Here is a 72,089-nt window from a genome sequence, read left to right as displayed (position 1 = left end):
GGGCAGTCCAACTCGATTACCAAGATCTAAAATCTCTACTTCAGTATAGGAAATGTATTGTACGTTATAACTCTTGTTTATGTGTGTGATTAAGTATAGGTAATTTCCGTCTTTGTCTGAGATCTACTTAACGGTGTCAGCCACAGAGTTACAGTAAGTACCGTGGCTCTCAGAAGCTATATGTCAAAGTGTCTTTCTGTAAAACAAAGTGAAAATCGATAATGGCCTAAGAATATAGGAATTGTGAGTTCTTCTTGGATATCAGCAATTTAAAAAAATCTTCCCCTTCGCTTCATAGACTACGAGGATAGTGAAAAAGTAAAACCCCTTATGATTTACAGAGTTTTCTTATATTGGCTGTGATTGCTATATGCATTACATGGATACAGATGATAATACTCTGCATACAATAGATAAAGTTTTTTTTACTATCTTCTCATTTGTAATTGAGAATCTCAAGGGAACCATATGTATCTGGACCTTTTATAACTAAAGGTAACTTGTGCAATACATTTCTTTTAATTATTTCAGCAATGTCACATATAGGACCCAGTAGGATCCTGAAACAAAACAATTCAGAGCCAGAACCATCTTAGTATCTTGAGAAAGTACACTGTGGATTGAGGAGAGCAGTACTATGTCCTCATTAATTAGATTTGCCAATTCCTCAATGGTATTTTAATGCATACGCAAACCATCTCTCAAGCTTTGTTCCTCTGATGGATCATCTGATTCTGAACACGCATAGCCTTGGATAAATCTTTTCCATCTGAGGTTAGCCTCCTGTGGAGCCTCCTTTCCATGCCTGCCTCATATCCTCCTCAAAGAAAGAAAATCCAGCAATAACAGTTAATTCCATTATGGTGATAGCTCAGAGGATTAATACTGAGGATCGATGAGACAGGAAATCACGAAATGATGCTTCCTTGAAGGACTAAAAATCTAAAAACAGGCAAAAAAATAGGCAAAGTTTATAAATTATTATCTCCAAATGGCAGTAGAAGCTGTGAAAACAAGAAGCAAACCACTCTCACATGATGCTGCCAGACAGGATTTGTATAATATCACCTACATATGCTTCAGCATTAATGGGATTTCACATAAAGTCAAGAATAGTTAATTGATATTGCAATGGAGTAATTAAGGCAAATATTCACAATGGCATTAAATGTACTACAGCTTATACAAATAATTAAGATACTGGAAGCCTATCGTATGTGGACTCCTGATTTACAGTGTAGCTTGTGTGAGTCACACAGTTACAATAAACTCAGCAGGCACATACAGTATGCCACAGGAGGTTTACATTAAGTTGGCCCATCATGAACAAAACACATGAGAGCGTTTGGTTCCTTTAAGTCTCCTCATCAACAAAAACACAGGCAGATTTTACAATTCACTTCTCAATGTGAAAGAAGTTTTGAAATGCTGAGATGCTCTGCGGGCCTAATTCAAGATTGTTTTTTGGCAAGGTGTTTGTTGAAATATTTGTATGAAAAGCTGTACCATGACCTTCAACTCAAGCTGTGCAAATAGATAAATGGGTAAAGGATGGAGGTGGTAGAATTGTAAAAAAAAACATTTTTCTAGCATTCCTATATTGTTACTCAAAGCAAGTAACTTGAGGAAAAGTTGCCTTACCCCAAACTCACTACTGTCAAGGTTGATAGGTTACTGTGATAGTGGAACTACACGTTTTGAGAAATGCCTTGAAAGAGTGAAGGGAGGATGCTGGAGGGATTCTGGGATGGCGTTCCAGAGAGTGGGGGCAGATTGTTTCAACGCCTATATGCCAATGGTGGGGGTGGTTAGAGCAGGAGACATGAAACAGGATGTTGCTCGTGAGGAAATGGAGCGGCTGGAAGGGAGCGGATCTGATCCCTCAGATTTCTGTTAAAATATCCTCATTTTGTTCCTAAACAGTAAAGTAAACAATTCCAATCTATTTACACATATATTTCAAAGTTTACCACTTCCTTATTAAGGTGCAAGGCAACAATGAACTTTTAAAACTGGGAAGTGCAACTAATTGATGAGGCTATGTTGGTATGATGCATCAATGCTTCACATCTGCCACAACAAACATTTTAATACATTTTAAACAAAACATAGCATATGGAATAAATAGTATTTCAGGAGAGATATTATCTTCATCAGTATGAACATTCCCTAATAATACACAGAAAACTAAACATAACACAGCTCTAATGGCCCAAATGGGGTCCTTTTTGCTTAAAACTTCTATGACTGTAATACATATACCACCGAAACATTACCAGAGAAGAATAACAACAACTTGCAGTTATATAGCACCGTTCATGCCAGACAAAGCCCAGAAGTGTAAAATTAAACTAATAAGCAAACACACTCATTTAATGTTATGCGTTGGTACCTTTGTTGATGCACAACAATAATGGGAGATCCGATTAGTATATGACATTGGTAAAAGCAATGCACGAAATTCTGAACAGAAATGTACCCAATAAGGTGAAACTACATAAACTGCATAAATATACAAACTCATTTTAAGGAGCAAAGTTATTTGGAAAACAATGGGTTTGGTAGAAGTCAGGTGTAAAGCAAAGGCATTATTCTATTTCATGAAAATATGTTTAACCTTCCAATGAGCTATTATTGGAAAGGCTGAAATAGTGCCAAATGTGAAGAGAATTTCGTTCTATGATTGATGTCAACTGGAAGTAAATTTAGATTACCCAAACTAATTTTTCTTTGGAATTTTATCAGATCATTGAAGCCTTTATTGCATCTCATGAGGACCAGACTGAAATCAAGTCTCAAAGGTCAAAATGAGCCTGTTATGACTAACTGTCTCAAATATGCTCTGGCCAACACAACTATAAGTATTTCCTGGACGTAATGATGATACTCAGGAAAGTGGGAGAAATTCATTTCCTAGAAGACAGAAAAATCTGAGTTATAAACTTTTAATGTTTTTAGGAAAAATATTATATTAACATAGAAAATAAACAGAAACATTTCTAGCAAGATGCTAACAAGCAAAATCTTGGTTCGACTGTGAAAGAAATTTTTTTCTGAGATTTTCTCTGCGATTTTCATATTAATTTAATTTTATGTGCCTCAGGTTGAATCTGGCAATGGAATGGGTATTTAAAGTTATATCCTGATAGTGCAAACATACTTCTAGAATTAACTTACTGTGAGAAAATGTAATTGAAATCAGGCCAAAATAACCACATTTATAACATGCCCTAAAGCATCGCCACAGGGTCACAACCATAAATACAAAGGTTGTGGATTCAAACCGCACATTGGAATTTAACTTTATAACCTAGGTTAACACTTCAGTGCACAATTCAGGAATCCCTGTATTGTCAGAGCTGCAATCTTTTAAACAAGATACTAAACACAAGAGCCGGACGGTCAACCTTTTCTTCAGGTGGACATTAACGATCCCATGATGCTGTTGAAAAGTAGGGTGGTTTTTTTTAGTCACCCAAGTGTCTGACACATGCAGCAACCCATCACCGTGCTTAAGAATATCGAAACCATAGATTTCTATGCATCCCACCTGTATATTCAACTGAGATATTGATTGGAATGGAATATGCACTCTCTCCCTGGAGGACACATCCTGCTTACCTAATTCCAGCGAGTATTAGGCGCAGATTAGCAAGAACCATGTGTTGGAGATCCCAGAATGTGCGTTGGGATACTCCTGGAGTCTAACCAGCTAAAACCACATAATTTGCCATTGAAAGCAATGTCTGGCAAACGTTCCCACTGCTTACCCAGCTAGAAACAACCTTACCCATTAGGGCTTTCACTTGGAGGTTAATGAGTCTCTGCCCTCAGTGACTGGTCTGTTCTTCCAAGTCTTGCTGATGAGCCAGGCTGACTGTGCTGTCATCGGCAGTCTCCTGGAGTATTGTGGACTCACCTGGCTCAATAACTGGACTACCCAGACCACCTCAGAGGGTTGACTCAATTCTGAAATTTCTTTGCCAAACATGTCACCTTGGAGCTAGTTCAGCTTCAGGGAGACCTTGTTTACCTTCCTCCCTCCCCGGGAGGATAAGGGAGTTTCTCCCATTATCCAAGTCAATAATCCTGCAGAATAATGTAATTTACCATATGGTTGTTTGGGAATCTTGCTGGCATATATAGTTACTACATCTTCCCTTCCCCAGCTGAGATCAGCAAACTAAGTACAGAACAGGATTCAAACCAGCAAGCTCTGGGTCTGTAAACTGAAATTCTATCATCCTACATCATCGGGGTTGCCCCTAATATCACAAAATTCAGCAGAAAGTTTGATCTCCCGTCCTACTGAGTTCACAATTTGAGCCATAGTATTGTGGAGAGACAATAAGAAGAGAACAGGTTCCTCCCAACAGTGGAAGGGAAAATCCAAGTGCCATTTCTGACCATGACACATTTTATTGGTAGAGGATTCGAGCCATTCACCCACAGCCATCTCAGTTGCAACACTGGGACATCCTCCCGGCGTAAAGGCGCTTTACAAACGTAATTTGTATTGTATATGGTTACAAGAACTGCTTGGTCTAGAGAAACAAATAATTCCAGATATATTACAAAAGTTAGTGTAGCATAATGTCAAACAAAACACAATCTTTCCATTTTAAAAAATTCTTCCCCAGGTTAAAATTCAAGTTATCAGCTTTGTTGAAGAACAGTTAATGTAGTATTCTAATGGAGTGGAGTAATGCAGATTTATTCTTTCATTTTCTTGAGTTCCTGATCTTACAAAGTTTTGACTGAAGACCGTGGATACTTTCCCAGGCTCGTGTGATAAAATCACTGTGCAATCATCATTGGCAGCTCTTATATGTCTCCCAGTGCTTTGAGATATTTTGATAAGTGTATACCAAATACAATGATTATTTATATTTTAAAGCTAATCGTTAATAAGTTTTTGTCAAGTTCTATTGTGCACAAATACAGCAATCTGTAACATAATGTTAATCTGCTACCAGGTAAATATTTTGTTTATTAGAGGAAAACAGCTCGGTAAGACATCAGTTGTGGTAAAGGAGCACTTTATTAAATATGAACTAGAGTATGGTGACAATTTGATTAAAAACAGCATGCGTTGTTTAATGGGACTGGATGAAGTATTTTATTCTAACATTAAACTGGCAATGCCAGGGAGCATGCAGCTATATTTTTCAATTGAATGTGATGCAGGGTATAGTCGCACGGTTCCAACATATGTATTCAACCAAAACATAATTTACTTTCCTCCTATACTGTTGTTGAATTTACTATCAATTGAACAAAGTTCATTGAACAGTCAAAGGTACTGGCAAAGTTTTTTTTAACAAAAAATTAAAGGTAAACATTATACCATTGCTGATGCAGAGCATAAAAATATGATATCCTCCTGAAAATACTGTAATCTACCTAGGTTAATACTTTAAAGATCAAGCTAACATTGACAGTGTAATATTGTACTTGTGTTGCTGGTATAATGAAATTGTCAATGTGGTATCATCACCAATGTTCAGTACAATGACAACATAACAACATGATCTTCAATAAAGTTGGAACAACTCGTTTTAAAAATGAGCAAAATAACTGATCACAATGGGAAAACAAATCCATCAAGCTATTGCTTTCTTTGCAGATTTTCCTTTCTTTTCCAACCAAAATCTATTTTCTAAAACTGGATTTGTCAACCCTTTAATTATCTGATCTATTAGGATTAAATTAGCAATTGCTATATTATAACCGAGCTAATACTATGCTATATCTGTGAATCAGGGACTTGGGTGTCCTTGTACACCAATCACAGAAAGTTAGTCTGCAGGTGCAGCAGCAATTAGGAAGGCGAATGGTATGTTAGCGTTCATTATGAAAGGATTAGAGTATAAGAGTAGGGAAGTCTTGCTGCAATTGTATAAGGCCCTGGTGAGACTGACTACACCTGGAATACTGTGTCCAGTTTTGGTCTCCTCATTTAAGGAAGGACGTACTTGCCTTGGAGGGGGTGCAGCGTAGATTTACTAGGTTAGTACCAGGGATGAAGGGGTTGAGTTACGAGGATAGACTGATCAATTTGGGCCTATATTCTCTAGAATATAGAAGAATTAGAGGGGATCTTATAGAAACCTATAAGATTATCAAAGGGCATGAGAGAGTAGATAGTGGGAGATTGTTTCCCCTGGTTGGAGAAACTAAAACCAGGGGTCACAACCTTAAAATCAGAGGCCAGTCCTTTCGCACTGAGTTGAGGAAGAACTTCTTCACTCAAAGGGTGGTGAGTGTATGGAACTCGCTACCCCAAAGGGCTGTTGACGCTCAGTCCTTGAACATATTCAAGACTGAGATAGATAGATTTCTTATTGCAAAAGGGATTAAGGGACATGTGGATAAGGCAGGGTCAGGTTATTAGCTAGTGTCAGATTAGAAGATCAGCCATGATTGAATGGCGGGGCAGGCTCGTAGGGCCAAATGGCCTACTCCTGCTCCTACATGTTATGTTATGTGAAAGGGAAACAACAGGTTGCTTTTGTGAAATATGAGCCTGAGAAGGATGTAGAAAGGACATGCAGTGCAGGTAAATCAAGACAGTAGACATTATTTATGTTGTCCAAACCCTCATTATTTAGAGCAGGGATAACATAAAGATTGTCTACTGCCCTTGCAACTCTACTCCTCTTTGGGGAAGGAGGGGAGAAGAGGAGAGAAAATTAGGAAATAAATTCAGATGCATATTAACAGTCAAAATTACATCATGTGTTTATTTAGGTAAAGAGTTCAAGTTAATATGAACAAAATAAACCTACATACTAGTTTAATATTGTCAGTGTTGGCAATCAGTGCTATGCAAAGCTTGATAAAATTTTGTGGATATATCAGGAAATTTGGAAGCAATAACTTGTCTCTTACTACTGATTTAAAGTTATATGGCCCAGTGAACTGACTGATGGCTTTCTCTATGCCCAAGTCCTTCCTCTACATCCAAAAGGTATGGCTGCCATGCCAGTCATCTGCAAAATCACAAGAGATACTGCAGCTGCACCTTAACACTCTGTCTCAAAGAGCCTGTGCAGAATACCAGCAGTGAAGTCTCACACTATCCGGCTTAACTCTGGTAACTCTGTTGTATAAATACTAATCCTTGCATTTTTCTTTCACATCGGGACACCTCAAAGGGCTTCACAGGATTCACTGTAATGTGTAGTAAATGTGTATTTTTTAGGTGAACAACTCTATATTTTATAGACTATTAATCAGAAATTTGTCTCTTGCATGTTTATGTTCAAAAGCAAGTTTAACTATCATTTGCAGAACCTGGGTTCTTAGTACACACTTTGGAGATTCCAATGAAGGATCAAACGATAGGAATGCAAGAATGTACATAACCAGTGGTGTCCTGTACCTTAGTGGTTAGAGCACTCGCCTCGCAAGCGACAGGATGGGCAGGGCAAAACGTTGGGCAAGTTTCCTTATTCCACACTCCTCTGTTCATCTAGCAGTAATTAGGAACCTGGTTGTTAGACGATTTGCTTTTCTGGGAGTAATAATCCCTTCAAAAATTAAAAAAAAATTAAAAATCCACAATTGTTTGTGGGACACTGCTGCGTTCAATTGGCTGTCGCGTTTCACCCACAAAATATACAGTCAATTCACTTTACAGTATATTCTGATGCTTTGAGATGTCTCAAAGACGTGATAAGGTGCTATATCAAATGCAAAGATTATCATTACATAAAATGACAGAGAATCTGCAGCACTTATATAAGGCATCCAGCCCAACTAGTTCATGCTGGTGTTTATACTGCGCATCACTTTCCACCCATCGTAATCCCCTCTCCCTGTTCCTATCTTTTCTCCATGCTATTCCCTTCACTCTTGTGTATGTATCAAATTTCCGCTTATATGCATTAAGGCTTTCTGCTTCAACTACAGTCTTTAGCATGGAGTTCCACATTCTCTGAGTAATAAACTTCCAAATTTCCTTTTAGATCTGTTAGTGGCTATTATATTTGTGGCCTTTGTTATGGACTTGCCAACAAATGGAAACAGTCTATAACCTTCATAATATGAGATTGTAGAAAAATCCTTTATACCTAGGAATAATTTTATACCTTTTAACCTCCTGTTAGATGAACAAAAAGCAAGTCCTGGGAAACACAGACTCAGCAATGCCAGCTGCATCCTTATCTGGGCATTCCACAGAAGCAGGGAAGCAGTAACTTCTGCAAACTTTGAAATGAATAAGACATTGTCTGACACAAACACCATCTGGAGATAAGCTTATGCCTCAAATGTCCCTGAATCCTCCCCTAACCTGAGACCCCTTCCCTCATTATTTCTTACTCTCTGTTATAAATTTAAAGGTTGCATTCTTGTTAGATAGCTTTAGATTATATCTTGTATACTTTAAACAACGGTATTAATCAGGTACATACTCTATGCCAATTATATTTTCTTGACTCTTAAAAGAATAATAATCAGCATGAATAGAGACAAATTAAGTAGACAACACTTAACCTTGTTAAGAGATATGGATTGATTGACGTCACCATTCAAATAGTTGTTGGAGCCACATGATTGATAATATTTTTTTAATTGCCTTTGTATGTGTTACGACCTTGAGCACTTTTTGGGGATAAAAAGGCTGCTTTAACTGACCATCGGCAGCTCATTCTTTTGACTGTCAGGTGCTCCACTTGGAGACTGTTGACTGCTGTTGAATCAGCTCTTACAATTGTAAAAAAAAACTTACTTTGGATATATCCACGGTGTATGGTCTGTTTGTAAGACGACGGCTGGGACGAACGGGGAAAAAATTACAACTCAACATTTGGCGCTGCGAGCAGGGTCTCAAGACGTTACATCAAGGAACGAGGAGTCGAATAAGAGGTTGAATAGTTGTCGAGAACAGCATCCGAGAAACAGGCCAACAAGGTGAGATATATTATCTATAAAACCTTGGTTTCTCGCATGTTTTTAACAAATGTAACCCACGACCATCGAACCTAAGTAACTGTTGACGAGACCCAGTAAAAGAACCGTTAAGATTACAGGGATACACCGGTGTGTGTAAAAAAATAAGAAAATGGGTACCATACTTGACAAAGCAAATAGCCCAAAGGATCCGGTCCAAATTATGTGCACATTATATCCTGAATACGAGACCAAATTCAGACTACTATCTGGGCAGGCTAACAGGCAATTGGAAGGTTGGCCTCAAGGCGGTACTTGGGATTTGGAAAAACTAATAAAAATACAAAAAGCGATATGGAAAAAACGAGGCTGCGGAAAAGGGTTAAAAACTAAGATAGCCATTAAAAAATGGATAGAAGAAAGTGAAAAAAGAAAGAACAAATCAGTAATAGCCAGTTGGCAAGATAATGCGCGAAAGAGGGGCATTAGTATCATAAATAGTGAAGGGAATAATAAAGAAGTAGAAGAACTAATGGGAGAGTGTAGGTTTAAAGATGAAAAAGAAAGGAAAGAAATAAGCAAGCAAAAAGCAGAAAGAGCTATACAAAAGGCAGTCTAAAGTTGCCGATGATGAAGATTCGGAAATAGAAGACGATATAATATGTTGTTGGCTGATCATCCACCACCAACTTTACAAATTGTAGAACCGTCAATTCCAGCTGCTCAGCAGGCCGTCAGTACCGTGCAGAGACCAGTGTGGAGAGGTCCCTTTAAGAATCACAAGGAAGGTAGATTCAATCACACACACATAGCTTTAGTCAGCACCACACCTCCATCACTGTCTTCTCTCAGAAGAATAGCACGAGTTTTCTTTAGTTACAAAACATTGTTTTGCTGGTAGTTGCGATCACTGAATTCCGAATAACCCACCTAAGAGAAACCGTTCAGGGAACTAGGCTCCACGGATCCGGCGTGATCTGTGTACAGGCAGGGACAGGGATTAGTGAGGATCGGTAGACTCGCAGACAAGAAGTGTAACTAAGAGATTAAAACTCTGGATAATTTTCTTTGTTGTTTGCCATTATTGTTGGTTCTGGTTTTACTATCACTGGTAGTACCACTCCCGGGCAGCCTTAGAAGGACTCACCGCAGAGACGATTCGGGGAATCGGTCTCCATAAGCTTGGTATAGCTTGTGTCAGGGCAGAGGCTAGGGTGCGGTTAAAGAGAAAGTACTCGTGGTGGGGATCAGGATTATCCTTGGAGATGGAGGCAGTCAAAGAACAATATAAGAAGGTTCATGTTTAGAGAACAAGAACAGGTAAAAGTCCTGTGATTTCTGCTAAAAAAAATACCAGGAGAGCAAGAACAGGGAAGAATCCTGTGAGTTCTGCTAAAAAAAAACGAAACGAATCCCTCAAAAGAGGCCACGGTTAGGGAAACTTTCAAGAAATGGGTAAAGAATTATGAGGATAAAATATGCGCCAAAATCGGACAAACGACAGCAGAGTGGAAAGAGCGGACTTTTGAATTAAACGTATCTTATATCGAGAAACAAGTGGTTGAAGGCAAGTTGAAACTAGGAAGGAAATGTAAATATTTAATGAGGCAAGGATGTCTAGAAACACAGAAGGAAAATAAAGACCTAAAGAAAGCGTTAGAAGAAAAGGAAAATGGTTTAAAATGTGAAAGAGAGATTTTAAATTTATACGGCACAGCAACTTTAAAAATCACCGACTGTGAGCAGTTTAAATTCACTGACTGCTCGCACTCTGGTTTGTGTAAACAAACAAACACTCACTGCTTCACACTGACCAGCACAGGTTGCTCAGAGAGTGTTAACCCTTTGGTTTCCACATAAAGTGTGACTGTTTTTACAGCTAATGATCGTGTCCAAGCTACAATTCAATCCCGGTGAAGCTAGTAGCGCAAGTAATTTGAGGCAGTGGTACAAATAGATCAGATTTCTATTCCCACTTCACATGATGGTCACCAACTTTACTGCAATCATATTAACTAACTAAAGCGTTTAAAGAAACGGGAGATTTCACTTTGTGATTTAGTTCCTCTATTGATGAGTTTGGGAAACGAAAATCTGGATATGCTACTGTGACAGGGGAAATGGAGGTAGAAGCAGCAGCATTTGAAGAGCCAACATCTGCCCAACAAGCAGAGGTGTTTGCCCTTATCAGAGCATGCATACTGGCACAGGGAAAAGATGTTAACATTTATACAGATTCCCGATACGCCTTTGGGGTAGCCCATGATTTCGGGACATTATGGAAACAGCGAAGTTTCCTAACCAGTTCAGGCCGGGACATACAAAATAAGAGTTTAATAGTTAATTTACTGAAAGCCATACTTCTACCTAATAGGCTAGCTATCATTAAATGCGTAGCACATACAACAGGGACTTCAGCAGTTGACAATGGGAATAGACGAGCTGATGCAGCAGCTAAATTGGCTTCTCGAGAGGAAAAATTAATTGTTCCTAAAATGACGAATATGGCTCAAAGATCCGCAAGGATAAAATCAGATTCTGATCTAAAAAAGATGCCAACTTTAGACAACGTTGTCTCATTACAAAAAGAGGCTTCCACAGATGAAATAATAGAATGGGAAAGAAATGGATGTACATATAATGACAAATTAAAATTATGGTTAACTCCGGCCAGACAGTGTTGTGTTCCACTTAGCTTACTACCATGGTTAGTTGATATTGTTCAACAACAAACGCATGCTGGCAAGGAGGGAATGGTGGGGTTATTATTGCAGTCATGGTGGAGACCTTTATTCGACCAAAGCGCCCAAAAAGTAATAGAAAGATGTTTAATTTGCCAAAACTTTAACATTGGAAAAGGAACACCATCCCCCAAGGCCATACTCCTCTTCCAGCAGGGCCATTTGATACTATTCAACTAGATTTCATTGAATTGCCAAAAACTCAGTGTTACAAATATTGTCCAATAATTATAGATGTATTCAGTAAGTGGATAGAAGCCTATCCAACTACCTGCAACACTGCAGAAACAGTTGTAAAAATATTATTAAGAGAAATAATACCACGATCTGGAAATCCCAATTGTATAAGTTCAGACAACGGACCACACTTTACAGCCTGGATAAACAAAGAATTTTGTGACCAATTAAACATCAAACAGCAGTTTCACTGCCCATACAATCTGCAGGATTGGTGGAGAGGGCTAATCAAACATTGAAACTCAAACTTTCAAAACTGACTGAAGAAACGGGACTGAGCTGGTTTAAAATTCTACCTGTAGCTCTATTCCAAATGAGAGTCACACCACAACGGCAAACCAAGTTGTCTCCGGCTGAAATACTATACGGAAAAACATTGCAAACTCCCTGGGCCTTTTCCCAGACACATAGTCCCTCTGACAATTATGAGATGACAAGCGAAGTACATGATTATGTGATTGCTCTAACAAAAAGCTTGCAGCAGTATCATTCACAGGTCCAGAACCAACACAAGGAGGGAGGCGGTCAGACGGAAGACTCGAAGGACGTTGGTCCTAGGATACAGGCTGGAGACTACGTCTTGATTCGCAACTAGACCCACAAAAAGTTGGAACCCCGGTGGAGCGGACCGTTTCAAGTGCTGCTGACGTCACCGACTGCTGCCAAGTTACAAGGAAGAGAGAAATGGGTTCATTTGAACAACTGCAAAAGACTTGCGAATACATAATGATATTATGTTGTGCAAATATAACACATGGAAAGGATGTGGACATGACGTTTACTAACCTAACTAACCAAACTCTAGCGTTAGAACCAGGGGACGCCTTCCAACAAGTGTTAGAGATAGTGTCGATACGTAAGGGGAATGAAGAAAAATTGGTTTATTTGGAAAGTCAGGATGGTAACACTAACTGTAGCCGCAGAAATAAAACTGCCTGTAGGATAACAACAGGAGCTGGTATTACTTTACAAACGGGATGCTGTAACATGCAATATAACAGATTGGGAGATTTGACATACAAAAAGGATACAGGAATTAAGAGTTAAAAGGGACATTTTAGATGGGAATGCCAACACCAATAATAATCTGATCATGACTAAACCATTAAGGTTTGATTATGAAAAACACTCAGAAAAGGAGAATTCGTTCCTTCAGTATTTGAGCTTAGTGAGACAAAATGCCAACAACGATAAGAGAAGGGTGGTGTGCATGCCACAGCCTCGTTCTGTACGTTCCGGTATAACAATGATGGCTATCGCCACTACCGACTGTGATTTATGTTACCTGACAGCCAACGAAAGAAATAATTGTAGTGCAAATATGAAAGCGAGTCACTATACACCCATCACCTGTTCTCAAGGGAAGGAAGATAAAACAAACCACTGCGAAGAATGCATTAGATGCGATGATATGCCACCAAGCAGGGAGGTAAAGATAGTACCAGTTTTTGAATGGTGTCTGGAAAGCTGGGGCAGAAAGGGTTTTGCTCCCAATAACAACGATTATATGTTAATGGCTGGAAAGAAATTAGGACCACTGCCTCCTTCTAAATGTAACTTGATAGTACAGGGGGACTCAACGATGACTGATGCGAAGCCCTTAGTGTCTTGTGACAATGGAACAGTTAAACCAGTATCACAGTGCCTTTAGAGTATTACACCAGCACTGGCCACGGTGATATCAGTGTCACATTCCTGTTCTATTCAAACTCCAGATGAACTCCATTGGATATGTGGAGAAACTGCCTATAAATGGTTGCCTACTGGGTGGCTCGGAAGATGTGGGCTAGCTTATGTAGTGCCATCTTTCAGGTTCACCAACGATACCCCAAAAGAGGATGCTCGGTTAACACGGATGAACAGGTTAAACCAAAAAGGACTACATCGAGATAAGAGGAGTATGCAATGGTATGACAACCAATGGTATACAGGACATTTATCCGCCTTTGTTCCACTATATGGGACAGAGGTGTCACTAGCAGAAATAAGAGCCCTTGCAGGCAACCTTCAAGAAATGTCAAGAGCTACATCATTGAGTATTGATCTTTTAAATAAAGAACAACAAGCCATCAGAAAAATGACAATGCAAAACAGGATGGCGTTAGACATGATTTTCGCCACTCAAGGAGGAGCATGCGCTATAATTGGTCCAGAATGTTGCTCCTGGATTAATGATTACTCATCAAATATAACCGAAGAAAGTGAAAAAATCAAGAAAGCAGGTGATGAAGCAGGGGACATTGATAAAAATAAAGGAAGTTGCAGCTGGTCAGCATTCTGTTAGATTGGCACCTTATGGAATGGACGGGGAGCTACAATACTGGAGTGGCTATTATGGATTTTGGCATTGCTATTAGTAGTCAAATTAGTATATGGTTGTGCAACGACTTGTACTAAGGAGGCAATAAAAAGAGAGTTAGTGGAACGAAAAGTAAGCAAGGACAGGAAATATTGGGAAGAGGAAAATGATACGCAGGGGGTATAAGCAACAATTTGTTAAAAATGGATAATTGGTATTATCATATGGGATATGATAAAAGGAGGGAATGCGAGATTATAGAAAAACTCTTTTATACCTAGGAATAATTTTATACCTTTTAACCAACTGTTAGATGAACAAAAAGCAAGTCCTGGGAAACACAGACTCGGCAATGCCAGCTGCATCCTTATCTGGGCATTCCACAGAAGCAGGGAAGCAGTAACTTCTGCAAACTTTGAAATGAATAAGACATTGTCTGACACAAACACCATCTGGAGATAAGCTTATGCCTCAAATGTCCCTGAATCCTCCCCTAACCTGAGTCCCCTTCCCTCATTATTTCTTACTCTGAGTTATAAATTTAAAGGTTGTATTCTTGTTAGATAGCTTTAGATTATATCTTGTATACTTAGGCAACGGTATTAATCAGGTACATACTCTATGCCAAATATATTTTCTTGACTCTTAAAAGAATAATAATCAGCATGAATAGAGACAAATTAAGTAGACAACACTTAACCTTGTTAAGAGATATGGATTGATTGACGTCACCATTCGAATAGTTGTTGGAGCCACATGATTGATAATTTTTTTTAATTGCCTTTGTATATGTTACAACCTTGAGCACTTTTTGGGGATAAAAAGGCTGCTTTAACTGACCATCGGCAGCTCATTCTTTTGACTGTCAGGTGCTCCACTTGGGAGCCTGTTGACTGCTGTTGAATCAGCTCTTACAATTGTAATAAAATCTTACTTTGGATATATCCACGGTGTATGGTCTGTTTGTAAGACAACGGTTGGAACGAACAGGGAAAAAATTACAACTCAACAATAATCTTAAACGCATCTATCAAGTTCCCTCTCAATTGTTTCATCTCCAGGAAAAATGCCCTGACCTATCCTGTCCTTGATAACTGTATCCTTTCATCCCTGGTAACATCGTAGTAAAGCTACACTCCACTTTCTCTATTGCCACAGTACCTTTCTTGTAGTATAAATCCCAGAAGTGTACACAGTTTTTCATATATGGTCTAACCAAAGGTTTTATACAAATTTAACTTTAATTCCTTGCTTTGTATATGTTCTGTTCCTGTCATATAGCCCAGAACTCTATTTGCATTCTTTGTTGCCTGTAGGGCTACTTTAAGAGACTTATTAATTTGAATCTCCAGATGTCTTTGGAAAAGACAATAAAGAACAAAGGCAACTTGTACCTCTGCCTGTTTCCATGAAAATGAGATTGGCTTACATGAAGCCTCTATTTTGACTTATCCCCAGCCCTTGGGTTGTGATTTTCAGTGATACAAATAGATTTATTACTGCATAAACCAGGTCAAGCTACATAGATGCTGATCTTTCACTCCCGAGGATGAATGCCCAGCCAGCTGAGAGCACTTCATTTTGAGGTGCTTTTCAAACTGTTGTGCTTTTCATGGGTTTAGGCACCAATGAGCAAGGACTGTCATATTCTGCAAGGAAGAGCAGAGTAGATCTTGCTCCAATTGTTCACATTCCAAAGTTGTAGTGTTTGCCAAGAGACGTACTGACGAGTCCTGCGTGCAAACATGAACGTGTCTGAAAGTCAAATATAATGGAATTCGCAACAATTGTCAACCATGTGCCTGCCCCAAATCAATCCAGGATCTGACTCACATACAGCTGTATATGGGTGAAGAAGAATGAAAAGGTCTGCCTCATCAGGAGGACGTCGAAGATTCATGACACTATTCATCATGCATATGTGGAACTCTCATTCTGGGTAGGCAGGTTTGGATGCTCTTAAGCATAGTGAAGGGTTTCCACATGCATCAGACATCCGGCTCATTAAAATAAATTGCACTCGTCCAACAAGGTTGGTAAATTTATCAAGCATTGGTCATGTTTTACTACACAAAGAAACAATTATTTTGACTTATATATCTCCTTTCACATACGGAGAACAACAAGAACAACAATATTATGTTCGTAAAGCACCTTTCATGTCGGGAGGATGCCCCATGGCACTGAACAGTTGGGGATCAGGACCCGAGCGTGGGGGGGGCACAGTAGGGATGAAGGAGGGCAGAGGTAGGAGGGCGGCTAAAGGCACGGTCGAAAAGGAGGGTCTTGAGTCATGCCTTGAAGGAGACACGGAAGGGAGCTGTGGGGGGCCTTGAAAGTGAGGACAAGGATTTTGTATTCTATTCTTTGAGGGATGGGGAGCCAGTGGAGCCGGGCGGCGGTGGGGGTGATGGGAGCACGGAGCCTGGTGCAGGAGAGGACACGAGCTGCAGAGTTCTGGATGATCTGCAGCTTGTCGAGGGAAGAGTTGGGGAGGCCGACAAGGAGGGCGTTTCCGTAGTCGAGCATTGAGGTGACGAATGCGTGTATGAGAGATCCCAAAGTGCTTTACAAAGGTGCCAGAGGAAATCGAGCTGAGAGGTAAATAATGATTCGATTCAAAGTACAAGAAAAAGAGAGTTTCTCCTATGGATAAAATTGGTCAATCACTTTAGGGGTGTTCGTGGGACATTGCTGTTGAGTTTACCTACAAAATAGTCTCTACGATTGAACCACTATATCAGCGACGGCTCCCTCAAGTACAATCCTTTCAGCCTCATTTACCTAAATAATAATAATAATAATTTGGCTGCGGCGTTTCGCCCACAAAGCACAAGTCACTGCACTTTACAGTGAAGCGTTTTGAGACGTCGCGAAGACATGATGAGGCGCTATATCAAACGCAATTATCATTATTTACCAACTATCTTAAATTGATGTTCTCTCGTCACTGTCTCACCGGGCAGAGGAAATAAAATTTGTTTGAATTTCAAAACAAAATACAAAAAAAAATTTGAATGGAAACTGCGGACGGTCCAGCACCTTTTGATGCCCTCGAGACTTGAAAGGCATTGTATTATAATAATAATAATAATAATGGTTGCATTTGATATAGCGCCTTATGACCTCGTTGAGACGTCTCAAAGCTCTCGACGGGCTATACCTGCGTTTGCGTGGCATTGCGGATAAACCTCAAGCACAACTTGTCAGGCAATTGATTCCCTCCTCCCCTGGGGAATGTCACCTTCAGCGTTTTGTCAAGACATTTAAATAAATACACTGAGAGGGGCCGAAGCCCACCAAACCCCTACCCCGTCCCAGGGAGTCCTGTAGCTCAGTGGTTAGAGCACTCGCTTTGGAAGCGAGAGACCTGAGTTCAATTCCAGGCAGAGGGCGAAACCTTGGGCAAGTTTCCTTACTCCACACAGAGCGTAATAATAATCCCTCCAAAAAAAAAACCAGAACAATAATAAATTGGTCATTTTCAACCTACGACTGTTTGTGGGACATTGCTGTGCGCAATTGGCTGCCGCGTTCGCCCACAAATATACAGTCAATTCACTTTACAGTGTGTTCTGTGAAGCGCTTTGGGACGTCCTCCCGACGTGAAAAGCGCTATATCAAATGCAAGGATTATTATTATTATTATTACCCCCCCCCCACCCCAAAAAAAAAGTAGCCTAAAATGGCGCCACGTGTCCCGTGGGGGAGCAGAGGGACCGGTGTATCGGTGCTGGTGCGTTTCAAACTGTGTAAGAAAAAGTCCACGCGGGGTGGGGTGGGGGGGGGAAGAGGTTTAAATCAAACATTTTAAAAACTAGACAGCCGTCACGCAAAAGTACAACAAAAACTCACCTCAAGAGGGCTGGAAGCCGCCCCCCTGAGCCGCCGACGTTGGCTACGCCCGCGCCAGACCTCACACCCCCAACCACACACACACACACCCACCCGACCGCCCGCACACATAGCGCGCGCGCGCACACAGACACACACGCGCGCGGACTCGGGCACGTGACCTCCGGCCAACGGTCGCTCTCCGAGGGCCGCACGCGCGCACAGCAGCGCGCGCTCAGACTGACGCGGAGTGGCGCGAGGCGGGAGCGGGAAGCGGGGGCACGCGGCGAGGTCGGCCGCCGGAGGGTTGAAGGCGGACGGTTGTTCTGTGAGGGGGGAGTGGGAGGGGGTCAGAGGAGAGGAGAGACGGGACGGACATCTCGGAGGAAAGCAGCAATGGGTAAAGCCAAAAGCTGGTGCAGTGCAGTCGGTTGTCTGGTATCTGTGTTCCCACTCGAATGATAATAATCATAATCATAATCAATAATAATAATAATCCCTGCATTTGATATAGTCCTTTTCACGTCGGGAGGATTTCCCGAAAACACTTCACAGGATGGACTGTAAAGTATTGTTACTGTGTATTTGTTGGCAAACGCGGCAGCCGATAAGTGCACATTAATTTCCACATTTCCACCACCCACTACCCTCCCACCTCCCCCTCAGGCCTCCTCAATCTTCACATCCAATGCCAAGTGCGAGGAGGTCACGGACTTCTTTTCATCCAAAATACATAACATCCGCCAGGCAGCCTCATCCTCCTGCCTCTTGTCACCCACCACCACCCCCTCTCCGCCCCCCTCACCTTCCCCATCATCTGCTCCTACCACCACCCCCATCCTACATTCCTTCCTCCCCCCTCTCTCCTTCCTCCCTCTCACCCACCATCACCTCCATGAAACCCACCACCTGCTGCCTCGAGCCCCTCCCCACCAACTTGCTGGTCACCCGGCTCCCCCTCCTCTGCCCACTACCGGCTGATCTCATCAACCAGTCCCTCTCCTCCGGATCAGTCCCTGCCCCCCCCTCAAAACTGCTGTCATCACTCCCCTCCTCAAAAAACCCTCCCGAGATCCCTCAAACCCCGGCCACTACCGCCCCGTTTCAAACCTGTCCTTCCTCGCCAAAGTCCTGGAACGCGTTGTTGCAAATCAACTCCGCGCACACCTCTCCTCCCACTCCCTCTTCGAACCCCTCCAGTCGGGTTTCTGCCCTGCCCACAGTATAGAGACGGGGCTTGTGAAAGTCTCAAACGATATCCTCTCTATCTGTGACCAGTGCTCCCTCTGCCTCCTTGTCCTCCTGGACCTCTCTGCCGCGTTCGACACAGTCGATCACGCCATCCTCCTCCACTGCCTTTCCTCCGTCGTCCACCTCAGAGGGACCGCACTCGCCTGGTTCGAGTCCTACCTCACGAACCGCCAAAAGTACATCTGCACAAACGGCTTTTCCTCTCGCTCTCTCCCAGTTACCTGCGGGTACCCCAAGGATCCATCCTTGGCCCCTCCTCTTTCTGATCTACATGCTCCCTCTTGGGGATGTCATCAGCAAACATGGGGTACACTTCCACATGTATGCGTTTTTCCACCTCCGACGCATCGCCCGTTTTAGCCAATACCTCACTCCAAAAGCCACTGAAACCCTGGTCCATGCCTTTGTCACCTCTCGGCTGGACTACTCAAATGCCCTCCTCGCCGGTCTCCCCTCCACTACCATTCACAAAATCCAGGTCATCCAAAACTCTGCCGCCCGCATTCTGACCCGCACCAAACTTCGCTCCCCGATCACCCCAGTCGTTGCCAGACTGCACTGGCTGTCTTCCCAGAGAGGATCGATTTTAAGATCCTCACCCTTGTCCTCAAAACCCTCCATTCCTCTGCACCCCCTATCTCTCTGACCTCTCTCCTTACAACAGTGCCTGTTGCCTTCGCTCCACCAGGTCTGGCCTCCTCCTTGTCCCCCGAATCCTCCACTCCACCATTGGCGGCCGTGCCTTCAGCCACTACGGCCCGAGGCTGTGGAACTCCCTTTGCCTTGCCCCGTCTCTTCCTATTTTCAGGTCTCGACTTTCTCTTTGACCGCGCTTTTCATCACCTTCCTCCCCCTCCCCCTGGCTCGGCCCCGGGATCCGTTACTGTGAAGCGCTCTGAGACCTGTCCGGCGTGGAAGGCGCTATATAAATCCAAGTTGTTGTTGTTGTAATGTCCCACAAACAGATATGAAGTGAATGACCAACTTTACTTGGGGGGATTGTTGGACAGGACACCAGGAGAAACAAGTCAGAGCTGACTGGTTCTGGAAATCAATGGCATTTTATTGGTGGAAGTCTATTAAAACCTAATACTATCCTCATAGTCTTGTAAAGTTAGGAGCAGTAAACTGGTGGTGCTCCACTGTGAAAGGCTGGGCTTTTAGCCACTACCCCCCAAAACTCAGGAACTCCCTTCTCAATCCTTCTGCCTTGCCCCCTTTTTGCCCGTCTTCAGATTATATGAGAAGACTTTCGTCGACCAAGTTATCTCTAAAATACGTTAATGTGTTTTCCTTCAACCACAGTTATGTGTCGAGTTGAAGACCATTAATGTGAAAGGTTGCTTATCCCCCAAGTAGTCACATATCAGTAGTTTTTATTCAGTAGTTTATAATGTAATATAAAAGTGTTCTCATCGCCTTGCAACATACTCTACATGTTTGGATAATCATTTTTGAAAGAAACATCATTTTATTTACTGATCTGGAATATGTGTTTGTTTTAATTCAAACACTAGATTATCAATGACATATTTTCTTTTCTGTGCTTTCGGTGTAGCTTATCCTTTTGCCAATCAGCTTGTACTGAAAGGCCTTGAGTTGAAGACGATTGCTGTTCCGCAACAATTTTTCACAAGTCCAGTTTTTGAGGGTGACATTCAATATCCAGCTTCAAATCAAGTCAAACTTGACAATGGTCCCTCTGACGCAGACAAAGAATCAAATGAGCAGGATCTATTTAGTGCAAAACATATAAATCAATCTCCACAACTAGAAAAATGTTCCATTGATTCAAAAACAGAAGCGAAAATCACAGGTGCAAAAAACATTTGCAGCAGTGCTAGTGAACGACAGAGATATAAAGCAAAAGAATATGGATTGGATTTATATTCTTTAAATACTTCATCAGATGTCAGAAGTGAGGAATCAAAAAATGATCACATTTCAGATGCATCAGATTTAATTTTCCCTTTACCAACCAAAAAGTACTTTGAACAAACCAAATTTAACAGCAACGAGGGTGTACCAATTCCAGGCGTTGTTAAGAATGATACTTATGCAGCTGATATGCTATTGGTTGGGTTTGAGGCTGAAGTTCAGAACGATAAAATACGAAATAGTACAACAAAAAAAAATGAAGATGTTTTGGCTAACGTGATTTCAAGTAGTACTATCACTACTGAATGTATGAACAATCAGAAAGAGAACATCTGTGACAAAACTCTTTGTCTTACATACATGATAGACAAGGTACTAACATATGAATCTGTTAAACCCGAGGAAAATGTGATAAGTGGCAAATATGCTACATCTACAGAAGATAAAGCTTGTGTGCTGCAGGATGATAGCAAACAAATGGACTATGAAAAACACACTGAACCAAAAAACAGACAAAAAACAGAATTGAATTTCATTCCACCAGCAAACAATAGAAATATATCTGTGGAGTATTTAAACCCAGTATTAAATCATTCAGCAGCTCCACGTGAAACAAACGTGATTGAAATCCAAAACACAGCAAGGGTATTTGATCAGATTGAAACACCGATTTTGGACTTAGGAGTTGACGCAAAACCAGAGGAAGTTGTACAAAGTTCATGTTTGCTGGATAGTGTTTCCTTTAATGAAACTGAAGTGGACAGTCAGAAAATGGCAATTGAATCTTTGGAGCATACCGCAACTGAAAACAGCTCCAGGGTTGTCAATGAAAAGATTCCAGTAATACGAAGGAATGAAAAGACTGTAATAGTCAATGTGTGTTGCTATGGAAATAATGATGTCACCACAAATGAAGAATCAAATAGAAACCAAAATACTAACAGAAAAGGAGCATGTATAGATGATGATGAAGCACAGATGGCAGACAAGTATGTCAACACATTTACTGGAACGTGTAGAATTTTAAACGACAAGTGTGACAGTGGTGACAACGTTACAGAGGCAGCAGAACTGATGTGTGTGGGGATTTCTGATGCTAAAAAGAATGAATCTGCATGTACCAAGCGAGCAGAAGTATCAGCTTCAGCCATTCAACTGCAATTATCAGAGCCAAAGCAAGTAGAAGTGCTGCAGGAACTGATGAAAATTTCAAATGATAAGGGCAGATTTACGGATATTGAGAGTGTCAGTTCTAATGAGATTGAGAGCTTTGGTAATTCTCAAGTAAAGGCAATAGAACAAGCAGAGCGAGTAATGTCAGATGTAACTACAGTGACTCACAAAAATAATCCAGAGAAAAGTAATGAGTCATCTTGTGACATACTGCGGCATTTGTACAGCCATAGTAATACAGAAGTGGATACCTTATCAACATTGCCGATAATAGATTTGACCTCTCAGCATCCAATACATTTCAGTATTCAAAAGCATCAATCCAGATGTGTTCTGATCAATTCTGGGGAATCGTTTGAAGAAATGTCAGAGATAATTTCATTAAGTGAACCATCAGGAAATTTGAATGCGTGCATTGCACAGAGAGCTGTGAACGGCAGTTCAGAAAATGAGAAGGAATATGATAAGAAATGTATAACCAGCTCTAATTCTCTCCTTGTAAAATATTGTAATGTAGTCCCTCAGTATGAATATGTAATGCAGACTGAAAGTACAACCAAATTAGAACAGACTTCCATTTCCAGCAGTACAACAAAGAATCGCATAGAGTTGAATTCCACAAACAATTCTATTTCTGTGTTCTTGCCAAGTAGAGAAGAAATCACATTTCTTTCAGAAAATGTAGGCATTCAAAAATTAAACTCCTCTTTGGGAAGATCTGAAGAGATTGGAGCAACTATTTCTGAAAAGGAAGCAAAATGTCAACTGAAATGTGCGAGCATCCCAAGTTGTGATACGGATGCATGCTGTGATGTTCACACAGAAGTTAGTGGATTCCATGTAATCCCTCACGGTGATACTGACAATAGCGATAGATCCAAGACTAACTGTAAAGATAAAAGAGCACAGTTGCCCATTATTTACAGTTCAATGACTGATAGTGCAGTGGGTAGTCCTATAAATGTTTCAGTACTCTGTTTGGGGAAAGAAGCATTGGGTGGACAAAGTAATGAAATGTTTTGCACTGTATTTAAGGCAGAGAACAGTACTGAAACGGAGATCCCATTTTCCGTTTCTGATAATTTGAACATGCAAACATCAGTCACCTGTAATGTGCTTCAGGATAAAGTAAGTGATTTTTCAGAAAATGAAGCAGAATATCATCTTAAATGTGTAACCAGCTCTAGTTACCTCAATTATATCAACCATGATGGGCAAAATTTAGCAGCCAGTATAGTCTACGCAACACCGTGGGTTCAGGGCAACAATGAGCAAAGATCTGCAATTCAATGTACAGATGAAACAGCACAAGTTTCCAGTTTTTGTATTAGTTCAGAAGGTAATACCCCACTGAACTACACTCCTAATATAACGTGTCATCAAAATGAACATTATGCTACTGTTGGTGTACTTAGTGCTGAGAACATTACAGATGGGAACAGAATTGTTGTTTCAGAAACTGACAGACAAAAATCAGCTACCTCTTTGAGGAATAATGCAAGAACTGAGATTTCTGAAAGAAAACCAGAGTATCAACAGAAATGTACGAATGGGCCTTATTGTATTACGGAAGCAGATAGTGATATTCACCCAGAAGTAAGCATATCAGAAGTAATCCCTCACTTTGATACAGACAACAGATCTGGGCATTGGGTTGATGGTATAGATAAACCAGCACAATCTTCCTTTTTCAACAGTTCAAAAATGGAAACAGTAGTGTTAAGTTGTCCTATAAACAAGTCCCCACTCCACAGTCATGAGAATGAAGTATTGGTTGAACAACATTTTAGTAAATTAGAAAGCACAACACTTAATGCTGAAAACAATACTGAAAAACAGATCACAATCTTAGCTTCAGAAAATGTTGGCAACCAAACCTCATTCATCTGTAATGCGACTAAAGACCGTGCAATAAATGAAGTTAATGTTTTTCAGAAAAGGAAGGAGGATGTAAGTTTAAATGTGTAACTTGTCCTGGTTGCCTTGGAGATACCAACAATGAAGTGCAGCAAGTGGGAGTCAAGGGGTTACATTCAAGCCCATGGTTTCAGGATAATAATATGCGGATCAAATGTGCAGACAGGAAATCAACATTTCACAGTTGCTGCAGTTTGACAAAAAATAATAACTCATCGAGGTGCAATACTATTATGTCACTTTGTTATCAAACTGACATAGAGGAACAATGCTCTACTCATGACATACAGAGTACTAAGAATAATACAGAAGACACAAGGAATATTTTTTCAGAGAATAGAAGCCGTCAAAAATCAGATCCATTTTTGAATAGGTATACACGGATTGGAATATATGATATCCCGAGAAAGGAAACAGAGTGTCAACAGAAATGCATGAATAGCCCTGATTATATTAAAAATGCAGATAGGGATGTTTTCACTGAAAACATTGTACCACAAGTACTCCCACATTTTCACATTGACTATAGGGACAAGCCTCAGAGCGATTGTTCAGATAAACAGCCACAGTCTTCCTTTTTCAGCAGTTTAGTGAAAGAAACTATATTGAGGAGCTCCGAAAATACTTCACTCATTCATGAGAGTGAAGTATTGGATGGAAATCATTGTAGTAAAATGCTAATTACCTCATTTAATACTGAGAACAGTATTAATGAAAAGAACAACAGAATATGTATTTCAGAACATTCAAGTGTCCAAACATCAGGCATCCGTAAAGTGATTAAAAACAATGAAGTAAGCAATTCATTACAAAATGACCCAAAGACTGTTAACAGTCCTGGTTGTCTCATAAATACAAGTGATGATGTACATAACCGTTTAGTCAATGCATTTAAGGGTGAACATCAATTTGAGGCTGGCAATAGCTACGCGTCTCAGACTAAATGTTCTGGTAAAACAATGGAATGTTCCAATATTTGTAATGACCTGAAAGATTGTTCAGCGTTGAATAACATGATAAATACTTCACAGAACAGCGAAATGAAAGAAGATCTGGAAGGATGTAGTGATAATGAAACAGCTGCTGTTAATTTTAGTACTGCCCCCAATACAAAAGATGAGACTTCAAATATTGTATCAGAAATTAAAGCCGATAAGACATTCGTCATTTTCATGAAAGAAAAAGAAAGCAGCCGGCCAGAAATGAAAGCCCACAAGATCTCTATAGCGCTTTCATCTAAAGGATCTGCTTTTGACAATTTTGAAAAATTTACCTTGTATCCTGACACTGAAGAACTAGATACAGTTACACTTATTCGAGAGCTGAATTCTAGCAACACAGCAATACATTATAAAAAAAAGAGTAGCAATTCACAAATCATTTATGATAATGATGATGGAAAATCAAATTCAGCTTGCTTGGCTTTCATATCATCGATTCCTCATATATCAAACCTTGAAACTGAATCAGTAGAATATGGTCACAACACCAAGAATAAAGCAGATAAGGAAACCTATAGTGCAATTACTAGTCACAAAGAGAAAATGTGTTCTGATTTTCTAAGAGGACTGCAAGACAGACCCAAGGAAGAAAATAATCTGCGTTGCATTCAAACCATTCAATCTTTAATCCCTAAAGATATCAGGAAGGCAGATCAATTACAACACAGTGTGGACCATGAACAAATATGCAATGAATCCAATCTATATGGGAATGAGAAGAAAAGAAAGGAGTTATCCTATGATATAGTTACTACTTTTCAAAACAACTTGACACATGGCACGCCTAAGGAGGTATTAATGCAAACCGACCAATCTAATCGTTCCTGTACAGATAATTTATCTGTTCAAATGGCCCAAAAAAACAAGAAACAAAAATCAAATGAAAAGTGCATTTCAACAATAAACACATCTATAGACCCAAGCGTTCAGAATACTCAATATAAAACACTCCTTATAAGTGATGATACTGTTGAAAGTGATTTAGCAAAAAATAGTCAGATCCTGAAAGAAGATAGGAAATCTTTGGAACTATCCTGTACTCCATTTCAATTAGAATGTAAGGAAGTTGTTTGCATTACACAAGACGCTCAAAAACCTTTACATTTTCAATTAAAAAATGTGTATGAAACATTTTCAAAGGAATTCAGTGAGGATAAAACATCTGCAAGTTTAATGACATTTGATTCTGGTCACCAAATACATAAACCTGGTGGCACAATTCCAGAAGGATCAAAAGAATTGTTTAAACAAATTGATTCTGCTACTGGAACAAATATGTTTACTGTTGATCCGAGGCAATCCAAAGAAGAACAATTTGCACCTGCGAACAAGAATCCATATTTTGTAATGAAGGAGCAGTTTAATGCAGTGTTAGAGGAGCTACGCCTGTTTCATGAAATTAGCAAGCAGTCAGAATGGCCTGTCAGTATGACTGAAGAAACTGCAGCTGAAACTTCTAACATGAAAGACCCGCACGAGCTGCAGAGTAAACATGATGAAGGACATTACTTAGGTGTGGTTCCAGAGCGTTATGATTCACAACACTTGTTTCCTTCACATGGAAAAGTTGTTGTAACTCCAAGTGACCATGATCGCCACTTAATAGAGCAAAATACTTTAGAATATACACCTTCAGTTTTAGTGAAGAGAGATTTGGATGTGAGAGGAGAGCAAGAGGTACCAATGGAAGTAGAAGTATCAGAAGCAGAAAGGGAAGATTCGTTGTATTCTCCATCTAAAGTCTCAGGTGAGTATGTTTCTATAGATATTAAAATATCATCTGTGAAGGGAAAGTACATTTTTTTTGAGAATTGTTATTTATGTTAAGTGTATGGAACGATCATGGAATTGGGATTAGAAAAGGAAATATTGGTTACCATCTTTTCCTCTTCAGTTGTATTTAAATTATTTTCCTGGTATGCTTTTAGTTTTGATTTTATTGAAGGAAAATAAAGTAGCTAAGGGATGAATTTAGGTGAATGCAAGTTATAAATGCACATAAATTATAATGCCTTGCTGATTATCACAAATGTGACCAGTTGTACCTGTGCCACTCCCTGTACACCACTAGTGGAAATCATCTCTTCAAAACGCCCAATGTGAGCATGAAAGAATGGGCATCCGCTAGGTTCAGCAGCCCTCCATCATGGTTGTGTGTCACTGTTCTCCAAGAGAGCTGAAGATGGCATTGGCTGCTCGCGTCTGTCCACTCGCCTGCTCGAGACGCTAGAGGGCAAGTGCACAGACATGAGCAGGCGAGTGCTATGGGAACCGGGAAGCAACGGAGAAGAGGAGCAAGACCGGCGAGAATGCTCACAGGAGCTAATTCGAGGCCAGCAGGCAAGAGGTAACGAGGAGCAGTGGGGGCAAACAGAACAAGTTGTTCCAGTGCGGGATTAACGAGGTTAGCGCGGGAACGGGGTCTGTACGAGATATGAATGCGGCAGCGAAGCCTCCGGGAGTAAGGTCAGCAGGAGCCAACAGGTAGCAGCTGGTCTGAAGTCTCGGGGATCCCCCTCGCATTCTAGCCCCTACCCATGCCTCCCTCCATAATTTTAAATCTGTCTACTCCTTTCTCACCACCATTATAACCCACATGAGACCCACCACCCATCCATCCCACCCCCTTCTTTTCCAGTGTCCTTGAACGAGTCATTGCTTCGCAGCTTCACTCCTTCCTCTCTGGCCACTCCTTATACGAAACTCTACAATCAGGTTTCCGTACTTCCCACAGCACAGAAACAGCCTTGGTCAAAGTGACAAATGACATTTTCTCCATTTGTGACCAGGAGTCCCTCTGTCTCCTTGACCTCTCTGCTGCTTTTGATACCGTTGACCACTCCACCCTCCTCCACTGCCTCTCTTGATTGGTTTAGATCCTACCTCTCACACCGTCTTCCACTTTGTCTCCACAAATGGCTTCTCCTCCAGCCCCTGCACAGTCTTGTGCGTCATTCCTCAGGTCTCTGTCCTTGGCCCTCTCCTCTTCAACTTGTACATACTCCCTTTTGGTGACATCATCCACAGACATGGGGTCAATTTCCACATGTATGCGGATGACACCCAACTCTATCTCTGTGCCTCCACTCTTGACTGCAGGACCACCGCTGACCTGACAGAATCTCTGTCAGATATCAAATCATGTTTCAGAGATAAATTCCTACAATTGAACGTCAACAAGAGCAAGACCCTCCTGATTGGCTCCCATCAGCGCCTCCACAGGCAGCACTGGCACTGGCAGCACCACCATCCAGGGATACACACTCCATCCCACTGAGCCAGTCCAGAACTTAGTTTCCTGAGCCTTTTCTCAAGTCATGTTCATGAGTTGTTAACTACAATTGGAAGCAGTTGATCATCTGTTCCAATGATGAATATCTACAGATTTAGACTTTTTGTAGCTTTCTTACAGTACAATACAATACAATTATATTTGTATAGCACTTTCCATGTCAGGAGGATATCCGAAAGGGTATTCACAGTTCTTCTATTTACCCATGAGATTTTTGCCAGGCTTAATTCGGCCGTCTTATTAGGTTTCTAGTTACAGTTATTGACATATTAATTGGTGGACTTGATCCAGCACTAAAATAGATTATGTTGAGAGCAGAGTTCCTTCAACATTGGCTTGATTTCTTATCTAAGTCCACACCAATAAAGTTTTATTGCGGCAGCATGCAATTAATTTGAATAGATTTTAGTGTTTGTACATCAATACATTAAAACATTTTTTACATATATATTTGTGTCTAAACATGATTTGTAATTTAGCAGAATATAAGAAACATGAGTCTCGAGAAGTTAAAACATGGTCAACAGTATTCGACTACCAGACAAATTATGAAAAGACTGTAGTTGATGGTGTGCCCAGTAAAGCAGGTAACCTATATAATTCAACTCCTTGTATAATTTGATAAAGAATTTAACATTTTACATTATTTCAGAAGTGCTACTTTATTATTTTTCGGGGAAAAACTATACCCTGCTGAAACAATATTAACAAATATTTTCACTAACCCTTTGGCATGTTTTTGAACTGCTATGAAAATTCTATAGTGCTATCTGAATGTGTTATGAAAATTTAAAAAGCTACTGTATTTCTCCATTGCTTATAAGAAAGAATATTTTTATTGAAATTATTGACATAAATGTTGTGGTTTTTACATCATTAACAATGTAAACTAGTTTCATGGCAATAATAATCTAAAATTCTAACTACTATTATACTCAAACTGTTGCACAAAATGACTGTTAGGTTTATTTTTGTTTTGCTAATTAGTTGTAAACTTTTGAAATGTTCCAGTCACTATGGTTTATACAACGTATTTCGTAACTGAGGCTTGGTACATATTGTACAAAGTCTTTTAACACATTTCTTTCCTCAAAAACTTTTGACCTTTCTATTTTATGTTTAGGACCTTATGTATCACGTGGATTGATGAAAATTGAACCGCTTAAAACATGTACTGGTCCCATAAGGATTGGCTTGTCAAAAAGAAGCAAGCCCAAACAACTGCATCCATATTTGAGATGAAATTATTTAACTCAGAGCCATCCATTTTGCTGGTTTATGTTGAGTAATGCAAAAATGAATGTTTGTTGTGTTAAATATGAATGCATTTATGACATTAAAAGTTTACCTTTTTGTTTGTTAACTAGATATAGTTGATGTATATTAACATTGTAATTATACTTTATGGTAACCTATTATAACAGATTGGAGAATAGCTAATAATTATATTGATTTTGTTACTTATCACTTCGGTCCACCTGACACTACTGAGCACATGTTTTGTTAGCTCTTTTTTAGGCTTCTTAAAGGGAGCCTATCAGTGGACATTTGAAGAGAAGAAAGTGAGATCTGGTTTGCTGACAGCACTCCTTTTAATAGTTAATTACAAATAACTTTTGATGATGTTCATGAAGAAGTCCATGATCTAAAGGACTAAAGAATGACAGCTCCAAAAAGACAAAAACTTAAATTTTTTAATATAAAATATAGTACTTGTTAATTTTGGAGTGCGTTTGTGTTTTCTTTGTAATTGTGAAAAATTCTATAAAGGTTAAATAATACTGATCAGTGGGATGTGTACGTATTAAAAATTATTTAGACCTAGGACCAAGCTTAATGCTAAAAGATTTGTGATGTAGTAATAAAGATTTCAGTTATATGATGTTTTATATGAAAACCTTGAAAGGAAAAAGCATAGAGGGGTACACAACTGAACTCCAACTCCCCTGGTCCCAACTCCCTGCTCAGGTCCAAATCCCTGACTATGCAGCGCCATGGGATGTCTTCCCGACGTGAACAACAACAACAACAAGATTACATTTGTATAACGCCTTTCATGTCGGGAGGACGTCCCAAGGCGCTGGACAGAGTACAGCATTTCAGTCCCGAGCTGGGGTCAGGGGGGGAGAAGGGAGAGGAGGGGAAGGGGGGAGGCCAATGGCATGGTCGAAGAGGAGGGTCTTAGGTGGGATTTGAAGGAGGCTAAGGAGGGGGCGAGGCGGAGTGACTGAGGGATGGAATTCCAGAGCTTGGGGCAGAGTGGCTGAAGGCGGGTGGAGCGGGGGACGTGGAGCAGGCCAGAGCCAGCTAAGCGGAGGGAACAGGTGGGTTGGTAGAGGGTTAGGAGGTCACAGAGGTAGGGTGTGGCGAGACTGAAGGGCTTTGTATGTGAGGACCAGGATCTTGAACCAGATCCTCTGAAGGATAGGGAGCCAATGGAGTCGGGCGAGAGTGGGGGAGATGGGGTCACAGAGTTTGGTGCGGTAGAGGACATGGGCTGCAGAGTTCTGGATTATCTGCAGCCTGTGGAGGGAGGAGTTGGGAAGGCCGACAAGCAGGACGTTTGCATAGTCGAGCCTGGATGTGATGAAGGCATGAACAAGAGTTTCAGCGCCTGAGGGGTGAGATAGTGGCAGAGTCGGGCGATGTTACGGAGGTGAGGGAAGGCAGAGCGGGTCATGGCTTGAATGTGGGGGAGAAAGGACAGTTGAGGGTCGAACAAGACACCTAGGTTCCTGACTGGCTTGGTGAGTTGTAGTTGCAACCATGAAGGTTGATGCTCCCAGAGCCTGAGGCGCTGGCTCGAGCCAATCAGGAGGGTCTCAGTCTTGTTCACATTCAACTGTGGGAAATTTGCCCTCATCTAGGACTTGATGTCCGACAGGCAGTCTGTCAGGACAACAGTGGTCCTGGAGTTGAGGGTGGAGGCAGAAAGATAGAGTTGGGTGTCATCTGCATACATGTGGAAGTTGACCCCATGTCTGCGGATAATGTCACTAAGGGGGAGCATGTAGATATTAAAGACGAGAGGGCCAAGGACACAGCCCCGGGGGACTCCAGACGTGACAGTGTGGGGACTGGAGGAGAAACCATTAGAGGCAATAAAGTGGAGACAGTGAGAGAAATAGGAATCGAACCAGGCAACGGCAGATCCGTGAAAGGTGCTTTACAAATGTAATTTGTTGTAATACAGAAGAGAACTTTCCAGGCTAACTCATGTACGCCACAGCGCTGCACCAAAATACAGCACATTTTTACAATAAATGGACCTTTATACTTTCTGCTACAGGACCTTGTCGAGTCCTGTAGCTCAGTAGTTACAGCACTCACCTCGCAAGTGAGAGTCCTGGGTTCAATTCCCGGCGAGGCAAAATGTTGGGCAAGTTTCCTTACTCCATATGCCTGTTTACCTAGCAGTAAGTAGGAACCTGGTTGTTAGTCGATTGGCAGATTGCTTTTCCAGGGATAATAATCCCTCAAAAAAAACCCAATTATTTGGTCACTCAATCCACGACTATTTGTGGGACACTGCTGTGCACAATTGGCTGCTATGTTTCGCCCACAAATATACAGTCAATTGCTTTACAGTATATTCTGTGAAGTGCTTTGAGACGTCTAGAAAACGTGAAAAGTGTTGTATCAAAAGCAAGATTATTATTATATAGTGCTTTTCACATTGGGAAGACATCTTCAAAATTTTTGACAATGCTGGATGGACACCTGATAGGCATGGAAACTGAGGGAGATAGGGAGAATAAAGATGATAGAAAATGCAGATAAAGAAGTGTTTTAAAATGGGAGTGTTCGCTGAGCGGCCAGTTCAGTGTGGTTGAAAGAGGTAAGATGGGGTGAGACTGTGGATGTTTTTTACGATGAGAATGAGGATTTTGAACTTGATCTACTGAGGGATGGGAAGACTGGAACCAGGTGTGAATGGGGTGAGGGGCTCACAGACCCTGGATCACTATGTGTACGTGTTTTATGGTGGGTATATGTTGCTTGGCGAAAAGCGATATTATTCTCAATAGTAGAACCATGTGCTATAAAGTAGGCATAAAGTTTGCCAACAAAGTGTATAGTCACGATAATTTACAAGAAATCCTGTGAAACACTTTGAGATATTTCAAGTTACATAGAGTAGCACGGCACGGAGGCAGGCCATTCACCCCAACTAATCCTCACTGGTATTTATACTCCATATGATCCCCCACCATTCTTGTCCCCTCACCTATACTCCTCTATTCCCTTCTCCCTCATGCATGCATCAAGTTTTCTCTGAACTACATTGATACAAGTACATGTTATGTTAACTCATACCCTATTTAAACCGAATACTTGGGAGAACTGTTGAAAATCGCTGAGAAATGATTCAGAGTATATGGGACATTAGAAACAGCAGAACTGAAACCATCTCATTGGCCTATACCTAACATGGAAAGACTTAGCATTGTTGTAATGTAAAAAAAAACTTTTCACAGAACACACAATATTGTTTTAGCCAATACAAATCTCAGTACTCTCGATTATCTTCTGACTTGAATTATATTGATAATATACATTGATGCACTATAAAATTGGACAGTTCAAATTAATTTTAATTAAGTTTAGGTTTTCCTGTTCTATCAATACCAACTTTGCCGATATTGAATAAAAAATGTTATCATAATCAGTGACCAGAGAAAGATACCTTTGCAACGTTCTGCATTATTATATGGATTGGCAAACAAATCTTTATATAGTATGGTATTTATTTAGTCTGTCAGTAATCAAGAAAAATATGTGCACCAAGTGTACTTTAAAGTAAGCACCACATTGCATATGTAGAAATTGGATATGGCAGCAAGGACATCACCTCAGCAGGGCTCTTTATTTGCTAGCATGTGGGATACAACTGCCTTCGAGGGGGACAATTATGCAAAGCAGGAAATTCTGGACAATAGATGTTTTGTCCAACATTGTAATTTCAGGCAATCAATGGCATTTTGTGAGACCACCAGCTGAGGTTAAGGATTTGAGAAATTCATTACTTGTTCCAAGGATTCCCAATATATGAGTGTTGTTGAGTAATTGTACAGCTGCAATTCCATGTATTAAGCTCATATTTAGCAAGTAGAGTATTGTTACTGATTTAACCAGGGTTCAAATGTACATTTTCTATTACAGCCTTAATTATATCTGCATTGGTTCATTTAATTGTAACAAGATTTGTATGCAGCACTGGTGAAAGTATCCACTGCAGCTGGTAGTTTCTATCAGAATATGATTTGTTTGTAGTTGCTGTAGAAATGTGCTGTTCTTTCAGTAATAATAATAATCTTTGCATTTGATACAGCGCCCTATCACATCTTTGAGACATCTTAAAGCGCTTTAACATATGTACCGTAAAGTGAAATATAAAGACAACAGTAAAGTATTCTATGCATCCTTTGTTAAATCAGCAACATAATTGCTTCCATACTCTACTAGCTACATATGAGTTTAATACATGGAATTGGAGCTGTATACATTTATTCAAACGTGTTATCTATATTGTCAGTTGTATTCTATGATTTACAGCACATTGCAGGGTATGATTGCAATGCGCCATCGAGATTTGTGAACAAATAAATCACATTACTTTTTGGGATATTAATCCATCTATCTACATGTGTTGGTACAATACATGGGTGTTGCAATGTTTTTCTGGACATATTTGCATTTCCTATGTAAGTATTGCTAACTGAATTAGGGAACCTTGCTGGGTTGTTTAACAACACAGCACAGAAAATGCACCAAGCCAGGTCACATTTGGCATTTTGATATTAAAAAAAAAGCTTTTAGTGGCTGGTTGCCAGAAGCAAACCTTTTTTGGTCCAAATACAGGAATGTATCCATGTAATATACGGTAGTGTGTGCAGAGGTTATTCCAGCAGAGAAAGGTTGTGGAAGCCTGCCCTGTTACAATAGCTAATATTTTCCAAAACCTTATTTAATTTCGATACTTAGATGCTCAACTTTTACCTGCATTGTTCAAGCAACATGGAATGAAGATTTCTGGGCCAAAATCCATACAATGAAGGACAGTCAAACTTTAATCAGACATATAAATACCATCAGAGCAGTTTTAAAGAGTACTTTTTAAACACTCAAGCAAGCTGATTTGGCCAAATAGATCTATTGGTGCTTCCAACTAGGAAAAAGTATTTAAAAAAATTGCTGTACCTTGCATGTTAAATTGTCTACTGATAAAAATGGCTACTTAGCTGAAAATTGAAAAAGGAAAAATAGTTTGAAGAGTCAACAGTCTGTTCCAGAGGGTGATGTCAGAAGCTATACATGTGGAAACAAATGATTAAGAATATTTCATAGATCAAAAAATTAAATGATAAACATATCTTTATGGTGTCTAACTGAAGTGACTGTTCATTAATAATAATACTGCCATTTGATCTGAAGCCTTATCATGTGGAAATGTCTCAAACTGAATCGTACACTGAATTACTTTGAAGTGCAGTAACTGTTATTTAGGCAGTAATTCTTTTGCATCAGCCATGTCCCCAAAACACCAATGAATTACCACTGAATCGGTTCTGGAGTGTCAGCCTAGATTATGAGATCAAAGTCTGAAACATAGTGAATGTGTTTCATGACATTTACGTATATTCAGTAATCATGCATTATAATTAAACAAACATTCACTAACAATTAGACAAGCTAAGCTTCCTCAGTCTTGAGCGAAGACAATCCAGAGGGGACCTAACTCAATTGGTAGCACTCTCATCTCAGAAGTTGTGTGTTCAAGCCCCACGGCAGGACTTGGAACCCATAGAGCTTAGGCTGACACTTGACAGTGCTGGGGTATGTTGCATTGTTGGAGGTGCTGTACTTTAGATGAGACATTAAACTGAAGTTTTTTTGCTGTGTCTAAAAGTGGCTGTCAAGTCCCGAGAGACAGTGCAGAGGAGATCATGAGGATGATCTGCAGTGTTAGAGGAATGAGCTATGAGCAACGATTAGACAAGCCATGGCTCTTCCATCTTGAGAGAAGACTCAGAAGGGACTTTATAGAGGTGCATATCATTTCAAATGGGATTGCAAAATTAAACCCAGAAAAATACTTCAAGATGCACCATGACATTGGAACAAGAGAATATGGATTTAGATTTGCAAAGAGCAATTTCAGGATAGATACTAAGCCATTTTCCTTTACTCAAAGAGTAATTAATGGCTGGAACAGGTTGCCAGGAGGGAAGGTTTTGAGGCCAGGCCACTGGACGTATTTGAAAACCAGGTTGATGCTGTGATAGAAGGGTGATGGGGTGGGTATTCTGGAGGGATGGAATCAGATAGACCAAAGGACCTTAAACTGATATTGTCATCTTGTGATCGTTTTAAGAAGTTGTATGAAGTTAATTCCAAAAGCCTGTGGTATAGGATTAAGGTTTAGAAAACTTACAAATGCTGAAGTAAATATTGGAAGTACAATACCAACAACTGCATTTATATAGCACCGTTCAAGTGGGGTAGCGTCTCGGATTGTTTAACAGTGGTGGAGTCTGACTCCCAAGCGGGGAGGGAGGGAGGAGGTGCCGTAAGCACGGACGAAGAGGACGGTCTTTATTTGTGATCTAAAAGAGTGAAAGAACGGGGCAAGGTGGAGGGATTGAGGGAGAGAGTTCGAAATGTAGTGGCCGAAAGCATGAGAGCGGCCAATTGGTAGAGCAAAGGGGACGAGAGACAACCGAAAGGCCAGAGTCAGCCGTGTGGAGCAGTGGGTAGTGGAGTGGGGAGAGAGGAGGTCAGAAAGATAGGTAGGTGGCAGGGCACAAAGGAATTTGTAGACAAGGGAGAACTTGAAATCAATCCGTTCTATGATAGGGAGACTGGAGCCTGGTGAGGACTGGTGTGATGGAATACCAAGTTTAGTGTGGGTGAGTATGCGGGAGGTGAAGTTCTGAATCAGTTGTAGTTTGTGAGTAGTGGAGCTGGAGAGACCGGTGAGGAAGGCATTGGAGTAGTTGAGAAGGAAGGTGATGAAGGTGTGGACAAGGGTTTTGGCTGAGTTGGGTGTGAAGTTTGGTTGGAGGCAGACAATTTAATGCAGCATCGATACTTGCTGAATAAATTAAACCATATGAGGAGTTAATCACTTCTGTTTTAAAAAGGAAAGATTAGTCTGGTTTCTATCTTTCAGCACGAATGACTTGGAGAATGATACAATTAAATCCATTTCAGGAACATGCTGTAGTTGTGTTAATTCACTGAAGAACAGAAACCTAATGGAGCTTAATGTTCTGTCTGTTCACTTGATAACTGAAATAAAATTAAAACATCTAAGACACTAATTTATGCTTTTGAAACACGAAGAAATCAACTCCTATGACTCAAACTCATTCTCAAGCTCAGAAACAGTGGAGCCATACAGACCAGAAAGCACCCAGGGTAACAGTAGAGGCTCTACGTTTAATCTGAATGTTCTAGGCTCGAATCCTCGCAGAGAAGGAGGCCATTTGGCCCATCGTGCCTATGTCAGCTAGCCAATTGGTTCCACTTCTTTTCTCATAACTTTCCAACTTTTGTTCTTTTCAAGTATCTATCCAATTTTTTTTAAAGTTCCACCACCCCGTCAGGCAGTGGATTCCAGATCGTAACAACTCGCCTCATAAGTTTTTGAAATTTGGTCAGGACAAAATCATCCAGGCTTGTTTCATGATGCTATGTTCCCTGCTGAAGGTATCTGTGTGCTGGACAAGATCAGCCTAGACTAAGTGAAGGCCTCCCATTGCTCATTGTTATATAGGAATATGCTCATTGCACAAAGGAATAATGTCCACGTGAGCAAAATACCAGAGCATGCCTAGTGACTAAATCTGCTCAGAGGAAAAATATAAGAATTAAATGACCAGAGAGCTAGGAAAGGGAGGAATTGATGGAGAAAAATGATTGGGAAGAAGTCGTTGAAAAGAAAAGGATCTAAAAAGGCAAAGATTAATCATGTTTGAATATAAATTATATGTAAGTGGCCAAACAGGAAGAAGAGATTATGCAATGTACAAACAAATGACAAAAGCAATAATTTGTCCTAAAAAATTAGATCCCATAACATTGAAGATGGTTCCAACTAAATCAAACCCAGATTAAACCCAACATTTGCAGGAAGGACTAAGAAAGGGATGTGTTACGCTTTAAACCTGTGCTAGTATGTCATCAATTGACGTTGACAATAATGTATGGAGGATTTTCTTTAATGGGATTAGGAGGAAAAAAATTACAGAAACCCAATAAATTATCACCTTGGGTATTATTTCCTTTTGCTGATTCTTTCAGATGCTGCAATCTTATTTTGACTCTTCCTAAAATTAGTTTACAAAAACACCAAGTGAACTCTAGGTTTGATAGAGGAGAAAGCATCAACTGTGGATGTTATCATTATTCAACAAAGAGGATTCTTTACAACCTAGCTGGAGAGAAAGTGCATCAAATCTACAACCAGATAGTCAAACAATGTGAATTCAATTCATGATTTTACTTCCAGTTTCTGAGAAACTTGATGGCTGCCAAGGAGGGATAAATATGAGCAATTAAACACATTGTTGTTGTAATGAATATCAGATCCATTAAATCCAGCATCTGTGTTTCTACGGGCCTGTGATAGTACCTGTTGTTTCATAAACTAAAGGAAAAGAGAAAATGACCTCCACTACACGCTTGGTGAAAATGAATGCAGAAATGAGCTCTGGATGGCTGCAACAGACATTTAATTGAAATGTCAAGGTATATTTAGGCTGTATTGTTGGAGGTGCCATCCTCCAGCTGAAAAGTTGAACCGATGCTCTGTTTGCCTGTTCAGATGAATATTAAAGATTCCATGGCAGTATTCAACAACAACAACAACAACAAGATTCCATTTATAGAGCGCCTTTCACATCGGGAGGACGTCCCAAGTCGCTGGACAGTTGGGTCAGGACCCGAGCAGGGGGGCAATGGTCAGGGTGAGGGGAGGGAAGGGAGGGAGCGAGGAGGGGGTAGAGAGTCGAGAGGGGAACTGAAGGCACAGTCAAAGAGAAAGGGCTTGAGACTGGCCTTGAAGGAGGAAAGGGAGGAGGCAAGGCGAAGGCACTGGGAGATGGAGTTCCAGAGCCTAGGGGCTGAGAGGATGAAGGCCCGGCTGCCGATGGTAGGGCGGTTGGGGCGGGGGATGTGGAGCAGACCGGAGCCAGAGGAACGTAGGGTACGGGCAGGTAAGTAGGGAGATGGGAGTTTTTCCCAGCATCCTGCCCAACAACCCCCCAAGTAAAAAGGAGAATTCACTTCATGGCTGTTTGTGGGACATTGCTGTGCACAAATTGGCTGCTGTGTTCACTTACAAAATATATAATAACCACACCTCACTGTAAATTCTGTCCTTCCGATATGTGAGGCGTTACATCAAATGCAAGAATTGTTATTATTATTATTATAAATCCTGTGAAGTGCTTTGAGAGTTTTGATGCCATGAATGACAATGAGCTGTATACATCAAAGGCAGTCATTATTATTATCATCATCCAGAATAATACAACTACTTGTACAATAATAGAGACAGGAATAGGATTTCTATCTTTATTGGAATCTCAGCAGATGAATACATTGTGACAAGTTCAGGCTTGAATAGCTTGTTAATACAACCTGGCAAAATATATTTTTGGATGAGTTCCATTTTAATTTGGATTATTGCCAAATGTATTCATTTGAACACATGTCCATTAAAGTTTGTTTCTGAGGGACACTTTTGGTTCCAGGCGTTGTACAAAATAAACTGCAAATTTAATAAGGAATTAAATAAATAATATTATTCTGACATCCATAACATTGGTTGAATAAAGTACAAATGTAAATCTAATTCATGAATAATTTGCAATAATTTGAAGCTAAAAAGCTATCATTCAGTATTGACACTTTTTTATTTCTATTTTATTTTTGTTTTATGCAGTGCCTTGAATTTATTTGCATTGAACTTACTTTGCCACTCATCAGCCCATGTGCATATCCTACCCAGATCTCTTTGTTAGACTCTTTGCTGCATCCTCTGATTCCACTAGGGAGTACTCTTTTACAATCCCAGGATTTCCAGATTTTAATGCCCCAAATAGAAACATAGGAACAGGAGTTGGCCATTCAGCCCCTCGAGCTCATTCTGAAAATCTATAAGATCACAAAATATAATCACTCCACTTTAAGGTATAGCCTGCGAATAATTTTTGAGACATCTTCCCGACTTGAAAGTACCAATTGTGCCAAATTGGTTGGAAATGTCACTATCTATAGATATTCATACACTTTGGAATGAGCAAATTGAATAATCACCTGCTGGTGAATAATTCTTCTTCTAAATGTACTGTTAGAATATACATAAGTGATCAATTCACTATAATGTAACTACAATAAATCACAATGTGGCTGCGGTGACAAGAATTAGGATTTAAGAGCACTGGTTAACTCAAAGAAATACATTATTGTAGATTCATCTAAAGCATTGGTAGCCAACCAGCGGCACAAGGTGGCATGGCTCGCCCTTGGTCGTGGCTTACAGGGGGCAGCAGTGAGGGAGAATAGTGAGGGACAGCAGCGAGGGACAGCAGTGAGGGAGAGCACTGGGATGCCTAAACAGGTGTGATGAAGGCTTGATTGGGTCAAGCATTTCTTGGTCAGACGCATCACAACAGATGTATGTTACCAAAGCCGTCACTCTCCACACAGGAGAAACAAACAGCCCAGAGCCCGTCCTGCTATTAACGTCCTTTTCAGTATAAGATATTGAAGGTGGGATCTCATCATCCTGGCCCCGGAAGATGGCAGTGTGAGGCGACAGCACAAAAGCAGCAGCCAAATGCCCTGGGCAGCACACGTCAGTTAATCTCCCTGCAGCATTATTAGATAATAATCCTCGCATTTAATATTAAAACTAATTCCAATAGCAATAACAATTACTAGATCCCATGTTGAAGTGATGTCATTGCCGCACCTCCACCTTTAGCCGGAATGAAAACAAGGTCAATGACAATCTGTGTGTTGAAGTTTCATTGTTTGATCTTGCAAGTGTTTGATTTTTACCTCATACGTGTTGTTTAGTAAGCCCCATATGTCAAAAAGAAAATACGAAGAGGACATTGTGTTGAGAGAGATTAATCCATCTTGGGAAGAACAGTTCTTGTTTACACAAGGGAGAGCTTCAAAACCAGTGTGTTTGGTTTGTGGCGCTACAGTTGCTGTGCCTAAAAATTTAATTTAAAACGGCATTTTAAGCAAACACATGATGAATTCAAAATAAAATATCCCGTTGTGTACAGATTTTATTTATTATCAGCAAACCAGTCTTTTTTTTTAATTAAAAAGGAGGAAATGACATCTATGGTCAAGGCAATCCTGTGAAATATCCCTACTACTAACTCGGAAGAAAAAAACCTTATTTAGATGGGGAAGAAGTTGTTAAAGAGAGTCTGTTAATTTTTGCTGATAACTGGTGATTCCAATATTAAAACATTAGTAGATGAAATTGCGCTTTCCTAAAACACATTTATTAGAAGCATTGATGAGATGTCTAGTGATGTGTTAAAGCACATTATATATTCTATCTCCGTCAGTAAGTACTATTCATTATTACTGGATTCTACTGACATGGCACAGCTCAGTGTCTTTGTAAGGTGTATCAATGACAATTTTCATATAATTGAGGAACTTCTTGGTGTACGTCAGCTTCTTCCAAGCATGGGAATGGATATTTTTGAAGAACTAAAAAAATGTATCTCAGACAATAAGCTTGACTGGTCCAAATTAGAAAGCATTTGCACAGATGGGGCACCTGCTATGACTGAAAGAGGAAACGTTGTATTATTTTGTGGAAAGGTTTTTGGAATGCAAGTTATTCAAGTGCCATTGTATTACACATCAGACAGCCCTTTGCACCAAAGACTTGCACTTCTCTTGTGTAACTGATCCTGTGGTGCTGTGCATAAATTAAATTTATTCTCACATATTAAACGGCAAGGAATTTTGTAACTTGTTTGATGAAGACACAAATGAGGATAGGGAGTTATTCCTTCATTGGAATTTTCATTGGCTATCAAAGGGGAAGGTCCTTGAAAGATTTTGGAATTTAAAAGAAAAAGTGCTTACATTTTTGCAGGAGAAGGGAGAACTTCTTGAAGACTGCAAGCTCCTTCAAGATGAAGACTGGCTCAGTGACCTTGCTTTCCTTACCAAGTCATCTTAATGCATGCTTGCAAGGAAAGGATTACCTTTTTCCAACTCTGTTTAATTTAATTTCAGCTTTCAACGCCAAATTTAACCTTTTTTGAATGTCTTGTCTCGAAAAAGAAATCAGAACACTTTGTTCACTTGCAACAGTTACAAAATGACAATAATGTCATTGTCAATTTCAAAAAATAAGAACAATTGATGCTTATATGGTGCCTTTCAGATTGGGAGGACGTCTCAGAGCGCTTCACAGTGTTGGATGGGCACCCGAGCTGGAAAGGGAAGTCATGGGGGGTGGAGAAGGGAAAGGGGACCAAAATCATCTTGGGTAGATCAGTTATTTGAGCAGCAGACATGGGATCTGAAGATCCTGAATTTGTGCCTCAGGAAGCCCACTTTGCCTTTCCATTTGGTGAGGTTGATGAAATCAATGTCATGCCTATAAGTACCCCCCATGATGATTGACTGCATCCATGATACTTGGACATCCGTCTTTAAACAAGGACACATTTATGCCTTCAATATAATTGAAGATGTATATTTTAATTGTGGATGTTAACTATTGTAAATAGTTGGGATTATAGTATAAGAATCATTAGTATTGATCATGTAGTGAATAGATTAATTAAGTAGAATGAATTAAAGAAATAAAAACTGCCATGTGACACACACACACAGTCCTAGTAAAGAGGCACCTAGCTAGGAGTCCAATGGTCAGGGAAGATAAGAATAGCTGGATCTAGAGAATGGATGGTAGGCCATCTGCGCTACAAGGGCATGTAACTTACAGGCAGGAGAGATAGGAACCTGGGATAATGGACCAGGAGAATGGATGGGATACAAACTAGCAATTTAAACTGAGGGAAAACTTAAAGTGAGTCGGTCCCATGGACAGAGTTAGAAAAAGGACTGAAACTTCAGGGACATGGAGTCAGGTGGTTTGGTCAGGCTAGATAAGATGAAATAAGAGGAGTATTGTTCTCTTGCAGAAGATGCTACTAGCTGGTGCAAGGAGAAACAACTTGAAGATAGGAAAAGAATGCCTGGGAAAGTGCAGAGAGTGTGAGAAAGAAGTCTTGGGAAAGAGTTAGAACGTAGAAAAAAGGGGTATGAAAAAGGGTATAAAAATCGATAGCCAAAACTAGTTGAGAAAGAGGAAAAANGAAGAAAAGGAGTAAAGCTGCGGGAAGAGCCGCGGATGAGACTTGGAAGAGTCTCGAAAAGAGACTTGGAAGAGCCTCGAGAAGAGCCTCTGAGGAGTCTCTGAGGAGCCTCTGAGGAGAAAGGTAGAAAGAGGAGAAAGAGAAGAGAAATGGGTAGAAGGAGAGAGGACAAGTCCAGTTCTCGCCAGAGTGGACCGGAAAGAGGACAAGTTCAGCCATAGACGTTTGCAGCCAGCAGCTCACCAGAAACAGTGTTTAATTTTTGTGCCAGCCTTAGAACTTCGTCATGACTTCCTGCCTGCTTGGTAGTATCTCTCCTACTTACTAAAACACGCACCCAACATACATACAAAACAGTTAGAGATGATTTAGGCACATTTCATATATCACATAATTTTTTTATATATGTTTAGAATTTTAGTATTGAGTGTATTTTGTTAAGCAGTAATTTAGTAAGTTTTAGTAATGTATCTTGTTAAGATAGTGAGACGAATAATGATAATGCGTCGCGTGTAATGTAATGCTTATGCTTGTGTGGTTTTATATTTGCTAATAAAACATTTTAATAATATCCTTGGTGTGCTTTCTGACAAATGCTTGAACCCAAAAATTTCACACTATGTCCCTTAATTAACACAAGAAACTCAATATGAAATGTCACAAACTTTATCCCCATATTTATCATACCTGCATTGTACCTTTCTATCTAACCAAAGGTTTAGTTACTGGATTACTGCTGGGGAGGAAGGGCAAGAGGGTAGACTAATAAAAACAATTTACTATGCAAAATAACCATTCATAACGTTGCCCAACTCCCCTCCTAGGGCCACCGAGACCCTCACTTTTATCATGTACAGGCTTTACTACTCCAATACCCTGATTGCCAGACTCCCCATCTCTCCCCTACATGAGCTGCAGACTATCCAGAACTCCATAGCCTGGACTCTCTTGCACACCAATCCTTGATCAGTTCCTCTGGGTTCCCACCCCCCAGCAGATTGAGTTCAATATCCTCGCTCTCGCTTTCAAATCCCTTGAAGCTCTCATCCCACCCTACCTTTGCAGCCTCCTTCAACCATATTGCAAAGGTACCAGTGATTCACTGTGAATCATGCAGTATGAACACCATAAACTTCATCTATAGATGTACATATGGATACATAAAAATGGAAAGAACAGGAAGTCACCTGCATCTCACCAGATACCTATGGAAGATGGCAGGTCACATACACTTGAACAATGCCTGTAATTTCAGGGCATGTTTTCAAAATGGGTTTATTCCATTTTGATAGTGTTTTTTTTTAACACTGCACCAGCAGGTTTACTCTGAGAACTAACTTAGTGCTGCTTTCATATCAGGATAAAAGTAAGAGGATATTTGTGTCAGATGACACCTGCAGGTCAGCAAAGGAGAAAAGAAACAAAGTTAAGGATATTTTAAAAAAACAGAATTGTTGAATATATTAAACTGAAATGTCTTTTTTTGGGGGGTGGGGTATCTAAAATGTGGCAATTTCAAATGGAATTCCTCTCTTAATAAATCCAAGTGGGGAATCCCTTCTCCCTTCTGGGAACCAGAGATATGGAGTTGTGCTCTGAAAGTAGAGGCAATTCCTGCAAATTGGTGTAACAAACAGTGAAATTTATGTGATTTCCTATTGGTTTATTTCATAAGTCTTGTACAAAATGTGTTGATGCCTTCTTCGTTGTTGCTTAATGGGCCTGATGCTTTATTGATCCCACCTAGAGACGGTGTTTGACTGCTGGTTTGGAGTTAAATCGGTATCCTATTTCAACTGCATTGAAATGTCAATTTCTGGGATTAGGAGTGGAACGGAGGAGAAAAATCTTACATTCTTCCAACCGTTATCTTGATACCAGGAAGGAATTATGCTGTGTTACAAATGAAAGCTTCAAATGCCATCTTACACTTTGGAACCCGCTGTTTTCACTTTCCGCTAATGTTTCACTAAAAGGAACCAGGAGCTGAATAGCACACCTAAAAAGGATGTCACAGTATGATGCAAATAGCTACCATTTAACACCAAAGTACATTATTATACACATGTTTCCTGACAATTGCTTTACTCAGCATTGTCTATTTTTAGGACTGAAGACAGAAGTTTTTAGTTAAGATGGATAAAATGTTGGGTGCATTCACCACATTTCAGGAAATTGACTTTCAGGTCTACCTCCAACACATTGCATTCAAGTTTGTCTTTCGTAATATGCCCAAGTACAATGTTTTTCTCTCCACCGATGGCAAAATGTTGGTTATTATTGTCTTTGTCTTTACATCAATGATGGCCAATGAATTATGATGCAGAGGACACCAGGGGCCCTTTGGTACCTTAATTAAAATAACCATTTTCACCTAGGAGCCTTAGAAGTATATATCAGTGGGGTAGGTTGATCAGAGCAAAGCCCGAACCTGTCTACAACCAACGTGTGCACTAACAGCAGAAATTGCAAAATAGAAAATAATAACAAGAATCTGGTTGCATCCTGGATCCTTTTCAAATCCTAGCACAGTGCCACCAAGGACAATTGTAACCCCTACCCTTTCTCCCCAACCTGTTCTATTGCGCTCCTAACTGCAATGTTTTTGATCCACCACAACTGTATCTTCATTGTATACTCATTGGGCAAAAATGGTAGGCATTGCTGAACACATTCTGTTCCTCACTTTAACAAAAATGTAATCCAAACAAATGTTTTCAGTTAACATCCCCAACTTCAGCACAATGGTTTTCAAAAACTCATCCATATCCTCCTGACTTTATAAGGAAGAAGCACAAGGATTTGAAGTGAAGGATCTTCATTAAAGCCCAGAGGCTAATAATAATAACTTGCATCTTATTTGGTATCATTGTCACTGTGTTTCACTTTACTGTATATTCTGTGAACGCTTTGAGACGTCTCGAAGATGTGATAAGACGCTATATCAAATGCAAGGATTATTATTATTTATTATTAGCAGTATCTTTGAACGTAATCCCAACTTGAAAGGCGTTATATAAACGCAATTAGTTGTAAAAGCAAACATCTCAAAATACATTTATAAAACCTTTGACAGTCTCTTTAAAGATACTGCAGCAGTTCGCTGAATTTAATTTGTTTCACCTGCAGCTTCATTTATGAATGTGTTGTAAATATAAAGTGTCCCAAGCAAATAATTTATGAAACAAATGGGTTATAAAAACTAATGTTTATCATGCTGTTTGATCCTTCATTAGGTGATCATTACAAAAGTAAGGGCATTTAGAATTGCCTTTCCAGAAGGTTAATGCAACTCACAAATTAGAGCCTGCAATCAATAACAGTATAGACTTGGACAATCCAACAGGCCACCTGCTGAACAATGCATCTTTACATAGAAATAGTCCTGTGCTCAATCACATGGGTGTTGGATCAAAATATTTAAACTGAATGCAATCCACAGGGGCTACAGTTACAGTTCATGCACATTATATGCAAATTATCTGCCCTTTGCAGGCAGACTTCATCTTCCTCCATAAAACAAAATAGCAGGATATTTGCATCAGATAGTTATGCCAACGTGATGACAATCTCCAATTTAATAGTTCAGTTCTTCAGGTCAATTAGTGGGAGTTTGTGCTCCAAATTACTTTCAAAGTAAATAACTCCACACTAGTCAAATTCTCAATAAATTCAGACTCATTGTTTTTGTCTGAACCAGGCATTACTAAGATGAATGCAGCGTTTCCAAATTTTTACCTTTGTATTTTATAGGGAAGATACAGCTTAACCATGAGTCATTTGTACATTGTTAAAATGCTCATAATAATCTATGCATTTGATATGGTCTCGCTTTTCGTCAGCCTGGCTCAATTGGGCATACTTTTGCCTCCAAGTCAGAAATTGTGGGTTCAAACTCCATGTCAGGACTTGGAACCCATATAGTCTAGGCTGACATTTGAATGCAATGCTGGGGATGTGCTGCATTGTCGGAGGTGCCATCTTTTGGATGAGACATTAAACTGACTGAAGTTCTAGTCATGGTGACATAAAGTGGTTGCTCAGTCTCTAGAGGCAGTGCAGAAGAGAGCATGAGAATGATCTGCAGTGTAAGAGTAATGAACTATGGAGCAATGATTAGACAAGCTAGGGCTCTTCAGTCTTGAGAGAAGACTCAGAGGGGATCTCATAGTGCATAACATTTTAAATGGGATTGAAAAAGTAAACCCGGATCAATACTTTAGCATGCCACAAAACAGTTGAACAAAAAGACATAGATTTAGAGTGGCAATTTCAGGACAGATACCGGGAAGTTGATGCAGAGGGTAATTAACGACTGAAATAGGTTGCCTGGAAAAGTAGAGGAGGTCAGGGTTCATTTAAAAAACAGTTTGATGCTGTGATGGGGGAAGGTAGGGTGGGTGTCACATCAAATAGCTGACCTTCTTCATGGAGACCAATCCTGTGACCTTTTGGTGACTGAATGAAAGAGATGCAGAACATGTTGACAAAGCAGTATAAAAGAAACCTTTGAAACCAAAATAAACCTTTGAAATCTTTTAAATTAATTGCTGGAATTTAATCATCCAGGGCTTCCGCTATGTTCTTGTATAATGGAAACAGCTCAGTATAAATGCAACCTACTTGGCAGATAATATAATGCACTGTACCAATGTTTGCTGCTGTTTGATATGAGAATATGCTCTGCAGAATGACTCTGTTTAGTGGCATATGATATGTTCATTTCTAACAACAACCACTCTCATTTATATAGCTGCCCTCATGCAAGGTAACGACCCAGAGTGCTTGACAGTGGTGAAGCACGACGACGGGGAGAGGTGACCATTGGCACGGTGGAAGAGGAAGGTCTTCAGGCGTGATCTGAAGATAGGGAAAGAGGGGCAAGGCAGAGAAGAGTGGTCCAGGGTTTCAAAGCATATTTTGCATCAATTTATAGTAATTTAACAATGCAATACTTTAAGCCCTTCTATGTTACCTCCATACGTGCACATAATATTGTATTATACAATGGTTCCAAACATACAAGACACTGAAATAATTTTGTAATGATTTTGAACATATCAACTTGGTATTGCTCTTTGTGTGTTTTTATATGACTGGGAAAGTGACCTCGGAATGCATTACAAGGCTATAAATCTTACAGTGATAAGAGACGATGTCATAAAACAGGAGAATAAATGTCAAGTAGTTTACAGTTGCTATCACAACTCTAAATAAAATTACAACTTTGAAATTACTCTAGAGTACTAATTGAAAGAAAATATGCACTGAAAGCAACCCGGAAAGTGGGTTTATTCAGTTTCAATCATTTTTTAGTTTCTTTTTAATCTCCTTTGGGTGTTCCCTTTATAATTGTCGGTTTGCTATGTGCTTCCTGTCAATTGCTATGCAATGACATTCCACAGTGCAAGATAAGCAACGTTGTATGTAGCTACCTGTAAATAAGAGCAGTCTACACATAAATAAATAAGAACAGTCTACACATTCTGAAAACTCAGAGAAGATATCTTAAATATTGTCTAAATTTCGACAGAAGTCAAGACTGAGATCTGTGTTCGCCTCCACCAGTACATCTCCCCATGGGTTGCTGAGATCCTCATTCACTACTTCATTAAGTCTAGGCTGCAATATTCTGTTCGCCAGACTCCCCAGGCACTCCTTACAATGGTTGAAGGCCATCCAGAATTTGCCAGTCCATAACCCCTCCAGTATGTACCAGGCTCTGTGAGCCTATCACCCATCCTCATCCTACTCCACCGGCTCCCCCACCCCCAGGGGATTGAATTTGTGCTCTTCATCTTCACTTTCAAATCACTCCACGCTTTGTCCCATCCCACCTCTGAGATCTTCTGCAACCCTATTGTCCATCCCCTGCTTCATGCCCCACCTGAACTGCCCACTATTGTGGGCTGAGCTTTCAACCATTCTGCCCCCTGCTCTCTGCAACTCCATCCCAGAGTAATTGCATCTCACCCTATCCTTCCTTTTAAAGCCCACCTTAAGGCCTAAATCATCATCCACACTTTTGGTGATCTTCACTTCCCCCCACCCCCCAAACCCACTCAATTCCCCTCCCCCATTTAGCTGTGTGAAGCATTTTGAGATGTCCTTCTGATGTGGCTCAGGGCCAGACTCTGCCACTGTCAAGCAATCCGGGATGTAACCCCCGCGTGAAGGGTGCTAAATAAAGGTAAGTTGTTGTAATTGTTGTTCAAAGGTGCAAGATAAAATTGTTACCAATCCTTTCGTGAATCCCAGAAATTTGATCCCTCAATATCCAAAAGTGTAGAGCAAGAGGACATGAGGTCAGAATAGGGATCATGATCAGACAGAGATTGATAAATGTATGGAATAGTCTTGCAAGGAGGCAGTGGAAGCTGATTGTGTCAGTCAATTCAAGAGGGAATTACAGAGCTATTTGGCAAATAAATCAATTTAAGGATCCTAGAGATAGGATTTTTTTAAATTAAATTTTTTATTCTGGGACTGACTAAATGTTTTTTTTCTGGATCATTGTTCCTACATCAGCTTACGGATACATTCATTATTCACGTCTTTTAGTTTTTCAAATATAAAATCTCACCCCCTTCCTTTATTCTCCTTTCTCTGATAAAAACAAGTTGAGTTTTGTGAGAATCAGCCTTTTTGACAAGATGATGTGTTTGGCAACAGACTGTCGCAATCAAGCCAGCCCTCTGTGATGATCTCTAGTCCAGTTCCTAAGCAAGGTGGGTCTGCAGTACTCAACTGCACAGTTGATGACAGCACAGCTGGCTCACCAGCTGGACTTGGAAGTGCAGACCAGTCACTGGGGGCAGGGACTCTTCACACTCAGCTCCTATTAACCCTACAAGCCAAAGTCCCAATGGGTAGGATGGTACTAGATGGACAAGCAGTGGGAAAGCTTGCCAGACAGCAATAACAATGGCAAGCTACGTGATGGTAGCTGGTTAGATTTCACCAGTGCCCCAACGCACACTCTGGGTTTCTCAAGCCTTGGCTTCTGCCAACCTGTGCTTAATAATAATAATAATAATAATCCTTGCATTTGATATAGCGCTTTTCACGTCAGGAGGACGTCCCAAAGCGCTTCACAGAACACACTGTAAAGTGAATTGACTGTATATTTGTGGGCGAACGCGGCAGCCAATTGCGCACAGCAATGTCCCACAAACAGTCGTAGATTGAAAATGACCAATTTATTATTGTTTTTGGTTTTGGAGGGATTATTATTAGGCGTGTGGAGTAAGGAAACTTGCCCAAGGTTTCGCCCTCTGCCTGGAATTGAACTCAGGTCTCTCACTTGCAAAGCGAGTGCTCTAACCACTGAGCTACAGGACTCCACTTATTACTCTCCCGAATTAGGTAAACAGGATATGTCCCTCCAGGGAGAGAGTGTGTATTCCATTCCAATAAACATCTCTGGAATTTTCATGTATGGGTGGGATGCATGGAGCTCTCAGTTTGGTTTGGATACTCTTAAGCATTATTGTTGATGGGTTTCCGGATGTGTCAGCCACCCAACTGATCCCCTCATCCTTAACAGCTCTGATGTAAACCACAATCTTATTGATCCCATTGTTCTTCTTGTACTCTGTTGGCTGTCTCTTTCGTCAACCTCGCATTTTCATAGCAGCAGTTTTGAATTCACTTAGTTTGCATATCACAGCAAGCACAGTACAGACATTGTTTGCAGAGTAAATTGAAATATAAATGACCCAAATTGGATTACGAATTAAATTGGATCAGGTTTGCCAAGACACAAATCCTACCAGTGACAATGCATGTATTTTTCAAAGTGTTGATCAAAAGGAAATATCAAAAAGATAAAAAAATATTTTAAAATGGGATGTTTCTTTCATTGTTGCTTCACAATCCTGGAATAATGTTTAATTATCTATTTCCATTACAGTCTGTATAAGGAAATTATTTATAATAATAAAATAATTATCTTTGCATTCATGCATTTATCACATCAAAAGGTCTCAAAGTGCTTTTGCAGAGTATTCTGTAAAGTGTTGTGATTGTGTAATTGTAGGCAAATGCAACAGGCAGTTTACGTACAGCAACATCCAACAAGTGAACGACCAATTAACTGAAGGGTTGATAGTCAGGACGCAAGATCAAGCTCACTACTGTTTGCGAGCAAGTCATGGGAAGACCTGGTAGATATCTTAAGTAGGAGGGCTTTAATAGCATCGCTGTACAAATGTAATTTGTTGTTGTTGTTGATGGGGAGAAATTATTTGCACTGGTTGGTGAATCAGTGAATACAGGGCATCCATTTAAGATAATTACAAGTAATTACCAAAAGGGAAAAGGGGAGATTATGAAGATTTTTTAAAAAAAATTAGTTGTTAAGATGTGGAATACCTCCTGGATATGTTGGCAGAGCAGAATCTATAATAGCTTACGAGAAGGAACTAGATTGATATCTTTAAAAGAGTATGTTATATTAGTCAGGGGAAAAGGCAGGTAAATGGGACTGGATGGATTGCTCTGTCAAAGAGTTAGCACAGACACAATGGCTGAATGGCCCTCTTTGATATTTTAAATTTCTGTTGTTTCTGTGGAATAATGTTCTTCAATGTACATGTGAACAGGCTGACGAAATCTCAGTTTAATGTCTCACTCGAGGGAGGATTACTTATCATCGGAAAATATCTGAAGAGAAAAATGTAAATTGAATTATCGTGTGCATTAATTTTCAAACGGAAAGAAAGTGAATCCCTGGAGAATTACAGCAAGCTTCCTGCAAAAATTCCCCAAAGATTAAAAATCTAAATATTTGTTTTGGTTTATGTAGAGCATAAGATAAATTAACCTTCAGAGTGCAGACAGTTCCAACAAAATTCTACCTGGCCAGTATTGTTGTTTCAGTTCCTGCACTGTGATACTAAATCAAAGATTAGCATTGCAAAAATAAAGCTGCTTAGAAGTCAGATGTTGTTTTATTATTGTAAGAATAACCCACGGTTTGTTAATGCAAGAATAAACCATGGGACTAAAATAATAATAATAATAATAACCATCCTTGCATTTGATACAGCGCCTTTCATGTTGGAAGAACATCACAAATTAGTTCACAGGGTTTACTGTAAAATGCAGTGATTGTGTATTTTGCAGGTAGCAGTCACTTTTGCACACAACAACGTCCCACAAACAGCCAGGAATTGAGTCACCAATTTTATTTGGCTAGGACACTGAGAGAAATCCTTACTCTTTTTCATCAGTGCCATGGGATCTTTGACATCCACCTGGACAAACACACCAGATGTCAGTTTAACATTTCACCTAATGGCATCGCTGACAATGTTGGGGGTGCCATCCTTCAGATGAAATATTAAACTGAGGTCCCTTCTGCATGTTCACATGGATGTCTTCAAAATTATGAATGGTTTTGAGAGGATAAATGGAGAAATAAAATTCCTTCTGATTGGTGGAATGATGTTGAGAATTTCGAACTCACTGCCGGAAACTGTGGTTGGAGCAGAAAGCATCAGTGTATTTGATCTTGGAAACTTGATCTGTACATATATAATGGAATAGAGATGAAGAGAGGAGAAGAAGAGGGCTGTGAGCTCGGGTTGAGTATAAATACAGACATGGACTGGTTGGATTGAATGGCCTGTTTCTGTGACGTATCACTCTATATAACTGTATGGTAAACTGATTTGAAGAGGCATAAACTTTTTACTGGAAGAAATGGGGAAAGGCAAGATTTTTTTTTGAATAAAGCAAACGCTCTGAGACGCCGTCTGGCGTGGAGGGCGCTATATAAATCCAAGTTGTTGTTATATTGGCAAGACAGAGGCCCTCCTGCTTGGCTCCTGGCAGTGCCTCCTCACTTCAGCCGTTGACATTATCACCACTCATGGCTGCACCCTTCACTTCACTTCACCAATACAAAACCTGTGCATTTTTTTCGACCCTCAGCTATCCTTCAAAGCACACATTCGTGCCATGACCTGTTCCACCTTTCCACACCTCCGCAACATTGCTCGCCTCCACTACTGCCTCTCACCGAAGCCCGCCGAGACCCTGATCCAAGCTTTCATCACGTCCCGGCTTGACTAAGCCAACTGCCTGCTCGCTGGACTTCCCAACTCTTCCCTCCATAAGATGCAGATTATTCAGAACTCTGCAGCTCGTGTCCTCTCCCACACCAGGCTCCGGGAATCTATCACTCTGTTCTTGCCCGGCTTCACTGGCTTCCCATCTTTCAGAGAATGGAGTACAAAACCCTTGTTCTCACCTTAAAAGCCCTCTGCGATCTTGCTCCCCTCTACCTCTCTGACCTCCTAATCCCATATCAGCCTGTCAGCTTCCTCCACTTGGCAGATACTGGCCTGCTTCAGGCCCCCCACACATCCTGTCCCACCATTGGTGGTCGGGCATTCAGCATCTCTAGCCCCACATTCTGGAACTCTAGCCCGCAATCCCTCCACCTCACCTCCTCTCTTGCCTCTTTCAAGTCCTCTTCCTCTTCAACCGTGCCTTCTGCCGCGCTTCCACCTCCACCCACCTTGCCTTCCACCCCTCCTGACCCAAACTCACAGCTCTGGTCCAAAAAAACCCTGACTGTCCAGCTTCTTGTGTGAACAAATTAGTTTGTTGTTGTATATATAAATGCTAATTGTTGGTATTGAATCCCGCCCATAACCAGTTGTGAATCACAGGACTGCTTCCCCAGCACTGCTTCAGTGGAATCTAGTATTCTAGAAGTTTAACTATGATCACGCTGAGTGACAAGTACACGAGGAGTATTTGGGAGTACTTGAGTACTGTAGGGAGTACTAGGGAGTAACAGTCTATTTTTTGTCATTTTATTGATATCCTTGCTGACAATTCTTGGACTTTGCTGTGCACAAATTGGCTGACACGTTTGTCTGCAAATACAGTCATTGCATTTTAATAGAACATTCTGATGTTCTCAACGTTATAGATGCTATATAATTTTTAAAAATATTATCCAGCAATGCTCTTTGCCTCAATCTCCAAGAAATGCCTGTTTGTCATTCCTGCCTTTTTTTCTTTATTTGATTAGTTCACAGAGAACAACATTATTTAGCAACCTTCAACCCAAGCAACCAATCTTACAATTTTTAATGGGATGTGACACTGATGCCAGCTACACTGTCTATTGTTGACTATAATCCCTAGTACGGTTTGCACCAGATTTACATTATTCTCTTTGATATTCTGTACTGTGCGGAAAATGTAGAATACATTTTGTGATCTTCAGTCAGGTGAAACAGTTCTAATTAAACAGAGAGAAAATATTGTTTACCTCAATAAAGGTGGCACATATTAAACATCTGCAATTTTTTTCAGGAGATCTTGCAATCATTTAGTTTCCTTTGTGGATGTTCATAAGGATGTAACAAATTAATTATTAGGGGCTAAAAGGTGTTTTTTTCAAACTGGAAATCTTTGTGCAAATTGCAATTGAAAAATGTGTGATTTATGAACAATCGTGATCCCAAACACTGGCTCCGTCCTCCTTCAGTTTGCTGCCGAGATTCTGCTTTTCCGAACTTTTGTTTAAATTTTCAGGCTTTTTCTCTGTTGAAGAAGACGGGAAGTGAAGCACCAGTTGCAAAATAGCAACAAGTTTGCATAGAGTTTTGCATTATGAGGTTACATAATGCAACGAACAATTTCAGGACAAATACCAGGAAATATTTCTTTATCCAGAGGATACATAACAAGATGCTGGACTCATTTAAAGCTTGGTGCTGTGTTGGGGAGACAGTAGAGTAGATACTCTGGAATATTGAGATCGAATGGCCTGAAAGGTCTTTCTTCAACCAACTCATGATCTTCAACCAAATCAGTCCTGTGTTTTCCGTGATTTGCTTTTTTTAGGGGAAATCAACAATATCAGTCACAAACTGGACTTCATCTAGTGAATCAATATATTTTTTGACGATTATAGTTGCACTAAAAAGCTCAGCATTATCGAATGCTTAATTAAGTATTTAAAATATAAAAATGGAACTGATGGCATAGAAAAGGAGAGATGGTAACCTATGCTTACCAAATCTAGAACAAGAGGTCATCTACACAATAGAGCTAGACTTGTTAGTAGTAACAAGTCTTTGGAACTCCATCCGCAATCCCTTTGCCTTGCTCCCTCCCTTGCCTCCTCCAAAGTACACTCAAGACCCTCCTTTTTGACTGTTCTTTCAGCCGCCTTCCTATCTAGTCTGCCCTCCCTCATCCCAATCTTGCCCCACCCACACGCTCAGGTCTTGATCCCTGACTGTTCAGCACCTTGGGACGTCCTCCCAAAGTGAAAGGCGCTTTGCAAATTTAATTTTGCTGTTGATGTTGTAGTAGTAAAATCAGAAAGCATTTCTTTACTCAGAGAGTTGTGAGATTGTGGAATTCACTTTCTTAAAGAACTGTTAATGCAGAGATGGTGAGAATATATAAGAGGGAAGTTATCGGCACTATGTAAATGCAATTGGTTGTGGTTGTTGTATCAGGTGATATGGAGGAACTCGAGACCCTCCTCTTTGACCATGCCTTTGATCACCCTCCTACCTCTGCCCTCCCCACCCTCCACCTCTCCTGATCCCACCCTCAACCTCCCCACCCTCCACATCTCCTGTTCCCAGCTCCCAGCTCAGGTCCAAATCCCTGGCTGTCCAGCATCTTGGACGTCCTCCTGACGTGAAAGGTGCTATACAAATGTAATTTGTTGTTGTTGTATCAGGTGGCATGGAGAAAAGGCAGCAAATTATCTTGAGTTACAAATCAGCCATGATATAAGAAAACGTTGGAGCAGACTCGATGTGCTAAATGGTTTACTCCTTTTCCTATGTTCCTAAAATATTATTAATAAGGATCATTTTTATGGATTAAATAATCAATTTACACCAAGCTTAGTTTAAAAGATTAATTGATGACATATGATTTAAAAAAATTATTCCAAAGAACTATTATTATTTAGTATTTTACTTTTTCATTTTGATACATTGTTTGTCTTTTAAGCGATGTTATCAGGGAAAGGGACTCAGTGGAGTTTCTGAGCTTGACAGTGTAATGAATTAACTCTGGATTAATAGTAGTTAACCTATCTACCACAAACTGTTGGGCTCAATAACTCCTGCAAACCCATTCCCCCGATAATATAAATCAGTGTTGAATGTTTAAACAAGATAGAAAGATAGAGAAAAAAATCTGAAAGTTTAATTTTACTACTGTAGCCAGCAACTAATTCATCAAAAAGCTAACAAATAATTCTGTTTACTCTTCTAAACGTCTATATTGCACACAATCATAAATAATATTCCTTGGATTTGATACAGTACCTTTCATGTTGGGAGGGTGTCACAAAGTGTTTCTGTAAAACATCTTGGTAGTGACTGCATTTTGTGACTGTATATTTTGTAGGGGAACCTGAGAACTCAATTGCGTACAATCAATTTGCACAACAACAAAATTACATTTGTATAGCACTTTTCACATTGGGAGGACAATCACGGTTTCAGATCTGAGCTGGGGGTTAGGATCGGGGAGGGTGGAGGGCAGGGGGGTAAGGAGGGTGATTGAAGGCACGGTCGAAGAGGAAGGTTTTGAAATGGGTCTTGAAAGAGGCAAAGGGGGGTGGGGGTTGAAATGGAGGGACTGCGGGATGGAGTTCCAGAGGGTGAGGGCAGAGTGGCTGAAGGCCCACCTGCTAATGGTGGTGTGGGCAAGGTGAGGGACATGAAGCAGGCAATAACCCACTGAGCGGAGGGAGCGGGCAGGTTGGTATGGGGTTAGGAGGCCACAGATGTAGGGGGGAGCAAGGCTACGGAGGGCTTTGAGGGTGAGGACCAGGATCTTGAACTGTACCCTCTGTGTAATGGGAAGCCAATGGAGTTGGGCGAAGATGAGGTGATAGGGTCACGGAGCTTGGTGCAGGAGAGGACATGGGCTGCAGAGTTCTAGATGATCAGCAGCCTATGGAGGGAGGAATTGGGGAGACCGACAAGCAGGGAAGGAAGTCAAACCTGGATATAATGAATGCATGTATGAGGGTTTTAGCAGCCTGCGGTGTGAGACAGTGGCGGAGCCGGGTGATGTTGTGGAGGTGGGGGAAGGCAGAGTGGGTCATGACACAGATGTGGGGTAGAAAGGATAGTTGAGGTTCAAATAAGATGCCAAGGTTTCGGACTGGCTTAGTAAGGTGTGAATCCATGGATGGTGATGCTGTCAGCGCCTGAGGTGTGGAAGCATTGACAATCGATCAGGAGAGCCTCAGTCTTGTTGACGTTCAACTGAAAAAAGTTAGCTCTCTTCCAGGACTTGATGTCTGACAGACAGTCTGTCAGGACACCAGTGGTCCTGGAGTCAAGGGTGGAGGCAGAAAGATAGAGATGGGTATCATCCGCATACGTGTGGAAGTTGACCCCATGTCTGTGGATGATGTCACCAAGAGGGAGCATATAGATATTAAAGAGGATGGGACCAAGGACAGAGCCCTAAGGAACGCCACCTGAGATGGCGTGTGGGTTAGGGGTGAAACTCTTTGTGGAGATGAAGTGGAGATGGTATGAGAGGTACGATCTGAACCATTCAAGGACGGAACCATGAAGGTTGAGGTGAGAGGAGAGGTGGTGGAGGAGGATAGCGTGGTCGGCAGTATCGAAGGCAGCAGAGAGGTCAAGGAGGATGAGGAGGAAGAGGGAGTCCTGGTCGCAGATGGACAGAATGTCATTTGTCACTTCGATCAAGAATGTTTCTGTGCTGTGGGTGGCATGGAAACCCGATAGGAGGGGTTCATGAAGGGAATGGCAGCAGAGAAAGGAGCGAAGCTGGGAAGCAACGACTCGATACAGGACTTTGGAAAGGAAAGGGAGGTTGGAGATGGGGTGGTCATTTTAGGGCAAGGATGGGTCCAGTGAAGGTTTTTTAAGGATAGGAGTGATGATGGCCATTTTTAATGAGGTGGGAACAGTACCATTGGACAGGGAGAGGTTTATGATGTCTGTGAGTAGCGAGGCATGGAGGTGGGAGTTAAGGAGAGGGATAGGGACCGGGTCGGGGGAGCAGGTGGTCATTTTCATGCTGGTTATAGTGGTGGTGAGAGACGAGACAAATTTTGAAGGTGTGGTGGGAGGGATGGGTAGGGGTGGGTATGTGAGCAGTGAGACAAAAACAGTATCCCACAAACAGCCTTGAAGTGAAATGGCACACGTTTTTGTTCGAAAAAGAAATAATTACAGAACATTTTTTTAAAAATCAAAAAAAGGTTTTGAGACGTGCCTTGAAGGAGGAAAGGGAGGGAGCAAGGTGAAGGGAATGTGGGATGGAGTTCCACAGGCTGGGGGCAGAGAGGCTGAAGGCCCGGCCACCAATGTTGGGGGCTAGGCGGGGGATGTGGAACAGGCCAGAGCCTGTTGAGTGGAGGGAACAGACAGGTTGCTCTTCAGAAGGTTATTCCAATTAAGAAACATCTTCTGTATTTATTTTGTAGCTCCGATGATATTACTTGATATTCTGAAGAGCAAGTGAACAGTTTATTACGTTTTCCACAAATAGCATCAACACGGTGCTTCATTAGGTTATGTAGCTGTGTGATTGATTCTGGAAGAGCTAGTTTACTATCAACAAGTGGAATTGAGTGCATGACAGATTGTTGTGCAAGGCTGCCCAAATTCAACAACCGATCACATGCTCATTCCCAATAACAACTAAGAATACATTTATAATAGTTTATCTCCCACACAGAAGCAGGTCGGTTGATGGCATATATAAACAGGAAAGCAATAGCTCCAACTGCCTACAAAAGAATATTTATGTAGCATCTTTACTTAAAAGAAACGTCTCAAAGCTCTTTACCGATTGAGATTAATTAGAAATGGTGGTTTTTGGAGGTAACCGTGGTTATCTAACTTGAGCCAGCAATGTAATGTCCTAAAATGTTCTAGTTACTGATGCAAGCTAAAGGAAAGTGAAATGTTTCTGCAGTACATGGTAGTTCTTGTTGGTGTCAAACAGCCCCCAGGGTGTTCATGAAATGCCTGTCCATCATTGAACTTTATTTAGAAAATTGGCTCATGAGAATGACTTCTTAAGAAATTACCCGTCAAACAGGTTTACTCCATTTTTCAAGACCAATAGCTTCCCGTCATTCAAAATTAATCTCAATTGGAGCCAAGGCAAGGTTAAATAGGGGCCTATTCTGGGAATTGTCTTTCTGTCAACAAAATATTTTCTCATGATACAGATTGAGATAACAAATATTCCATTAGATATAAGATTTCTGTGCTGCTGGAGCAGGGCTGGAAAGGAGCTATGGGACTTTGCTCTGAAAACCCATATCTGTTTGACTGTTCTTTCATTGACCTCACTTCAATCCCCTTGCTCAGGTTTTCATTCCATCTCTGTGAAGTGATTTCAACAGCCACAACAAATTGCCTTTATAAAGTCACTTTTTATGTCGGCAGAATGTCCCAAGGCGCTGGACAGTCAAGGGTTTGCACTCGAGCTAGAAGCTGGAATCTACAGGAGAGCAAGGGGGTAATGGGAGGATGACCGAAGGCATGGTCAAAGAAGAAGGTGTTGAGATGGCAACGATGGGGGTGATCTGCTCACGGAACTTGATTCAGAAGAGGACATGACCTGCAGAGTTCTGAATAATCTGTAGAATAATCTATTAACAATGTCTGTTAGTAGAGGGGGGCACAGAGGTGAAGTTGGGAGGTAAGGAGATGTAGTGATGGGGTCAAGAGAGAAGGTGGTGGGTATCATTTGGGAAATGATGGAGGTGAGAAAAGAGGAGGTGACAGTGTCAAAAGTGAATAGGTTGAGACTGGAGGTGGATGTAGGGAAGGCATGACCATAACAAGGACAGAGGCAGCAGAGCAGATCCCCTCGATTTTGGACAAGAGGCAGTCCATCTCCTCATATTTGGAGTTGGAGGAGAGGATGGATATGGCTTGGGAAGGTGGATAGAGGAGCTGGTTTGTGGTGAAGAGAACCCTGGGGTTGCCTTGGTCTCCAAACTTAATCTTGGAAAAGAAGGACTATTTTTCCGAGGCGAGGATGGAGCGTTAGGTTTGGATGGCATCCAGCCAAATCTGGCAGTGGATTGTTAGATTATATTTGTTCCAAGGGCATTCAGTGGCATGCACTTGTGACTTGAGGGAGGGGAGATGAATGTTACCCAGTCTTTAAAAGGTCAAAGTCAGTCTTTACAAAGTCTTTACTAACCTATTCTTGTTTCTTATGCTTTCACGGTTTCCTATGTTATTATGATTCCACTCGATATGAAAGTTACTTACATATTCTTTGTTTGTCCTATTATATGGACCTATTCATTCCTCAGGGAGGCTAAGCTCTTAATTGACTCCCATGGCATAGCCAATGTGTTTTATTGTTCCTCTATGTACCCTCAACTTTTCCATCAAGAGTACATCAGCATTTAAAGATAATGAGGCTTATTTTGTGCTAATAATAATAATCCTTGCACTTCATACAGTGTCTTATAGTGCCTTATCACATTGTCAAAATCTTGAAGCACCTCACAGGATTTTACTGATATTCAGAATCTTCATTAATTGCAATTTTTAGCTTGTGAAATTCAGGTTGTGCGAATCCAAAGTTGGGAAAATGCACAAAATTACTGGTCGTTTTCCTTGGTTGTTGGCTATTTTTTTGACTTTGCTGGACTGAAATTCAAGAGCTTTAAATTTTGCAAACTGGAAGTTGCAATTAATACAGCAAATCTGATTGGGAAATATCACTGAATAGATCCCACTATAGCATCATAAAGACTTTCTTGTGCTGAATAGTCCTGTCTCAATCTAACTCACTCACACAAAGGATCCGTTGTTAAGGGATCAAATTCTTCAGCCAGGTCTGACAGGTAGTTTGGCTACTGAAAGGCAATAGCAGATAATTCTCTATTACAGACTGTGCTGGATTCTTCAGTGACTTACAGCAAATCTTCCATATACAAAACAAATGGAAATTATTCGATATCTGATACAGATCAAATATCGGGCCCAATGATGTGTGAAATTTTTTNATATTTAGCAGCAGGACTAACAGTTAATGAGTTTTAGAAACTCGCCGACCAACAAACGTGGCCACCCCCTCGACCCCATCATCGCACATGGCCTTGACATTTCCAACCTGTGCATCACGGACAAGGCCATCTCGGACCACTTCCTCATCTCAACAACAACAACAACAACAACAAACCTACATTTACAGAGAGCCTTTCATGTCGGGAGGACATTCCAAGGCGCTGGACAGTCAGGGGTCGGGACCCGAGCATGGTGAGGTGATGGTAGGGGTGAGGGAAGGCAGAAAGGTGGGAGGGCGAATGAAGGCATGATCGAAGAGGAGGGTCTTGAGACAGGCCTTGAAGGAGGCAGGGGAGGAAGCGAGGCAAAGGGACTTTGGGATGGTGTTCCAGAGTGTGGAGGCAGAGAGGCTGAAAGCCCAGCCACCGATGGTAGGGCAGGTCGTGTGGGAGACATGGAGCAGGCCGGAGCCCGCTGAATGGAGGGAGCGGGCAGGTTGGTAGGGAGTCAGCAGATCAGAGAGGTAGGACGGGCCAAGGCCATGGATGGCCTTGAAAGTGAGGTCGAGGATCTTGAATTCGATCCTCTGAGGGGTGGGGAGCCAGTGGAATCGGACGAGGGTGGGAGTGATGGGGTCACGGAGCCTGGTGCACGAGGGTACATGAGCTGCAGAGTTTTGGATGATCTGCAGCTTGTGAAGGGAAGAATTTGAAAGGCCAATGAGGAGGGAGTTTCCATAATCGAGCCTTGATGTGACGAATGCATGGGTGAGGGTTTCGGTAGCCTGAGGGGTGAGGCAGTGGCGGAGTCTGACAATGTTGCGGAGGTGGTGGTAGGTAGTGTCGGTCATGGCGCGGATGTGGTGGGGGAAAGGACAGTTTAGGGTCAAACAAGACACCCAGGTTCCTGACTGACTTAGTGAGGTTGAGTGTGCAGCCGTGGAGGTGGATGCTGCCAGCGCCCGAAGTGCGGAGGAGCTGGCGTGAACCAATCAGGAGGGCCTTGGTCTTGCTGACGTTCAGTTGGAGAATTTCCTTCTCCTCTCGCATCCCTTTCTCCTCCATCAAGACCTCAACCATACTTTTCCGCCCATGGAAAAGGCTTCCCCCCAAGACCCTCACAAAGGGCCTCTCATCCTCAGATCTCCTGCCTTCCACCCGCAGCGACACTGAAGCAGCCATCAAGCTGCTCGATGATTGCCTCTCCTCCACTTTCAACTCCCTCGTTCCCTTTGAAATCCAGGACCGTCTCCAAATCCACCCACTCCCTCTGACACAACAGCCATCTCCGCTCTCCAAAATCCCAAACCCAGTTGCTCGAGCGCAGGTGGTAGAAATCCAGCCTCACAGTTCGTCACCAACTGTGGCTTGAGCATCCTCACATCAACCGCCGCTTGTTCTCACAAGCAAAAACTGCGCACTACTCAAACATCATACTGGAGGCCAACAATAACTCAAACATCCTTTTCTCCACCGCCCACCACCTCCTCCGTGTGCCACCTCAAGCAGCCTCAAGCATCACATCTAACACCAAGTGCAACAAGGTCATGGACTTCCTTACCTCTAAAATTGACAACATCCGCCTGGCAGCTTCATCCCTCTGCCCAGTGTCGCCTACCACCGCCCCCATTCCACCTCCCTCACCCACCCCGCCCTCAGCTCTTACCACAGCCCCCATCCTACATTCATTTGCCCCCATCTCTCGTTCCTCCCTCTCATGCACCATCACCGCAATGAAACCCACCACCAGCTGCTATGACCCACTCTCCACCCAACTGCTGATCCATCCTTGGCCCCCTTCTCTTTCTCATCTATATGATCCCTCTCAGTGATGTCATCTGTAAACACAGGGTTAACTTCCACATGTCAGCTTGTCTGTCGGACATCAAGAACTGAATGAGCACAAATTTCCTGCGGCTAAATGGCAACAAGACGAAAGCCACACTCTTTGGCTCCGTCCGATGTCTTCTGTCCCACGGGTCCGACCTCCTCAACCTACCCGACCTGTCCTTAAAACTCTCCGAAGCTGTGCGCAACTTAAGTGTCAGGTTCAATCCCCAGTTATCCTTCCTCCACCACATCCAGAACCTCACCAGCACCGCTTTCTTCCACCACCGCCACATTGCCAGTCTCTGATAACACCGCACCCCAAAAGCTGCCGAAACCCTTCTCCATACTTTTGTTACCACTCGGCTGGACAACTCAAACGCCCTCCTTGCCAAGGCTGGAGTTAAACTAATGTATCTGTACCAAATTTAATACCTATGGAACTGTAAACGGCAAAACAATTAGCTTTGACAAAACAATTTTTCCAAGCAATTCCAAAATGCATTTGATTGATTTCACATCTTCAGCAGTAAATATAAGACCTGCTTGATTTAGTAGAAGGGTAAATACTGTACCGTGTGTTAGCTTAAGACCATTTTTTACTGGCAACATTCTGCTCATCTCACATTTTGGTGTGAAATACATTATTTTATGTCATCTATTAACAGAAACACAATTGTGTTTTTGTTTTATTGTGTCTAATTTTCCTTGACATAGGCAGTGTGGATTCAGGAAATGAATAAAGCACATAAAATACAGAATGATACTACAATAAACAGATCATTTCCACCTATCAAGTCTAAAATGGTTTTCTCCACATGAGCAATCTACTCTAATCTTACTCATTCCCCAATCCCTTTAATATTCCTTTTTTACAAGGGTTTATCTACATTATTCCCTTCTAAAAGAACTTACAGACTCTGAATCAACATCTGAACCTTCCTTTCATACATGAAGGAGAAGGGAATAGGGGGGTGTGGAAGAGGTTGGGGTATGTGTGGAGTATAAACACCAGCAATTAGGCCGGAGTGACCAGTTTCCATGCTATATCACTACGTAACTCTGTATAGCCTCCAACCACCCTCTGTGCAACAACCTATTTTCTAACCTCTCCACTTTGATTTATTTTTGTGATTGTCTTAAAATTTGCCTTTCATTCCATGTGTTACAATGGAAGCAGATCCTTTCACCTTGAACCGTCCCTCTCTGATTTGAAAATGCTCTTAAAAACCTATCACTAACCAGTATTAAATTATAGATGGGATCTTTAGATATACTGAAAGAATTATGAGATTAAAAATGGGTTTCACACAGTATGGAGCTGGGAAACTATCTGGAGTGTCTCAATAATGACAATGTTATTACAGGAGTGAACTCTGAGAATTTATTGTCATTTTTAATGGGGTCACAGAAAATAGAATGCTGTAGATAAATCACCTCTTCAGGACTGCCTCTGTGGGTCTCCATTCCATACTGCTTTGGTATTATTGCATCAAGAGATTTTTGTCTGTCTTTTATTAACAAACATTGCAAATAAAAACAAAAATCTGAATGTCGGTCAGTGTACCATAAAGCATTTCTAAGCATTAACAAATTATCCAGATGTACTATCAAATTATCACAGTAGTCTCCTGAATTGTCTCTTGAATTCTAATTATACATTGTTTTTGACTGAAGATTATCACTAAATGTCAGCTACAAAAGCAATGATTTGCATGAGTATAGCGCCATTCATGTAGAATGAACATCTTGAAGTGCTTTACAAAGATAATGAGTATCACAGAGCAAGGAGGAAAGGAAGGAAAAGCATAGAACTATAGAAATTTAAAAAGATTTACAAAGAATGTGCAGGATGGAAACAGGCCACTTGATCCAACCTGTCAGTGCCAGTGTTGCTACTCCACCTGAGCCTTGATCCACTTCTTACTTCCTCCCATATCCTTCTATTCCCCTCTCCCTCGGGTGAAGGTCTAGGTTCCTCTTGAATGACTCTACACTATCTTATTCAACCACTGCTACAACCAGCGAATTCCACAATCTTGCTACCTTCCTTATAAAGTTTTCCTCCTGTAAATTCTCTTTTTGATTCCCCAGTCGCTATCTTACATTTGTGTCCTCTGGTTACGGACTCCCAATCACTGGAAACAACCTATTTATGTTAATCTTATTGAACCCATTCAAAATTTTAAACACTTCTACTAGATCCCCTATTAAACACCTCTCCTCTAGTAGAAACATGGCCTAACCTATCCAGTCTCTCCTGATAGCAGTAACCTGCCAGCTTTGGTATCATCCTCGTAAACCTACCTGTAGTCTTTCCATTCCTATTATATCATTCTTATAGTGTGGAGATCAGAATTGGACACAATACTCCAAATGTATTGTGACCAATCCAAATGAACACAGTTTTGTATAATATCAACATCACCTCCTCACTTTTATACTTTATCCCTCTGAATATATAGCCCAAGTTTCCATTGATCTGTTTTATAGCTTTATGTACCACACAGTTGGGCTTTTTTTACAGTCTTATCCACCTGCAGCAAAGAATAAGCCTATTCAGCCCATCATGTTTGTGGTAGCCCTTTCAGTCCCATTTACCTGTCCTTTCCTCATATCCCTGTAGTTTACTCATTTTAGATATGTATTTAGGTCTCTTTTGAAAGCTAATATGGATTAACTGCCAGTACTTTAGAGTGGAAGGGAAGATTGAAGATAGAGTGATAGTTTGAGAGGGCAAAGGGATCAAGAGTGATATTTTTTCAAGTAAGTGATGATGGCAATGTTGCAAGCTATTCTGTATGCAAATTAGTTCCAATCCATGACTAGTCACAATATTTCTTTAATCTCTGAGCCAGAGGGTTTTTTTCTGGTGAAGTTTATTGTTTGCTTTTTTCAAGGCTGTTGAGTCATGGCTGCAGGTTTTGTGATAGCATAAAAATATCTGTTCTTGTGTGTGAAACATTGCACATTAGCAGAGTAATGTCTTTTTCAGGAGAGAGGTAACCTCAATGTCATTGAAGCAGACATTTTGAATTCTTGTGTAGGATAAACATATACCTCAGGCAATATCTGCTTGTGCTGAGCAGCCTGAGTCATTCCACAGGCTCCACACAATCTCTGACCTGTGCTCAGTTAATTAGCACGTAGAATCTAAGATACTTCGCTATTTTAGAATACATTAGAATACATTAGAATATACACTACAGAAACAGGCCATTCGGCCCAACTGGTGTATGCCGGTGTTTATGCTCCACATAATAATAATAATAATCCTTGCATTTGATACAGCGCTTTTCACGTCTTCTAGACGTTCCAAAGCGCTTCACAGAATATACTGTAAAGTGAATTGACTGTATATTTGTGGGCGAACGCGGCAGCCAATTGCGCACAGCAATGTCCCACAAACAGTCATGGTGAGCCTCCTCCTGCCCCTTCCTCAACTAAGCCTTCAAGCATAACCTTCTATTCCTTTCTCCTTCATGCACCTATTTAGCTTTCCTTTAAATATATCAATTCTATTTCCTCAACAACTCCTTGTGGTAGCATATTCCACATTACACATTGTGGAGTCCTGTAGCTCAGTGGTTAGAGCACTCGCCTTGCAAGCGAGACACCTGGGTTCAATTCCAGGCAGGGCGAAACCTTGGGCAAGTTTCCTTACTCCACACGCCTAATAATAATCCCTCCAAAAAAAAATTGGTCATTTTCAATCCACGACTGTTTGTGGGACACTGCTGTGCGCAATTGGCTGCCAAGTTTCATAAATATACGGTCAATTCACTTTACAGCATATTCTGTGAAGCGCTTTGAGATGTCTTGAAGATGTCAAAAATGCTATATCAAATGTAAAGATTATTATTATTATTATTGTTATTATTCCCACTACTCTCTGTGTAAAGAAATTACTTCTAACTTCTCTATTTGATCTATTTGGACTATTTTATATTGATGGACCCTGGTTGGTTTTGGTCTGCCCCACAAGTGGAAACATTTCCCTATGTCTACCCTATCAAAACCTTTCATAATTTTAAAGACTTCTATCAGGTCACCATTCAAATGCTCTTTTCAAAAGAAGAGTCCAAGTATGTTCAGCCTTTCCTGATAGGTATAACCTCTCAGATCTGGGATCATCCTTGTGAATCTCCTTTGCACCCTCTCCAGTGCCTCTACATCCCTTCTATAATGTGGAGACCAGAACTGCACAGTGGTCTAACTGTGGTCTAACCAAGATTCTATAGAGGTTTACCATAATTTCCTGCTTTTCATTTCTATCCCTCTAGAAATGAACCCCAATGCCTGGTTTGCTTTTTTTATGGCCTTATTAACCTGGGTTGCTACTTTTAGTGAATTGTGTATGTGTATCCCTAGATCCCTTTGCTCCTCTACTCCATTTAGGTTTTTATTTTCCAGGATGTATGTGACTTCCTTATTCCTTCTACCAAAATGTACCACCTCACACTTGTCTACATTGAAACGTATTTGCCATCTTAATGCTCACTCAGCAAGTTTATTAATGGCTTGCTGTAATTTATTGCAGTCCTCCTCTATATTAACTATGCCCCCAAATTGGTGTCGTCTGCAAATTTTGAAATTGTACTACTGATTCCCAATCCAAATCATTAATGTAATTAATTTTCACCCCAAAGTTCTTCAGAGCTTTATTGATTTACTTAGGATTAGAAATGATCGTTTTATCGATAAGCTTCAATGTGTAATAGATTGAGAAAAAAGTCTCTGCCTGGCCCACTTGTTGTAGTGGTAATTGATGAGACTTACCTCTGGGTTCAAGGTACCGGGCCCCAAATGCAATATTTATCCATCTGAAAATTACAACGTTACTGGGATGTCATTTTTAGTCTTTAGTGATTTGAACAGCTGAGAAACTGCAGGTGCAGCATGTTTGGTGACGAGGGGTCCCTGGATCTCCAATGCTATTTTTTACCATTTCACACATCACCTTTTCTCTTTAAACAAGTCTGCTATGCTATTCTCAACTGTACAGCTCATTGAGTGGAAAGGAAGAACAGTGTTGATGTGGGCTCTCAGTTCTCAACTTACAGCATAAAACCACCTGAGTAAAAGTCTTATTAATAATCCTTGCATTTGGTATAGCGCTTTTCACGTCGGGAGGACGTCCCAAAGCGCTTCACAGAACACACACTGTAAAGTGAATTGACTGTATATTTGTGGGCGAACGCGGCAGCCATTGCGCACAGCAATAATAATAATAATAATAATAATCCTTGCATTTGATATAGCGCTTTTCACATCGGGAGGACGTCCCAAAGCGCTTCACAGAACACACACTGTAAAGTGAATAGACTGTATATTTGTGTGCGAACGCGGCAGCCAATTGCGCACAGCAATGTCCCACAAACAGTCGTAGATTGAAAATGACCAATTTATTATTGTTTTTGGTTTTTTGGAGGGATTATTATTAGGCGTGTGGAGTAAGGAAACTTGCCCAAGGTTTCGCTCTGCCTGGAATTGAACTCAGGTCTCTCGCTTGCAAAGCGAGTGCTCTAACCACTGAGCTACAGGACTCCACAATGTCCCACAAACAGTCGTAGATTGAAAATGACCAATTTATTATTGTTTTATTAATGGTTACATGGAGGGGGCGGGGGACATGCAACAAACCCAAGTTATCGAGTAGGAGGGGGGCAAGCAAAGAAATTAGGTGGGAAAAGATCACAGAGTTGTTTAAGCATGAAAGAATTTATAGCTGAGGGTGGGATCTTGAAGTGAATACATTGGGAGAGAATGAGCCTGGAGCCTGATGAGGACTGGATTAATGGGCGTGCAGAGTTTGGTGAGGATGCAGATAGCGTAGTTTTGGATTAGCTTAGAAGAGAATCCTGGACTTGACTGTGATGTCCTCCCATAGTTGAAAAGCCTACTGGCATTCACTGTCAAGGGTCATAATGAATAATAGTCATTTGGGTGAGGTATCAGAGGGCAAGTAAATGGTTCCAGTACCCAGAGTGGAAGGTGAAAAAGGAATCAAAATGCTTTCAGCAGAGCGGTGCGGGGGGGATTTGGTAAGCAAAGCATACAATATGACCAGAACGTAACAGATGTCTCATTTCTATTCAGAGGAACTTCATACCCAGCACCAGGTGCACTCTCAGTGCCATGTCTGGATTTTGAGCAGACCTTGAGTGATTCAACACCTTGCAATCGAAATACTACTTCCATATTCATTATGTCAATGTAGTCTGAAATCCAAAGTATATCACAATCTGCTGAATAAGTTGAATGCAGAAAGTTTTCTTCACACTCCATTGCGCGAGTAAATCTTCTGCAGATTGAGCTTTTACAGCTTTTCCCAGTTGAAGTAACGCAGGTCTGACTTGAATATTTAATTCTGCTTTTGCCTGCACCAGTTCTTCAGCAGATGGTCAAAGTCACTAGAAATTGACAGATTGTATCAGTATCTGTTTTTTTTATTTGGGGTATCTTCCTTTATGCCAATTGAAGTGATCTTGGCAAGAAGTACATTTTCCATATCTTTCCCACTAGATTGAAGTGAATATTTTTGCTTTCATTGACCTATCATCTGTGCAAAATATTGGAAGACATTTTCTTCCTTTTCAATACTCAGTTATTTCTTCCTTTCCAATGCTCAAAAGGAAGAAAACTTGAAGTCTGAAACCTGGTGCATTACCAGCTCCGAGCAAGTATGTTACCTGGGCAACAATCTCTGTCGTGGTGCAGCTGTAATGAACGGTTTAGGCACAAGATGAACAGATTTGTATATCACTCATGTGGTCAAAAAAAATCCTTACTATTGGAAGAGGCTACTTTCTTTAATTTAATTAAAATGTTTTTAATAAAAACTGTTTGAATGTCTGGTGATTGCTCATAGTTATAGGATGTATTTGAATCTAGGAAAGATGCAGACAAGGATCATTAATAAAGCTACACTTGTAATTATCCAGTCATAAAACCACTCACTTTCTGAGATCTCTGTTGGTACCTATTGTGAAAATGAGGGCAAGGTTTGTGGCATTGCATAATTAACAGAAAGAATGTATTATGAAATGCCACAAATCTAATAAATGATAACTGGATACTCTCAAGGAACTTACAATTGAAAATGTTCTTAATTTCTCTTCACCCCCGCACCCCCCACCCCCCCAACCCCAAACCACACACACACAGAATTGCTGTGGTATTGAATTCTCTGGATCCTCCCAGCTTTCCACTCTTGAGCTTAGCTTTGTAAAGTTGTTGCTAGCCAACAAAACAAGAGTATACAAAAGTCTCCTTTAACACTCAGGTAACTCTGACCTGAGTCACAGCCTGGCTGTCTCTTTGGGTCTTGAATTAAATTATTCAAACATTCCTTAACTGTTCAGTTTATAGTGGATACAGTATGAAGATAATGGGACATGATTTATGACCAAAATTTCATCCTATGAATCTTCATAATGTAATCTGTTCCTACCATATGTTACAAATTGTGTAAAGAGGTCAAATAGACGGATTTAATGTTGCATTGGCTCAGGTATAGGTGGACGCTGTGTAAGTGCTACTTTGACTGTGGGTGTGTGATGAATTTAAAATATCAATCCTTTGAACGTTTTCTTTAGGGCAAATGGTTAAGTTGGTACAGAAACTACAACAAATGCAAGGATTACTATTATATAAGGTTAGCTAAGGTGGGTGAAAATCAGCCATGGTTCTTGCTCCTATACAATGATTTGTACTGCAAAGTGGGTGTGTATTTATGGCTCATGAGGGTTCAGCTGCCATGGCGACCCCCTTTCCCTGATACACCCTCCGCCATCATAAATAGATAGTGTGCTGACTCTTTTCGTCTGTTACTTGCAAATGGTCACTTCATTGAGATATTGGTGAACAACTGACAACCCCTTTCCCCCTTAACTGTATCAACCAGGAGTAAACATTTTCAGTAGAGGAGTAAGGAAATAATTTCCTTTATTTCCTATTAAAGGAAATTATTAAGGAAATAATTTCCTTACTCCTCTAAATAAAAGTTAAGGAAATATTTTCTCTTTCAGCATTCTACAGCATGGAATATTGATGTCACCTCTGAAATATGTGTCAGGTTGGCTCAGTTATTGCATGTCAGCTTGGCTCAGTTGGTAGCACTCTTACCTCTGGGGAAAAAATTTGGAGATTAAAATTGACGCATTACAATTTGAACACGTAATCTGGGAGTTCACTCGAGGAGAGTGCTGCACTGTTGAAGGTATTGTTCTTTGGATGAGGTGTTGAAGGATATTCCTGTCTGCTTTTTTCAACATGCTTTGAAAAGAGAAGTTAGTTTCTCCGGTTGACCTGGACAACAATCTTCCAGATTAGTTGGTCACTCACTTCATGTCTATGTGTGAGACCTTGCTGTTCACAAAATGGCTGCTAGTCACCATGACAGTAAGTATTGTAAAATAATCTGAGGCATTTTTATTTCACAAGTCTCTATACAAATTCAAGTTCTTTCTTTCAATATGAGAAAATCATACACTGGATAAATAATAAATAACCTTTACATTTTATACAGTATCTTTCATGTCAGAAGAAAGTTCCAAAGCACTTCACAGGATATACTGTAAAGTGCAGGGACTATGTGTTTTGTCGGCGATTGCGTTATAACGTAGCCTCCATAAACTCTGACCCCATGTTAAATAATATGGCTAAACAATCATTGCTGTCCAGGTTGTCACATCACAGTTGCGTGCAGGAAACATTGCTCATATCACTTTCATTATACACAGTGCACAGGACGTGATATTGGCAACTCTTCCTGCACAAAGTGCACATTCACACAACACATCGGAAATGACACAAGCAGTGACCTGACAACCTAGAAAGTGACCATTTTTCAATTCCAGTCAGCCTACGAAACCAGACCCACAATACAGCTATAAGTGGACCTGTGCTATATTGAGTCACCTTTTAACACGGCTGTTCTACATGAATCACATCATGTACATTACAAGGATCTTTTAATACAGCTTAGTCTTAATACTGCATCTGTTTCAGATACACTGTTTTATGTTGCCGTAAAATGCTTTTTCCAAAGAGGCAAATGAATAACTTAGATAAACGTGAACAGCATGAAACAGTTTTGTCAATTGAATTGTTTTAAAGATAATCATTGCTGTCAAATCATTTTCATTACATTAGTTCAAATCATTGTGTTCACTTAACCTGGAACAGCTATTAAGTGAGCAAAAGAGGCTGCATTTCTTTAGTGACTTTCACAGTAGCAACTGTTCCATCTAGGTTTAGTCAATAATAATAATCCTTGCATTTGATATAGCTCCTTATCAATTTTTCAAGACATCTCAAAGGCTTCACAGAATATACTG

General features: G+C 40.8%; 1 protein-coding gene across 3 annotated transcripts; it reads left to right on the top strand.

The window, feature by feature from the left end:
• Positions 1 to 25,066: 25,066 nt before the first annotated feature.
• LOC103180934 lies at positions 25,067 to 30,159 on the top strand. 3 transcript variants are annotated; one of them, XM_007897055.2, is made up of 3 exons: positions 25,067 to 26,973; positions 29,001 to 29,105; positions 29,642 to 30,159. In XM_007897055.2, the coding sequence occupies exons 1-3, from the start codon at positions 25,185 to 25,187 to the stop codon at positions 29,758 to 29,760; spliced, it is 2,013 nt and encodes a 670-aa protein (XP_007895246.2). In that variant the 5' UTR covers positions 25,067 to 25,184; the 3' UTR covers positions 29,761 to 30,159. The 3 variants fall into 3 exon arrangements, 2 of the variants coding, with proteins under 2 accessions (XP_007895246.2, XP_007895247.2); XR_488152.2 differs by lacking the exon at positions 29,642 to 30,159 and having other exon boundaries at positions 25,067 to 27,573; positions 29,001 to 29,041; XM_007897056.2 differs by lacking the exons at positions 29,001 to 29,105; positions 29,642 to 30,159 and adding an exon at positions 27,298 to 27,855.
• Positions 30,160 to 72,089: the final 41,930 nt, after the last annotated feature.

This window comes from Callorhinchus milii, unplaced genomic scaffold (genome assembly GCF_018977255.1).
Source record: "Callorhinchus milii isolate IMCB2004 unplaced genomic scaffold, IMCB_Cmil_1.0 Scaffold3, whole genome shotgun sequence".
Lineage (NCBI taxonomy): Eukaryota > Metazoa > Chordata > Chondrichthyes > Chimaeriformes > Callorhinchidae > Callorhinchus > Callorhinchus milii.
The sequence above is the reverse complement of the archived record's forward strand: the minus strand, read 5'-3'. Positions and strand labels throughout refer to the sequence as shown.

What these genes read in the sequence shown, in the direction of transcription:
- LOC103180934 (XM_007897055.2), top strand. Translation starts at nt 25,185, where the DNA reads ATGGAATGTTCCAATATTTGTAATGACCTGAAAGATTGTTCAGCGTTG. An exon ending in TTCTCCATCTAAAGTCTCAG is followed by an intron (nt 26,974 to 29,000) that starts GTGAGTATGTTT and finishes GTAATTTAGCAG; the next exon opens with AATATAAGAAACATGAGTCT. An exon ending in TGGTGTGCCCAGTAAAGCAG is followed by an intron (nt 29,106 to 29,641) that starts GTAACCTATATA and finishes TTTTATGTTTAG; the next exon opens with GACCTTATGTATCACGTGGA.